General features: G+C 37.7%; 2 long non-coding RNA genes across 2 annotated transcripts; both read left to right on the top strand.

Moving 5' to 3' along the window:
* Positions 1–40,656: 40,656 nt before the first annotated feature.
* LOC128126256 (uncharacterized) lies at positions 40,657–42,065 on the top strand. Its single transcript, XR_008224045.1, has 3 exons — positions 40,657–40,852; positions 41,260–41,328; positions 41,951–42,065. It is a non-coding gene; the product is annotated as an uncharacterized LOC128126256 (long non-coding RNA).
* Positions 42,066–45,614: 3,549 nt separating this feature from the next.
* LOC128126255 (uncharacterized) lies at positions 45,615–47,151 on the top strand. Its single transcript, XR_008224044.1, has 3 exons — positions 45,615–45,794; positions 46,190–46,258; positions 46,881–47,151. It is a non-coding gene; the product is annotated as an uncharacterized LOC128126255 (long non-coding RNA).
* The last annotated feature ends 24,938 nt before the right edge of the window (positions 47,152–72,089 follow it).

Here is a 72,089-nt window from a genome sequence, read left to right as displayed (position 1 = left end):
GCCTATCGTATAAATCTTGGTGACTATGGGGTTAGCGCTTATCGTATAAATCTTGGTGACTACGGAGTTAGCGCCTATCGTATAAATCTTGGTGACTATGGAGTTAGCGCCTATTGTATAAACCTTGGTGACTATGGAGCTAGCACCTATTGAGTAAACCCTGGCAACGATGTGACTTCGTGCCTATACCTTAGGTCAATCCATAAGAATAAAGGATAGATGATTCATAGGGTAGATCCTTAAGATAAATGGAGTTAATGGGGATGGGTAATTGGGTTGATTGTTTGATGATTGAATATATATATATATATATATATATATATATATATATATATATATATACACATATATATGATATAATATTATGGGTTGAAAACCATATATGCTCACTAGGCTCCCAAGCCTGACCCACTCAATTTAACTGTATCACAGGTATTGATACGAAGCGGCTTTGCACTGAGAGATTAAAGGAGATTTAAATCACTAGAATAAATGAATGTATGTTCTGTTTATGCTTATGTGTCTGTATCGGAACATGACATCCCGAGGATTTATTATTTAATGAAAATACATTCTCTTTGAGAAATGTTTTGATGAGTTTTTTTTATCATATCTTGATTTGGGAACAAATTCCACAACCGTTTTCTTTAAATGATTACTCTGATTTTAAAATAAAGCATAAACAAACCGGTCTTTTCTGGCCGTGAAATTTGGGGATGTCACAATTCGATTTCAATCTAGCTTCATGCGATCGCAACTAGGCTAAAATGTATCAAAATGGTAACGTACTTCATTTAAAAGACCTGGGACGTGTTTTTGATTGCAACCTAGCTTCATGCATGACGTTTTTAATTATGTACGTATAAATTGAGCCCCACGCTTATCCATTAACCCTAATTGGTGACTCAAAGGCGATTTTCAGAGGGTTTCAAGTGAAAAACGCAGATCTAAAGGAGACGATTCAATATCTTTTCATTCTTTGTAAGATTTATCGTTTAGACTCTATTTCTACTGTTTGTAATCCATTTTTAGCCATGTCAGGCTAAAAACTCAAATTTCAGTTTCTCAAGACGTAACCTTTTCGTATGATTAATCATTAGGCACTATGTTCGACTATGATTACTATTTAGTTTGATCAATTCTGTGTTAATTGAGTGTTTGATTTTGATTGTAATTTCTGTTGGCCACTTGAATTGTTTGTAAATCATTCTAGTTATCTAATTGTTTTGATCTGTAGTTGTCTAGACTAATTAGTAAAAAGTAACATATATTAGATTAATTATGTGTTTAGGGTTAACTCTAATATGAATTGATCAAACGAGTTTTTACACCTCCGAGCTTACGAGAGGTATTGGACTTTACTAGGAAATTACATTGTGTTTAATGCAACTTTTCTTTGTTAATCAAGAGCTTGTTTGGTTAATTTCGTAAAAAATTTTATTTAATTCAAAGAACGTATTTTGATTAAATGATTTTTGTAATAGAAGTCATTAGAGCTTGTTAATGAACTTTAATACCAGTTTAAACTAGTGTACAGTCAAATATTGTGTTCAAGGTTAATTATATGATCAAGGGTGTCACCACGAAACTAGAATTACCTTCCCCTATTTGAATTTTTACTACATTTAAATTCAGTTGATCTTTTATCATTTTTAATTTTTATTAGTTTAAATTTTCAGAAATAACCCCCTCCCGTTTTTTTTGTTTGTCAAGAATTAGTTCGTGCCTTACGCAAAGAGCCTAAGACTCTAAGACATGTCCCTGAGGATCCGACCCTGCTTACCTGTACTACCTGTTAGCGCAAAAGATCAGTCTAATTTATATTTTTATTTGTTTAAATTGTGCACGATAGCGGTTTTAACAAATTGGCGATGTTGTCGGGGACACGGTGAACACTAATAGTTTTATGCCAAGATCTTCATGTACAGGTGATTAAATTTTTGATCCAGATACTGAGAAGACTACTAGGAAGCTAAAGAAGGAGGCAACACTTCGGGAGCAACAAGCAGGAAACTCAACCTCCTCCCTACTACATTATAAAACACCCACACCACAAGGCACCCCCTTGTGGAACAAAACTGAAGCCTCATTTCAAACTTTAACAAAAGCACCACCAACCTTACCCGTTAACAGCCCGTTGAAAACATACTCCTCATCATTTTAATACTCTTAAGCGTACATGCAATCCTAAATACCTTGGATCTATGTTTTCTCTATTATACATGCAAATATGAATATTCCAAGGTCTTACCCTAACAAGCATACAAAACATTGATACTTGGGTAATAAATTAGATCGAAATACATACCCTGCTGATGTAGCTTGTCTCCATGAAGCTCGAGATCCTAGTGCCCCAAGTGTGACACCTCAAATGGTTCACACAACATCACCAACACATGGAATAACCATGAGAAGAAGACACTTCTGCTCAAATAGGCTAGCCCTCATATATGTATCACTAGTGCCAATTTCTTGTGCTAAAGGGGTCCTTATATATTGTGCACATTAGGGTTACACCATGTAACCCATGACTTTACCCATTCCTTATGCTCCATGGGTTTTAACCTCTATTGAGTATCCATGGATCACCACATGGGTTAAACCCAACATAAAGAATCATGGATCATAAGCCCACATATATAATAATGAATGATTTACACAATCAATCCTCATATATTTAATTAGTCTCTTTTTGATCACTAAATTAAGTCCAAATTAATTCTTGATCAATAATAATCAAATAACATGATTTCATATTAATATATTAGAACTTATAATATATTAATATGTCACAACTGTCCTCTTCTCACAAACGGTCTATCCAAATGTTCCGATGCCATGCAACCCAAATGGACCATGCCCAGTCGGGTCAAGTACATATCTATTATAGTTATGGACTTAGACACTAATCCAACAGTCTCCCACTTGGAATAATCTAAAAATATTATTGCATATGACTTCAACAATCAACTGGCAATCGTAGCTCTCAAAAGCCGTTGTCGATCTCTGACCTTGTCGATGAACTCTGACATTTGTCAATGACTCGTCGATTACATAAGGGATCATATATTCCTCCATTCTAGATATCATATGGACGGAGACATGGATTATAAATCATTCCCTCTGTCCATGTGTTGTTTCCCGATTTCCGATCTATGACGACCGACTAATTGAACAAATCACATTAGTCCTGGCTTGGCCAAGCACTCACATGTATCATCATCAAATCATCGAGGGGCCCATAGATATCGCTTTTATCCCGAAGGTAAAAGGAATGGATAAACATCAAATAATATGGCTTGTTCTACTAATTGTTAAATCATACACAAAGGCACGTTTTATAACATCAAGTTACCAATGTGTTTTTGTGCAATCAATGTATAACCAACTCACAGTAACAACTCATATGTCTAGGTTTGAAGAATATACGATATTATCTTCTCATGATCACTCGTGATAAAATCCATGAAGTGAGTCAAATGAGCGTGGGTTGAATCCAATACTTAGAACTTATGAGCACTCATGAGTGTTGTAGCACCACTTTGTCAAACATCTTAGACCTCTACAAGCCAACCCATGACAGTCTTGATTCATATCTACTTCCAACATATGACCGACTGTGGATGTTATGTATCAGTTAGTCATTCAGGAAGAACGACCTAGTTATTCTGGAAGTCAAAACATCCAAAGTGAAACACAAGAATAATCGAATCCAATATGGTCTTAGAACTTATGAATATAAATAAACACAACTTTTATTTATCACTATGTTGATTACCCATCATTCATTGCATATTGTTCAAAACTATCGAGTATATACTTGAATTCAAACAATAGTTGTCCCATGCTTCAGGCATGTACACTGTGTTTTTCTAAACACTAGTCATGCCATACACCAAGTATTCATACTAAGTTTATCTATGATCTTTACTTTATGAAATAGATCGATTGAACATAAATCCAATTATTCGCATTTCATAATCCCAAATCCTTACCACAAATGCAAGATCTCCAAATTCCTGTCATTTGCCTAAATCTGTTAGATTCTAAACTTATATGCACTGATCCTCTTGTAATGATTATGCACAAAGTCACACAGACTTGTCGACATACATTACAGAGTATTCCAATGGAGATCAACTCCATGGAAATATCCTTCTTGCATTAAGTTTTTCTAATCATACACAAATTGAATAACTTTCACCTATTGAAACATTTCCATATTCCCATTTTGACTATTACTTCTGAACAATAGTTGTCTCTTTCCAGAATATGTCAATATGGTCCTTCAAAAAATTAACAGTATACTTCCAATTGTCCTTGACCAACCAATCTTCGGTAAACCTTAGATTGTCCTCGACAATTGCTTAGTCATTTTAGTCATATCCAATTCTATACTTTTCCCTTGTTATTGCCCTGAGCATTTGTAAAATTTAGAAAACATGAATATTATAGCGTATGCAATCGATCCTATATCTGAAGCATACGGGACATGATTCATGATGTCTCACATAAAGACATGATACTAAACCAGTCTTTTTGCCATAATATTTCTATTTCTATTTTCTAAGTTCTCATAATTCACATTATGAAAAGGGATGTCGTAATCATAATCGAATTTTAGAACGTAAATAATGGACCCATACATAGAATTTCCTTATGTTGAGCCACACCAACATGAAATTTATATATATATATATATATATATATATATATATATATATATATATATATATATATATATATATATATATATATATATATATCTGTGACTAAAGATGATTAAAACCTCAATCTAAGCTTTTAGAATTGAAATGAAGTATAATTTCCTCTCCCTTAATTATAGCAAAACACCTTTTCCAACCTTTGCAACATCAAGAATTGAAACTTTGTTTTCTTTAATTAACATTGCTTACTTGCAATACTTATCATAATTATCATGCTCCCACTAACATGATGATTATTAGCCTAACACTTATGCTCCCACTAGCTTTGACATGTACTCATAAATCAACTGAATTTCTAGAAATCAATAGTTTATTGACTTTCTTACCAAAGTTCAGATTTATGATACGAGATGTATTGATACGACTTTATCAAAAACACACACCTTTCCTTAGATAGCTCACATGTGTGTCTAAACAATTTTCAGAACTATGAAAAAGGATGCAGTAATCATAGTCTCAATTTTTTAGACCTTTGCTTTTTCTCTCAAGTCCATTTTAGCATGCTGGTTAACCACACATGATCCACTAACAACTTTGAAAATGCAAATATCACACTTGTTATCTACCTAAAATCTACTTAGCGAAAGTGTTTCCTCACCATCATTTTCATGAATCAGAGAGAAACCGTATGTCACTTAGATTTTATGGTGTATGTGTTCCTATCCATGTGAATTTGTCAAAACCATAATCACAAGACAAGGTTAGTGACAAATACAAACTCATATGGATTGAACTTATGCAGTCTTAAATTCTTACCACCTGGCAGTACAAGAGCCTGTCACTGCTTCCGAGTTGTTATGCAACCAATTGAGAACTCCCAGAAGTCATATGCAAATCCAACTTTCACTGGAATGGGCACATAAATAGAAATATGTCAACACGATAGGTTATAAACCTCACATCGTGTGCTAGTGATAAATTACAGGTTTTTACTCTTGATTAGATCTTTAAATACTTCCAGTATCTTATAGACTTCCACTGTCCTCTTGACATTTAAGAATCACTTGTCAAATATTCAAAAATTATGCGGATTCTTTATCAAGACAAACACTTCACTCAATTGGCCTAAGTTGGTCTTTGTTTTATCCAAAACATCACAACTTACCAATTTCAAATGTCCAAGAGTAGGACACTTTTACTCTTACTTTTGACAAGTGTTATAAAACTTTCTTTAAGATATGTTGCTTAGGTTACAATCTTGGAGTATGACTCTATGAATTGTTTTGGAACGAAGTATGACTGATCTTCTTGATTTAACCATTTCAGCAATTCTTGATTCCTCTTCTTAGCCATAGGAATGCACTAAGATTTCCTTAGAGGACTAATTGTGATATGATTTCTAAATCATTAAGATGATCACAAAACCTGATACTAAAGTACCATACATCGAAAATTTTCCAATGCTTCAGAATTATACTAAAACTTGTAAGTATAACCATATTTACTAAAATTTAGTAAATAATGACGAATAGTCTTATTGATCTTTTGTGGTGGACTTGACCGGTGCACCAGAATTTGTACTCGATCCCTTAGTCCTTCACTTGAATCATATATACATGTGAACAAGGAATTAATCTTAATTTTTCCAAAGATGAAAATTCTCATTCATCATACTATACAACTTGCATGATTTCCAAGTTTCTATCCAACTGAAACCTTGTGTGATGAGAATTTTTCCTTATTCGGTAAATTAGACATTACCACAAATGAAAGAAACAAATCCATTTTCCAATATTACTATCAATGGAATCATATAAGCAACAATTTCTCACAAATGTCAATGTAAGGATACTTAGAATAAATGAAATAAAAAAATTCCTTTTATTTTAAAAGCGTTGTGGAAAAACTTATCCTTAGAGTGCAAAAGCATATGAAAAACATTGTTGTTATCTATTCCTAAGCAATATATCATAACTCCTAACCAACAGCTCAAAATTCTGATCACCGAACCATGCGATCGAAATCCATCTTCGCGATCAGCATATACTTCCTTTAAGTTTCTTCCCTTTTCTTTGATTCTTAAAACATCAACATGTGACCCAGTCACATCATGTAACAAGAATCTCAGAATAGAAACTTAACAGAGTTAGATAATAGACTTTACCTAAAGTAGAGTCAAACTTCTTGACTTTATCAAACTTATGATCTTTCAGGTAAATAGGCAGCTTTGCAATCAATGCCCCTTGGTTTGGCAACAGAAACATATGGAACCTTTGGGAATGGTGCAATGGACTATCTCAGACTTTCCTTTCTCTTTACCATTTGGTCAACCGAGTTGACTATGGCTAATCCATTTCCATTTGGAAGAGAAAGCTTTTCTGGATATCCAATGTTACCATTTTCAAAGTCGATGGAAGTTTGGGAAGTTGATATTGTAATCAAATTTTCTCTACCAGTGCTCCAAATCATTGCTGATTCACCAGCACAAAGCAAATATATAAGATCATTAAGGGTCATGTCATAGTCTTTTACAAAGTAGTCCATAAAGAACTCACTATGTGACTTAGAAAGTGATTGAACATCCAAATTTGTTAAGACTTTGACACCCAACTCTCCCGGCTTATCAATATTTGACTTCATCTCCAAGATGTGATCACACATAGACCTTGCTTGCCAATAAGGCTTGAGTGACCTTGAACTTGTGGGTTACGGAGAATAATTGGAGGAGGTGGAGGAAGCGAAGTTCCAAGAGATTTAGGAAGATCATAGATGTCAGATCTAGACATCTTTTGGGAGATATTCAAGATAGTTGATTTAAAGTCCTTCATATCACACCCAATAAGAGATATTAGGGCTAGGACCCAACACAATATTTTATAACTTGGAAGAGGGATGTCGTAATCCAATCTATATAATATTTGAAGGTAGGCGAATGACGATTCACTAATTTCCACCATGAAAAACGAAATAATTTATTAGGTTTTAATTGGATTTGAAACTCCTATGTCTTTTGATATTCATTGAACTGTTCAATGGCATGTTTCAATCTCGAGTGTGCCCTCTCACGTTTTGTGACTGGGATGCTGAGGATCACAAAACAAGGTGTGAATAATCATGCAAATATACTTGTTACCCTTAATATTACCCCTCAATCGATTTGCCGATTAACCACATGCGCTCCACTGATATTATGATAAACATTAAGTTACCCTTTGCCTACCTAGTTAAGTCAAGCTAGTGTGTCGGTTAACCACTCGCACTCCACTAACCGACTTAAGCAAAGTGCAAAGTGTAATTTCATGGGTTAGCACGAAATTCATTAATACTTTGCCTACCAAGTTTAGTTACTATGATAAACATTAAGTTACCATTTGCCTTCCTAGTTTAGTTACTTAGTATTTATCATTAATACTTTTAATGAAGGAAGAATTCTATTCCTGGTCCTACCCATTCGGCTAACAACCCTCCACCGATCAAGGAAGCGGTGGGTGAGAGTGGACACCCATTAAATTGTCATTTTATAGGTAGTAACCTTATACCCCCCCCCCCCCCCCCCTTGTAGACCGTCTTCGTGAATGAGGTCTACTAGCGGTAAGAATGACTTGCTCTTATACATACATATATATATATATATATATATATATATATATATATATATATATATATATATATATATATATATATATATATATATATATATATATATATATATTATCTTATAATACTATAAAGTATAAGGATTGAATTTTAACTTTTTAAAGTTCTAAGGGCTTAACTTGGAATTAAAGTATTCATAAGGGAAAACTTTACAAATTCCAAAACTTGAGGGCAAGTTTTGAAACTATTCAATTTCCATAACTTATGTGTTTAAAGTAGTTTTAATACAAAATACTCTTCAAGTTCCATAACTTGAGGACAAGTTATGGAAGACTTTAAACCATTAAAAGAATATGACTTTTCTTTATTCATAACCTATGGAAATATTTATGAGTTTTCTGAATCTCAAATGTGACTTTTCATATAACTTGAGGACAAGTTACAAAAACACATTTTAGAATCAACTTAGATTAATTTGGATTGAAAACAACAATTTCACATAACTTTCTTATTAATCTAAGCAACTCATAAGAACTAGATAATTCAATCAAAGTTTTTCATGTAATTAGCCTAACCATTAAACTAATACAAAACATGAATCTATTGACAACTATCTTTAAAATTTGAATATCGTGAACATTACCACATCAAAAACAGGTTTATAAGTTAAAAAACAGCTTAGGGTAATGTTCCGAGTCCAATTCCAGCCAAAACAGTCGAAGATATGCTGTCTGGGGGTCCAACTCGTCAAGTGCATGAACCAACTCGGCGAGTTGGGTGAGTTTTGCCTTGGACTCGTTGAGTCCCCTCATGGACTCAGCGAGTCTGCTGTCCAAACAGCATAAAAACTTCGATTTCCAGCCAATTTTTCAAGTATAACAAGAAAACAAGCCTAGGCTCTGATACAACTGTTGGGTTTTGAGCATTCTAACACTCCTAAGTGTACATGGAACCCTAAATACCTTGGATCTATGGTTTCTCTCTTATACATGCAAATATGAATATTCCAAGGTATTATCCTAACTTGCATACAAAACATTGATACTTGGGTAATAAATTAGATAGAAAAACATACCTTGTTGATGTAGCTTGTCTCCATGAAGCTCGAGAGCCTAGTGCCCCAAGTGTGACACCTCAAATGGTTCACACAACATCACCAACACATGGAATAACCATGAGAAGAAGACACTCATGCTCAAATCAGCTAGCCCTCATATATGTATCACGAGTGCCAATTTCTTGAGACAAAGGGGTCCTTACATAGTGTGCACATTAGGGTTACACCATTTAACCCATGTCTTTACCCATTCCTTATGCTCCATGGGTTTTAACCTCCATGGAGTATCCATGGATCGCCACATGGGTTAAACCTAACATAAGGAATCATGGATCATAAGCCCACATATATAAGAATAAATGATTGTCCAAATTAATTCTTGATCAATACTAATTAAACATGATTTCATATTAATATATTAGAACATATAATATATTGATATGTCACAAATGTCATCTCCTCATAAATGGTCTATCCAAATGTTCCGATGCCATGCAACCCAAATGCACCATGCCGAGTCGAGTCAAGTACAAACAAATTAAAGTTATGGACTTAGACACTAATCCAACACCCGAACTCACAGATTCTTTCTGAAACTGAAACATAATCAATCATCAGTGAAAATGGAGACGATGCTGAAGAGTCTCTCCGCGAATGGGCAACACAAGAGGTTGCCTAACAACCTCTGTGTATCACCTTTCCAGAAGCTCAAAACTTTGAGCTCAAATCCGGTTTAATCCATTTGCTTCTACCGTTCTGAGGCCTTGATAATGAATTCCTTCACAAATTTCTCAAGGAATTCCATGTCGTCTGTTTTGGAATGAAACCCCATGCAGTTATTGAAGACCAACTTAAACTATGGGATTTTCCTTTTTCAGTTCAAGATGAGGCAAAGGAGTGTTTATATGACCTTCCGTTTGGTTCAATAACAAGTTGGAATGAACTCGCCAAACTTTTTCTAGAGAAATATTTTCCTACGGCGAAAGTGTCAAACCTATGTAGAGAGATGCTTCGTATAAAGCAAGGCAAAAGAGAGGCTCTCCAAACTTGTTGGGAGCGTTTGTTGGTCTGATGCCCTCAACATGGAATTAGTGATTGTCAGTTATACAAGTGTTTTTGGGAAGGCTTGATACCCATGGAGATGCGACTCATAAATGCATCAAGTGGACGGTCACTTTTAGATATGACACCAACAGAGATCTGGATATTGATTGAAAAGCTAGAAAATGAATCTAAGAATTCAACAACTAAAAAATAATGGTACCCAGACCAACCAAGAGGAGTCAAAGAAATAAGTAACGCTCACCTGGAATACCATATTTTAGAATTGACAAAGTTTGTCCTTTTGTTGACAGAAGAAAAAAGGTATTGAAGCAAAAGTCAAACCTTGTGGGATCTGCTGCAAAACTTGGTTTGATCACCATCGCAAAAGTCAAGACGACACTGAATCTGTTCAAGCTATGGGAGGATTTCAGAAAGGGTCGTTTGATCACCATCGCAACCACCAAGCTTAGGGAGGACCTCAAAATAAAAATACCCAGCCAAGGCCTTAGCAAAATTTCCAGCAAAGAAATCAATACCAGGCTCCACCTGGATTTTAACTACCTTTCCACCAAAATTAGCACCAAAAAACTTTCAGCAACCACCTGTTCAGTCACAAGCTAGTAGTTCCACATGTCTTCGGAAGACATTGTTAAAAGTCTTGCTACCAGTACCCAAGCTTTTTTAGAATGAAACCAAGTCTAGCGTCAAAAATCTGGAGCAGCAGATATCACAACTCGCGAACACTATGAGCAAACTGGAAGCACAAACGCAAGGAAAATTCCAATCTCAAACTGAGACAAAACCAAATCACAATGCTTGTGTTGTCACTCTTAGAAGTGGTAAAAACTACAAAGGAACATATCAGCAAGAAGATGAGGAAGAAGAGATTGTGGTTGAGAAAGAATATGAGGCAACTGAAGAGGTGTAGAAAAAAGATAGACCTGGTGAAGCTGAAGTAAAAATTACTCCTCCTCCTTTTCCCTCAAGACTGAAAAACACGAAAAAAGAAAAGGAAGACAAAGATATTATGGATTTCATCAGAAAGGTTTGAGGTAAATATTCCCCTTCTTGATGCCATTAAACAACTACCCCGATATGCTAAATTTTTGAAAGAGTTATGTACTTCAAAAAGAAAATTAAAAGGAAACGAAACAGTTAAAGTATGCGGGAATATTTCAACTGTCTTACAAAAAAGGTTACCTCCCTAAGTGTAAGGATCCTGGAGTATTTACTGTTCCTAGCAAGTTAGGGAACCTTTCAGTTCCATGAGCTATGTTGGACTTAGGAGCTTCTATAAATGTTTTGCCATAGTCAACTTTTAAAACTATCGGGGTAGGGCCTTTAGAAAGAACAAGAGTCATCATTCAGTTACCTGATCGTTCTTTGGTGCACCCAAAAGGTTTGTTGGAAGAAGTTTTGGTTCAAGTGAATGAACTCATTTTTCCAGCTGATTTCTATGTTTTAGATATGGGAGATGACGACTCACCAAATTCAGGTTCCATTCTTTTAGGGAGAACGTTTTTAAAAACTGCCAGAACCAAAATAGACGTTTATGATGGTACCATTTCCATTGAATTTGATAGTGAAGTTATCAACATCAATATTTATGATGCTATGTGTTATCCCGATGATGTTTCAGCCCTTAATTTCATTGATGTAATTGAAGCATTATCTGCGGAATATTTTGAGATTGCTAACAGTGAGTCACTAGGATTAGTGCTCCATAGAAATTTGTCTATTAATGCAGCTTAGGTTTTATTAGGAAGTTATGTGGTTGACAGAAAAGATCACGAGATGGCAGCTCATATGGACCAAAAGAGAAAGTTGAGGTATGCTACCTGAACTCTTAAATTACTAGTTTCTAACTCCAAACGTTTTGCTTATGTATTGTAAGCCCCCATCTTGGAACTGAAGACACTTCCAGAACACCTAAAATATGCATATCTTGGAGAAAAAGAAACATTACCGGACATCATATCCAACAAGTTGTTAGAAAAAGAAGAGTCAGAACTTACCAGAATTTTGAAGGAGTATAAAAGCACGATTGGGGTGGACTATTGCAGACATCAAAGGACTCAGCCCATCTCTCTGTATGCATAAACTTTTGATGGAAGAAGATTATAAGCCATAATGGGAAGCCCAACGTAGATTAAACCCACCAATGATGGAGATGGTTAAAAAAGAAGTTATGAAGTTATTGGATGTTGGGATGATATACCCAATATCTGACAGCAAATGGGTCAGCCCAATTCAAGTTGTACCCAAGAAGGTTGGTGTCACACCCCCAAACCAGAATAGTGGAAATGTTCGGGGGAATAGGACATCATGTACACTATCACAACAATTGTAAAATAGTAATCAAAGCAACAAAAAACATTGTATTAATAACATAGTATTTACATTGTGTTCAAAAACATTACTTTTTTAAAATTAAAACTACAGCACAAGGTAAGACGTAATGATACTATGCTCTGTCTTTATAACGCCTGAGAGAGTACCTGTCTACTAACGATCCTGAGAATAGAAGTGGTTTGAAAAAGTGTCAACATTAAAGTTGGTGAGTTCATAAGTATTTTTGTTATAAAAGTATACTCTTTGTTCTTTGGAAAATTTCTCTTGTTCCTCCAGAAAATCCTATATTTTCTGTTGTGATGAATGATAAGTAAAATGACTCTTACTAGTTCCTTCTACAAGTACTTAGTGTATACAATTATATACAATCCCGATCGAACAGACAATCGATTGTGTGATTCTACCCCAAGCCCATAACCAATCAAAGAACATCAAATGAGGCGGAAATCACACATCCCATTATTTGTTGGATCCTCATTATATATAACCCTCACGTACACACTAGGTACTTACAACTTTAACTTTAATAACTCTTTGAGGTATAATGAAAGTGTTCCTTAAGAAAATACTATCTTCTCTTAATGTGTAATATGGCCATGTATGTTCCTTCTACGATCATTTAGTGAATACAAATTGTATATAATACAGAACGAATAGACAGTTGAATGTGTGGATTTGCCCTAAGCCCACAACCAAACAAGAAACAGGAAGTAAGGCGGAAATCACACATTCCACTGCCTATCGGATCTTCATTATATATAATTCTAACGTATTTACTAAGTAATCTCATAAGTAACATTAATGATTCTTAGTAAAATGGTGACAACAATAGTTCCTTACACAACCACTTTATTTTACTAGTCATATGTAAACTAATATCAAACGGACAGTTGAATGTGTAAATCTGCATCGAGGAGACTCTGTTTCATAAGGCTAGACTTCCATTGGTACATACGTAAGTACACGAAGACGTGTCTCACAATTAGCTTCAACAAATTTACAAGTAAAAATGTGAAAACCTTTTTATAAATAACAAGTAATTTTGTAAAAAGACCTTGAAATTACACCTATTATAGTTTATAAGTTTATTTCCATGTTTTAACCTAGTCTTTGTAAAATAGTTCATATGATCCATAAACTATACCTATTATAGTTTATTTCCATGTTTTAACGAGTTTCACGTTTAAATACATATCAATGGTAAGGATACATAATAAATAAATTATGTTTTTTAAACAAAAAATTGCTTGTTTTTTACTTGTATTCCTCCCCTAAAAACATTGAAAAAGCTTAGAAAAATATGGGGGTATGAACTCACTTGATAAGTGGTGATTTGGGCAGCGTTTCGTTTCTATGATTGATCTACCTTGAAGAAACCACGAGTTTCTATTGAAAACCAAGCTTTACGTGGGCAGAGTTTCAACCGGAAAATTTTATTTTCTCAAGGACTTCGGGGCTTTGAGCTTTCTTCGGGTGTTAGTGGTGTTCTCGAGGCTTTTGTTGGATTAGGTGTCTAAGTTCATAACTATTTTTCTAATGTGCTTGACCCGATTAGCATGGTCCATTTGGGTTGCATGGCATCATGCATTTAAATAGACTAAAATGAGAGAAATAACACTTAAGGTCTATTAATATATTATAAGTTCTAATATATTAATAGTATTATTTACTTAGTATTGATCAAGAATTAATTTGGAATTAATTAAGTGATCAAAAGAAGACTAATTAAATATATGGGTTGATTGTGTAAATCATCTATACTTGTATAGTGGTCTTATGCTCCATGGATTATCAAGTTGGGCTAAAACCCATAGGATACTCCATGGACGCTCCATGGTGTTTATAGAACCCATGGATCATGGAAATGAAATGTCATGACAATTAGGGTTTACATGGTGTAACCCTAATTGTAACACACTATATAAGCTTCATGTTACACACCAAAATCGGTCACTAAGTAAAACAAGTGAGGGCTAGCCGATTTCTAAGTGTTCTTCATTAATCTCTAAGTTATTCCAAGTGTATTTGGTGTTGTGTGAGACTTTTGAGGCATCACACTTGAGTTGCTAGGCTCACAAGGTTTTCAAGGAATCCAATCTACTACAAGGTATGTTTTCTTGCTTACTTTTATGATTAAAAGTTGCCCATGTATGCTAGACAGGATATCAACCTTCAAAAAACAATTTTGCATGTATCATAGATAAAACATAGATCCAAGGTTTCTTGGGTTGCATGTACACCATAGGAGTGTTAGAATGCTCAAAACCCTACAGTGGTATCAAAGCCTAGGCTTGTTTGTTTGATACTTGATGCAAAATAGTGAAAAAACTTAGTTTTTAGGCACTCTGCAGCATGAACTCGCCGAGTCCATGGGGGGGCTCAATGAGTCCATGAGTAAACTCATCCTACTCGTCGAGTAGCTTCTTGCACTCGACGAGTAGGAGACACATAATGCCGTTTTTTGAGTTTTGCTGCAAGAAATGGACTAGAAACATTACCCTAAACTGTTTTGGTGCTATAAAACTTGTTGTAGATGGAGTAATGGTTATGCTAATCTATTTTCAATAGCTAGTATCAAAATTTCAAGTTTTATATGGTTAATTTTATGATTCTTGAAATTGTTGATATGCATGTTCATAAACTTATGAGTTTAGAAGATCATAGGACTTATTTGTAACTTGCTTGTTAGTTTAATTCTTGATCATTATGTGTTTTAATGGAATCCATAATTTGTCCTCAAGTTATGGATTACCAAAAGTCACACTTTTAAAGTCCATTATTAAACACATAGGTTACATAAAATGAAAAGTCACTCATTTTATTAAACCATTAACTCATAAGTTATAAAAGATGAAAAGTTTTGCAAGTTACAAAACTTGTCGTCAAGTTTTGGAACATGTAAAGTCACTTTTAAAAACTTTAGTTCCAACCCCTAGAATTTTAAAAGTTAAAATTCAACCCTTATACTTTATAATATTATAAGTTTAATAATAATTATATATGCATAAGAACAAATTGATTTTACCGTTAGTAGGCTTCATTCACGAAGCCGGTCTATAAGGGGGTATAAGGTTGTTACCTATAAAATGGCAGCTTAATGGGTTTCCACTCTCACCCACCACTTCATTGATCGGTGTAGGGTCATTAGCCAAACATGTAACACAAGGACTTTAAATGTTCATTAAAAGTATGATGAATATAAAGTAACTAAATGTTTTATAAATTCTCAATCTTAGTTACTTTAGGAAAATGTGAATAAGGTGCTAATCCATGAAATCACATTTTTCACTTTGATTAAGTCGTTAGTAGAGCATTTGTGGTCAACCAACACACTAACCTGGACTTAACAAGGTAGGCAAAGGGTAAGTTAATATTTATCATAGTATCGGTGGAGTGTGCGTGGTTAACCGGCACATCGATTGAGGGGTAAATATTATGGGTACCAAGTAATTTGCATGGCTACTTCACAACTTGTTTTGTGATCCTCGGCATCCCAGTCACAAAACCTGAAGGGCACACTCGAGATTGAAACATGCCATTGAAAACTTCAATAAATCTCAAAGAATCTAGGAGTTTCAAAACCAATTAAAACCTAATAATTTATTTCGTTTTCATGGTGGTGAATCCTCATTCACCTACCTTTCAAATATGTTATAGCTTAGATTATGACATCCCTCTTCTAAGTTATAATATATTTTGATTGGATCCTAGCCTTAATATTACATTTGGGTGTTTATTATGGATTATCCTTATATGTAAACTAAACTTGTCTTTCTTCTTTTCAGATGTCTTCCAACAATGCTGTTTCTAGCTCAAACCCCACCGGCTCCTTCTCTCTCACGAACCTTTGTGGGAGAGTCATCTTTGATGGATCCAACTTTATGGACTGGATCAGGAACATCAGGATGGTCACTCGGTATGAGAACAAAGATTATCTTCTCGACAATGAGCTTGATGAACTTGAGTCGACTACTACTCCTGAGGAGATAGCTGAATATGAGGCACATGAAAGAGATGCTACCAAAGTGGCATGCATCATGTTGGCCAATATTACAACCGAGCTCCAAAAGTCAGATGAGGACTATTATCCTTTTGAGACGCACCAAGATTTGGTGGACCGCTACCATCAGAGTGCTCATCAAGAGCGATTTGAAATCATCTCCTCCATGATAACAACCCAGTTGAAGGATGGTGAATCCATCACGGGCCACATGCAAAGAATGAAACGGTATGTGGACCGTTTGCTGAAGTTGAACGTGAACTTCCCCGAGGAGTTAGCAATAGATATCATTTTGCACTCCTTACTATCTTGTTATGATCAATTCAACATGACATACCACATGAACAACGAGGAAGTTACACTCAGCAAACTTCAAGGACTCTTGAAGACCGTAGAATCTGGTCTTAAGAGTAAATCAGTTGTTACCACTCCGACTCCTACCGCGACCCCTGTCTTGGCAATCGGGCAAGGCAAAGGAAAGAAGAGGAAGAACCCTTCGAAGGGTACCAAGGGACAGTCTCTTGATGGCTCCTCTTCAAGTGGAACCAAGAAAGGTTTCGTCACTCCTTCTACTAACCCTAAAGAGGTGGAATGCTTCTATTTCCATGAAAAGTCGCACTGGAAGCGAAACTACCCAAAGTACCAGCAAGATGTGAAGGATGGGAAAGTTAAACCCAACCATTCAGGTACATACACTATATTCTCTAATAACTCACCCCATTCTAATTCTTGGGTCCTTGATACAGGTTGTGCTATTCACATATTTACTGACTTGAAGGGACTAAGAAGAAGTGAGAATGTGGAGCATGGGAACTTAAACTTGATCATGGGGAATAGGAAAGTTTCACCTGTCACCAAGATTAGAATTTATTCTTTATTACTAAGTAGTGGATTAGTATTAGATTTGAATAAGTGTTGTTACCGGTCTAAAATGGCGAGAAATATTATTTCCTTTCATGGTTTGTACAAACAAGGTTTTACCTTTTCATTTGATAATGATAGTGGTGGTATTAATGCTTTCTTTAATAATGATTATTTTATTTTAAATCATTAGCTTATGATGGTGTATATGTAATTGTCGGTTGTAGATAACCTAGGAAATAATGTATTGTGTATCGATTCTTCCACTAGCTTGGATAAAGCATATTTATGGCATTGCCGTCTTGGACATATAAGCAAGAAACGCATAGGACAACTCCAAAAGGATGGAGTCTTGGAGTCGTTTGACCTAAAGTCAGATCATAGTTGTGAACCTTGTTTGCTTGGGAAAATGACAAAGTCGCCCTTCAATGGAACTTGTGCTAGGGGTGAGGGTTTGTTGGACCTCATACACACTGATGTGTGTGGACCCCTAAGAACCGCCACAAGAGATGATAACGGCTTCTATGTGACTTTTACTGATGATTTTAGTGGATATGGATATATCTACTTAATCAAGCATAAGTCAGAAACCTTTGAAAGATTCAAAGAGTTCAAGCAGGAAGTGGAGAATCAGTTGGGCGGGAACATTAAGATGCTTCGATCCGATCGAGCTGGTGATTATCTTAGTACAGAGTTCATTGACTATCTTAAGGAATGTGGGATTATCTCCTAATTGACACCTCCCAGGACACCATTGCTTAATGGTGTGGCTGAGAGGCGCAATCGAACCTTATTGGATATGGTTCGTTCCATGATGAGTCAAGCTTCACTACCAATCTCTTTTTGGGGGTATGCCTTAGATACTGCCGCCCATATTCTTAATCTAGTTCCTACAAAGAAGGTGGCCAAAACACCTCATAAGACATGAACCGGAAAAGTTCCCAATCTGGACCACATCAATATTTGGGGTTGCGAGGATTTTGTGAGGCGTGAGTCTCACGATAAGCTCTAACCTCGAAGTGAGAGGTGTATTTTCATCAGCTACCCATAGAGATCCTTTGGTTACCTCTTCTACAAACCTAGTGATAATGTGGTCTACGTAGTAAGGAGAGGAGTCTTTTGTGAGAGAGAATTCATGAACCAATGAAATAGTAGGAGGCAAATTGACCTTGAAGAAATTCAAGACTCAAGTGGTGAAGGAACCTCAAATGCTAGCAATCTACCTAAGGAGGAAACTCCTGTTGATCCGACAGAACAGTCTGTACCTCTGAGGCTTTCCATGAGAGTTAGGAATGCACCTGAGCAATACTATGGTTTCTATATTACTACGGAGGGTGATACACTTATCAATGACAACACAATGATAGGCTTGCATGAACCTAATAGCTACTCGGAAGCCATGGAAGGGTCTGAGGCGGCTAAATGGAAAGAGGCTATGGATAGCGAGATACAATCCATGTATGACAATCAAGTTTGGAACTTGGTTGACAATGTACCAGGTCGTAAGACAATTGGGTGCAAATGGATCTTCAAGAAGAAGACCGACATGGATGGTACTGTACACACTTATAAAGCGTGACTAGTTGCAAATGGTTTTTCTAAAACTCCGGGAGTTGATTATGATGAGACTTTTTCACCAGTAGCGAAGACTAAGGTGATTTTGTTTTTTCAAAGAGAAAAATTATGAAGTCTGCAGACCACCTCTGCAATCCTTTGTAGCAGAAGAGGTGCAATCCTCCGTAGCAGAAGAGGTGGAACAAACGGCCGCAGTCTATAATAAGAAGCATGTTTGTTTTTCAACATCTGCAGACTGCTGCAGTAAACTGAAATTTAAAAACAAATTTTAAAACTTTGAAAGAATACTAAAAAGATTGAAACAATACTAAAAAGAACATGTAAAAAAACAAAAATATAAAACTTTTTAAAAATAACTTAAAAAAAATATAAAATAAGAAAATATTGCAAAAGATGTCTACAAAGTTCGTAAAAAATTACACACGTAAAAAAAGATGCAATTAAAACTAAAAATATTATTAACAGAAACGATAAAAAAATTAAAAAAAAAATCAAATTTAAAAAAAAAAAAAGTCAAGTTAAAAAATTTGGGGAAACTATAAAAACAAATTGTATCAAATCCGTAAATAAAAATTTAAGAAAATCAAAGCTTAAAAAAAGAAGTTTAAAGAACATAAGTTATACCAAAATTCTAAAAAAAATACTTGGAAAAAATCAAAGTTGAAGAGGTTAAAAGAGGCAAGTCAAGTGCTGCGCCATGCACCACACGCGCAGAGGTTTTGTAGTCTGAAGTCTTCTAAAAAACAAACTGTTGCGAGAGGAAAGTGGTGCACGTGTGCTGCACCGCGCACTAGAAAGTGGTTTGAAGAGGTTTTTGTAAAAATAAAACAAATAGAACCTAAGTCTATTAGGGTTATGTTAGCCATTGCTGCATTTCACGATTATGAAATATGGAAAATGGATGTCAAAACCGCTTTCCTTAATGGAAAGTTGGCTGAGGATGTTTACATGAGTCAGCCAGAGGGTTTTGTCAGTACAGAGCACCCTAATAGAGTGTGTAAACTTGGGAAATCCATCTATGGATTAAAGCAAGCACCTCGCAGATGGAAATCTTCACTTCAATGAGAAAGTCAAAGAGGTTGGCTTTTCGAGGAGTGAGATGAATCTTGTGTATATGTCAAGGCTAGTGGGAGTATAGTTAGCTTTTTGGTACTGTATGTGGATGACATACTACTCATAGGAAATGACATCCCAACTTTGCAGGAAGTTAAGTCCTGGCTTGGGAAGTGTTGCGCTATGAAGGACCTTGGAGAAGCTGCCTATATCCTAGGGATAAGGATTTTGAGAGACAGGAGTAAAAGACTAATTGGACTTAGTCATAGTACCTACTTGGAGAAGGTGTTGAATGGATTCAGCATGCAGAATTCCATGAAAGGAGAGTTAACGATCCAGAGTAACGCTAGATTGAGTAAGACTCAGAGCCCGAGTACTGACGTCGAGATAGTAGAAATGAGTCGAGTACCTTATGCTTCTGTTGTAGGCTCAATCTTGTATGTTATGACTTATACTCGTCCTGATGTGGCCTTTGCATTGAGCATGGTTACCAGATATCAAGGGAACCCTGGAAAGGCTCACTAGACTACGGTAAAGAACATTCGCAAGTACCTGCGGAGGACTAAGGACTTGGTCCTTACCCTCAGTGGGAGTGATGACTTGAGAGTATTGGGGTATAGTGATGCTAGCTTTCAGACTGATAGGGATAATTTCCGCTCTCAGTCAGGCTGGATCTTTACCTTAAACGGAGGAGCAATTTCTTGGAAAAGTTCCAAGTAGGAGACAGTGGCTGATTCAACTTGTGAATCAGAGTATATAGCGGCAATTGAGGTAGCAAAGGAGGCTATATGGCTAAAGAACTTCATCGATGACCTTGAATTTGTACCATCTATAAAGGAGCCAATAAAGATTTGCTGTGATAGTGAAAGTGTAGTTGCCTTAGCAAAGGAACCAAGGGATCAAGGGAGATCCAGACACATCGACAGAAAATATCATTTCATCAGACATCGAATAGAAGAAGGACTCCTCGTGGCAAAGAGGGTATCATCGGATGAGAACCCGACAGATCCCCACACAAAGGGATTGGGTAGGGTTAAGCATCACCAGCATGCAAGGCACATAGGGCTGAAGGATGATATTAGTTTTAGTAGTTAGATAACTTTGAAATGTGTAAAGTGTAATTGACATTTGATGATGAATAGAAGGTGTATTTATTTATGAGTAAAGTGTTGCTATCATTTGTAGATCGTTTACTATAATTTCATTTTGCATGTTTTGACTTCAAGAATAATTATGCTTGGTATATCATATTATTCAAATTATCCACAGTCGGTCATATGTTGGAAGTAGGTATGAATCAAAACTGTCATAAGTTGGTTATAGAGGTCTTAGTTGTTGGACATGGCTACAACACTCATGAGTGCTCATAAGTTCTGAGTATTGGATTCAACCCACGCTCACTGGTATCACTTCATGGAATTTATATTGAGTGATCGTGAGATGGTAATATCATTAAAGTCTTCAAACCTAGAGACATGACTTGTTACCTATGAGTTGGTTATACATTGATTGTACGTAAACACATTGGTAACTTTATGCTATAAAACGTGCACTTGTGTATTCAAAAAGTAATAGAACAAGCATATGAGTCGAAGTTTATTTGTTCCTTCTTGGATTAGAAGTGATATATGGGCCCCTCGATGATTTTGTGTTAACCCATGTACCGGGCCCGGTAAGAAATAAGTTGATGTGTTCCATTAAGTTCTATGTCAAACAAATCAGAAAATTGAAACAAACTGCTGGACAATAAGTAAGACATTGCTCCATGTCTTTGTCCGGCTAATATCTAAAACACAAGATTATATGATCACTTATCTTAAATGGCGTATCATCATCATCTCAGTTCCGTGAGGCCTTGAAAGAGCTACGATTGTTGATCGGTTCTTGAAGTCATTCTTGCAATTATAGTTATTAGACTTATCCAAGTGGGAGACTATTGGATTAGGTGTCTAAGTTCCTAACTATTTCTGGAATGTACTTGACTCGATTAGCATGGTCCATTTGGGTTGCATGGCATCATGTATTTGGATAGAATAAAATGAGAGAAATAACACTTAAGGTTTATTAATATATTGTAAGTTCTAATATATTAATAATATTATTTAATTAGTATTGATCAAGAATTAATTTGGAATTAATTAAGTGATCAAAAGAAGACTAATTAAATATATGGGTTGATTGTGTAAATCATCCATACTTGGATAGTGGGCTTATGCTCCATGGATTATCAAGTTGGGCTAAAACCCATAGGATACTCCATGGATACTCCATGATGTTAATAGAACCCATGGGTCATGGAAATGAAAGGTCATGACAATTAGGGTTTACATGGTGTAACCCTAATTGTAACAAACTATATAAGCTTCATGTTACACACCAAAATCGGCCACTAGGTAAGACAAGTGAGGGCTAGCCTATTTCTAAGTGTTCTTCATTTCTATCTAAGTTATTCCAAGTGTATTTGGTGTTGTGTGAGAATTTGAGGCATCACACTTGAGGTGCTAGGCTCACAAGGTTTTCAAGGAATCCAATCTACTACAAGGTATGTTTGCTTGCATAATTTTATGATTAAAAGTTGCCCATGTATGCTATATAGGATATGAGGCTTGGAAAAACATTTTTGCATGTATCATAGAAAAAACATAGATTCAAGGTTTCTAGGGTTGCATATACACCATAAGAGTGTTAGAATGCTCAAAATCCTACAGCTTCGTGGGGTTAAAGGTGGCTTAAAAGGTTATTTAGAATGAAAGGAGAATTAATTTTTATAAACCAAACCCGGAGACCTCGCATCCCTTTTATAGTGGTCTGAAGAACCTAACTATGTTGGGCATACTTCGGTATGCACAGCAGACCTTCATAAGTTGCGCGTAGCTACGTGTCTTCTAATGGGTATCCGAGCTTCTGACGTGGCATAGCTAGACACGCGTCCATCATGCGATGGCGCTCGGTGGCTGATACATTTCTACATGCGAAGGAGAGCGACGTGGCCATCTTCTGATCTTGATTCTGAGTACGCTAGGCGTACTTCTGGTACACGGGGTGTACTCCTCCGGTCCAGTCTCGGAAATCGTGCCTCAAACTTAAAAAATTCTTATCTTTTGCATACGAATTCCATTTTTAATGTTCTTTATATCCACCATAAGTTAGATTATACTCTACAACATTCGTTTAGATTCCATTGGCTATTTTTGAATTTATTTTTAATGTTATATTTTTAACAGTTTGGGACATGCAAAGTTTGTTAAAATTTCATAACTTCTTTATCCGACATCCATTCTCATCTATATTTTTACCGTTGGATTACTATTGATGAGATCTTTAATTTCTCTTTAGTTTGTGTCGCCTAAAAATCGCTCGATCTTTAATTCGATATTTGGGTTGTATACTACTTTGTTGAATTTTAGAAAAATCATAACTTCTTGATACGAAGTCAGATTTGGGCATTCTTTTTATGTACGTTCACGGTTTTACGAATTCTACGTCTTTCATTTTGATCGTTAAGGCCAAAAAGTGCTTTATTGTAAACTCATTTTTTATGACACACAGTATCGTGCCGGTTATGTAGTGAAACTTCAATAGGTCATAACTTCTTCGTTATAACTCAGATTTTGGTATTCTTGATATCTTCGGTATCCTTGTAATGATTTCTATCACTTTATTCCTTGATATATGTTTTATTTAATATATTATTTTTTACTTGAAATAATAGGTTGTTACAGTTGGGGTGATATTGGTAGAGAACAAAGAAGGAGAGTTGGTTCCAACTCGGGTTCAGAACGGATGGCGTGTTTGTATCCATTACAGAAAATTAAATGCAGCCACCCAGAAAGATCATTTGCCTCTTCCATTTATGGATCAGATGCCAGGGTGGCTTGCTGGAAAATCCCACTACTATTTCTTGGATGGATTTTTAGGTTTCTATTCGGAGAAAACGACCTCCACCTGCCCATTTGGGACAATTGCATACAAACGTATGCCTTTTCGACTCTGCAACGTACCCACTACCTTCCAATGGTGTATGGTTAGTATCTTTTATGAGTATGTCGAAAATACCATAGAAGTATTTATGGACGATTTTACCGTGTATGGAGACTCCTTTGATATTTTTTTGAAAAGCCTCACAGAAATTTTGCAAAGATGTATTGAAACAGACTTGGTCTTAAATTTTGAAAAATGTCACTTTATGGCTGAACAAGGTCTGATTCTTCGCCATATTGTTTCAAAAAGAGGTTTGGAAGTCAAACAAGCAGAAATAGATGTTATAAAAATCTTACCCTACCGGAAGAGTGTTTGGGAAGTGCGTTCTTTCCTTGGTCATGCAGGTTTTTACAGGAGGTTTATAAAGATTTTTTGAAGATATCAGTTCCCATGTGGCAGTTACTACAAAGAGATGTTGAATATGACTTCAATGAAGACTGCAAGAAAGCTTTTGATGTGCTGAAAAATCTTCTTATTTCAGTGTGACAACCTGAAACTTATCCCGTTTCCGTTACGCAATTCCGTTAATAAAAATTCAAATTTGTTAACTTTTCCGTCAAACTCTTTGGTTTGTTAAAATAATCTAGTTATATTTAATGAAATTATTTACGATTTGGAATCAAAAATCGCACGGAAACCCGAAAATCTCAAGAAAACAACATTTTTGGTCTAAAATGGGATTACGACCGTAAACTGGTTTACGACGTAGACTCGTTTACGACCGTAAACTCGTTTACGACCATGAACTAGTTTACGACCGTAAAACTATTTACGGTCAAGGACAAATGGACCCCACTTTCACCCTATAAATACGATGCCTCCGACTTCATTGGGACGTTTCTGGACGCAATCTCTCTTTCTCTCTCTAAGAAACATAAACCGTAAACACTCAAAACGCATTCAAACTCCGGAAATCATCGAGAAAATGACGTTTGGAGCACTTTGGAACATCTGGAAACACTCAACTCGTCCAAATCAGCATCCAAACATCATTCTTTTTGAGTTTACCGTCCAACCTTCAAAGACCGTAAACTCTATTCTCGAGTGTACGTCCGTAAACTCACCTAGTCTTCAGAAACCGTAAACTCGACAAGTCTTCAGAAACCATAAACTCTTGTTCACGGCCGTGAACACCTTCTTGGCAATACTTTGGCTGAAAACTCATTTCTTCGATTCAAGCAAGTCTCGGTAACATTCCTCAACCAAATTCAAGTGTTTTCTGACACTTTATTTATAGAAATCGCTAATTTCGATACATATACGTATTTATTTGATAATAGGATTTCGTTAAGTATCGCGTGCAACAACTCAGGAATCTTCTTTTTAGTCAACAACCCCACGCAACAACTGTGAGTTCATACCCCCATATTTTTTCCATATTTTTAAGGTTTTTAGGGGGGGGGGGGGATACAAGCTAAACATAAATGTTTTCAGGAATATACATAAAACTTATGCAAATTTGATACTTTATTTCCCTTTTGTACTATGTTGAGCATAAGGGACGTGTTCACTAAAATTGCATAGTTTTCACGGATACGCTACTCACTACGTTATACATGCAAACTATAATCGGTATAGTTTGGGGTTTCTCTAAAAACTTATCAAGCATAGGAACTCCTCTACTAAACATATGCACTGGAACAGAAACCGTTTACAGTTTAAATCACTGTTTTATTATGATTTTCATAACTGTAACTTATCACTATACGCGGTATACATTCGGATTCTCACTACGGTAGAACGTTACTGCATCACTTGTAAACTACATTGTACGATACTGTGAGGCACTACTTCACTACTGTACCCTTAGGTGTACAGGGATAAATCCTACCAGTGTATAACCAGAGTCACCTGGAGGGAGAGCGTGAGATTTGTGAATAGATCTATTCGGGACTAATAATCCCACATCTGGACTGCTAGCTACAGTTAGGCGGGCACGCCTGAGATGTACAAATGTCATTTAACATCAACGTCTGAAGAACGTTGGAAAAGTCACTAGTCATATCAAGCATGGTTATACGACTCACATTATGTATAAATCATGTCCTCCGCCCCGGAATGTTTCTGCCAACAGTTTCGGGGTGTGACAGATTTGTATCAGAGCACATGTTTATAGCGAACTAGTATACCGAACCTTACGTGGTATACAACTATAAACACTAAGGGTCCTAAGTGCTCTATGCTAAAAGTATACTTTCAAAATATAAGTATTTTTATAAGAAGTATACGAGCATGCATACATAACAGGATTCGTTTCGCTTGTATAACTGAACAAAAGTATTTGGATGCTGGAACACTGCGGTTAAACCTAGATAGTTATGTAATCATGTCTAGGGTGAATATATCCTGATCAACTATATTCAGCCGAGACATGACCAACATGTGTTTGGGGGTGACTGTGGTGCTACAGCAGGCCTAAAACTTACCAAAATCATCTCACATAAAATACTATAGGAGTATTTTCGCTAGAGCCAAACTTAGTACGCAGATTCACTCTAAGTATTGCTACCTCTCCTTCCTTAAACGATAACTTACTTATTTTAGTAACCATTCTATGATTATCACTCGGTAGAATACTTTCATTATCAGGATGAGATATATTTTGTTCTTATATATATATATATATATATATATATATATATATATATATATATATATATATATATATATATCTTGAGGACTTACTATCCTCTTCTTCCTTATTGTTTTTAGAAGAAGATGCCTCCCCAACCAAGACCCATCAGAAGGAACAACGAGACTCCGTCACCACCACCACCTCCTCAGTTCGACCCTGTCATGTTCCAGGCAACAATTATCTCCGCCGTAACTGAAACAATAGCACAAGTGAACGCTGGTGGAGCTGGAGGTGGAACCGACCCATAGAGACAAGATGGAAGTCAGGGACATCAGAAAGAGTATTCCTACAAAGACTTCATGACTGCAAAACCCAAGTCCTGCGATGGAAATGGAGGTGTCATCTCCCTGACACGGTGGTTCGAGAAGATCGAATCCATCTTTGAAATTTACATCTGTTCTGAAGCCAACAGGGTGAAGTTCACCGCCTGCACCTTCACTGACAGATCCTTGACCTGGTGGAATGGTCGAGTCAAAACCCTAACCCTGCCAGTGGCTAATGCCATGAGTTGGGAAAGGCTTATAAAGCTCATGCTAGCGGAGTACTGCCGGAGGGGCGAAGTGCAAAAGTTAGAGCACGAACTCTGGAACTTGAAGATGAAGGGTTCCGACATCGCTGCCTACACTGCTAGATTTTATGACCTGGCGCTTCTCTATCCGGGAATGGTCACGCCAGAAAGCAAGAAAATCGAGAGGTACATCTGGGGACTGACGCAACCCACCAAAGGAAATGTATTGGCTGCTAGGCCGACTACATTTGAAAGCGCTAAGGATCTGGCACAGACTCTGATCGATCATGGAATCGATCTGGATGAAGTGACACCTGTCCGTAAACCCCAAAAGGATAGCAGTGGGAAGAAGAAGAAGTCTAGCAATAAGCGAAAGGGTCAGTCCTTGCAGGAGCCCTCCAAGAAACAACAGATAGTGGTAGTTCATGTCGTTACTGCTCCTGCTACTGCTCCCACTGTTGTTCCAACCACCCAATCCCCTATAGGTGGTTATGCTGGAAACTACCCCTGTGCAACTAATGCAACTTCAATCATCACGGGCTCTACCGTGATTTGATCTGCAACAACCGTGGGAAGAAGGGACACATAGTTCGATACTGCAAGACACCGGCTCAACCAACCAACTAGGCTCCGGGAGTGGGCGCTGGACAAACTTGCTATGGATGTGGAGAGGCTGGACACTACAGGAGAAACTGCCCCAAGGCAACAACTGGGGACAATACAGGGAGAGTTTTGGCTATGGACCAGAATGAAGCAGTTGCTAATCCTACCATTGTTATACGTACGTTCCTCCTTGACAACTCTTATGCATGCATACTCTTCGATTCTGGTGCGGAGAGGAGTTTTGTTAGTCATTCATTCAAACATCTAATCGAGTGTAAATCCCAATCTCTAACAGAAACATTTATCATGGAGATGGCTAACGGAAAGAAGGAGAGCACTAACGACATATTCATAGGCTGCACTCTTACTCTAGACAATTATTCTTTTCCTATCGATCTTATGCATGTGTCCATCAAGAGCTTTGACGTCATTATCGGCATGGACTGGTTAAGCTCCAATCATGCTGATATTCTTTGCTTTGACAAGGTTGTTCGTCCCAATCTTCCTTCTGGCAAAACCTTTATGATTTATGGTTATAAGCTCAGTTCGAACCTCCGTATCATTTCGTGCATCAAAGCTCAGAAGTATATGCGGAAGGAGTGTCATGCATTCCTAGCTCATGTTGTTGACGAAACGCAAAAAGTTAAAGTCCTCGAGAGCATCCCCGAAGTCTGCAACTTTCTTGATGTCTTCCCTGAAGATCTCCCAGAAATCCCTCCCGAACGGCAAGTCGAGTTCCGTATCGAATTGATCCCCGGAGCTAATCTGTAGCTAAATATCCATACCGTTTAGCACCAGCATAAATGCAAGAATTATCCAGTCAGCTTAATGAGCTGATCAACAAAGGATACATAAGGCCGAGTTTCTCACCCTGGGAAGCTCCGATCTTATTTGTGAAAAAGAAGGATGGATCCTTTCGGATGTGCATTAACTACCGAGAGCTGAATAAGCTGATTATCAAGAACCAATATCCTTTACCTAGAATCGGCGATCTTTTCGACCAACTTCAGGGAGCCAGTTATCTTTCAGAGACCGATCTAAGATCACGGTACCATCAATTGCGAGTTCATGAGAATGATGTGCCCAAAACAGCATTCCGAACTCGCTATGGACACTACGAGTTTGTAGTAATGCCCTTTGGTCTAACTAACACACCGACATCATTCATGGACCTGATGAATCGGGTGTGCCGCCCTTTCTTAGACAAGTTCCTGATTGTGTTCATCGAAGGTATAGTTGTCTATTCGCGGAGTGAAGATGATCATAAACAACACTTGAGGCATTGTTGGAAACATTAAGGGCGGAAAAGCTATATGCAAAATTTTCGAAATGTGAGTTCTGGATTAGGAGGGTGAATTTCCTTGGTCACGTGGTTAGCAAAGAAGGCATACACGTGGACCCTTCCAAGATCAAAGCGATTGAGAACTGGTCTGCACCAAAGACACCCACAAAAATCTGGCAATTCTTTGGTCTCGCGGGCTATCTTGTCCCTGACACAAAAGGGTGTAACCTTCAGTTGGGGAGTCAAGCAAGACACTGTGTTTCAAACATTGAGGCAGACCCTGTGCAACGCACCTATCTTGTCCCTGCCCGAAGGGACCGAAGACCTCGTGGTCTACTGCGATGCATCCAATCAGGGCCTAGGATGTGTGCTCATGCAACAAGGAAAGGTAATCGCCTACGCCCTCGAGGCAGTTGAAAACACATGAGGTCAATTACACAACTCATGATTTGGAGTTGGGAGCAGTGGTCTTTGCGTTAAAGATCTGGAGACACTATCTCTATGGAACCAAGTCCACTATCTTCACCGACCATCAGATCTTACATCACATCTTTAATCAGAAGGAGTTAAACATGAGACAACGATGATGGGTCAAGCTACTCAGTGACTACGAGTGCGAAATTCTCTACCATCCCAGCAAGGCTAATGTGGTAGCAGACGCCCTCAATCGAAAGGAGTATTCAGGGCATAAGGTGAAGGCACTAAAAATGACCATCCATTCCCACCTGTCCGCGCAGATCAGAGAGGGTCAGCTGGAAGCCTTAAAGCCAGAGAGCATGCCAGGTGAAGCCTTAAGAGGAATCGAAAAGAATCTAGAAATCAAGGGAGACGGAGTCTACTATTTCATGAACCGAATATGGACCCTAAAGTTCGGTGGTTACAGAGAGGTTGTCATGAATGAGGCTCAGAAGACTAAATACTCCGTTCACCAAGGTTCGGATAAGATGTATCTAGACCTCAAAGAACTCTATTGGTGGCCAAACATGAAAGCAGAGATTGCTACCTTTGTGGGCAAGTGCCTGACTTGCGCTAAGGTGAAGGTCGAATATCAGAAGCCCTCAAATCTACTTCAGCAGCCGGAAATACCTGAGTGGAAGTAGGAAAGGAGAACCTTGGATTTTATCACCAAGTTACCCAGATCTCCGAGTGGGCACGATGCCATCTGGGTAATTGTCGATTGGTTGATGAAGTCCGCCCACTTCCTGCCAATCAAAGAAAGCTTCAAGATGGAGAGATTCACACGGATCTACCTTCAAGAAATAGTTCTCCTTCATGGTGTACCTGCATCCATTATCTCCGATCGAGACAGCAGGTTTACATCAAGATTCTGGCAATCCTCGCAAAAGGCTCTGGGAACTAAATTGGATAGGAGCATAGCTTATCATCCGCAAACTGATGGAAAAAGTGAGAGAACAATTCAGACCTTGGAAGATATGTTGAGAGCCTGCGTCATTGACTTCGGCGCGTCATGGGACACTCTTCTTCCTTTGTTTGAATTTTCCTACAACAACTGCTACCATACCAGCATCAAGGCTGCGCCGTTTAAAGCCCTCTATGGCCGTAAGTGCAGATCCCCTCTGTGTTGGGCTGAGGTGGGCGACACGCTGCTAGCTAGGGGTCAATTCCCCGATAGTACTCTAACCGGTGTTGAAATCATCCGAGAGACAACTGAGAGGGTTGTACAAATCTGGGAACGACTGAAAGCCTCTCGAGATAGGCAAAAGAGCTATGCCAATAAGAGACGTAAACCCTTGGAGTTCCAGGTTGGCGACCGCATCCTTCTGAACGTCTCACCCTGGAAAGGCGTGATACGCTTTGGAAAGCATGGAAAGCTAAACCCAAGGTACATCGGACCATTCGAGATCCTTGCTAGGATTGGTCCCGTAGCATACAAACTCTTACTACCACGAGAACTCAGCAACATTCATCTTGTTTTCCACGTATCGAACCTAAAGAAGTGTCTGTCCGATGAGACACTTGTGATTCCTCTCGACGAGATTGAAATCAATGAGAACCTCAACTACGTGGAAGAACCTGTCGAGATCATGGATCGGGAAGTCAAACAAACGAAACAAAGTCGCATCCCTATAGTGAAGGTTCGCTGGAATACCAAGCGGGGGCCTAAATTCACGTGGGAGCGCGAAGATCAGATGAAACAGAAGTATCCGCATCTCTTTCCTAATCCATGATTTGTATTCTAGGTTCGAATTTCGGGATGAAATTCCCTCTAACGGGGGGATGATGTAACAACCCGAAACTTATCTCGTTTCCGTTACGCGATTCCGTTAATAAAAAGTCAAATTTGTTAACTTTTAGGTTAAATTCTTTGGATTATTAAAATAATCTAGTTATATTTAATGAAATTATTTTCGAGTCGGAATCAAAAATCGCGCGGAAACCCGAAAATCTCGAGAAAACAACATTTTTGGTCTAAAATGGGATTACGACCATAAACTAGTTTACGGTCGTAAACTCGTTTACGACCGTAAACCTGTTTACGGTCAAGGACGAATGGACCCCACTTTCACCCTATAAATACGATGCCTCCGACTTCATTGGGACGTTTCTGGCCGTATTCTCTCCTTCTTTCTCTAAGACACATAAACCGTAAACACTCAAAACGCATTCAAACTCTGGAAAACAACGAGAAAATCACGTTTGGAGCCTTTGGAACGTCTGGAAACACTCAGCTCGTCGAAATCAGCATCCAAACATCATTCTTTTTGAGTTTACGGTCCAACCTTCAAAGCCGTAAACTTTGTTCTTGAGTTTACGGCCGTAAACTCGCCTAGTCTTCAGAAACCGTAAACTCGCCAAGTCTTCAAAAACCGTAAACTCTTTTTCACGGAAGTAAACACCGTATTCGCAGTACTTTTGGCTGAAAACTCATTTCTTCGATTCAGGCAAGTCTCGGTAACATTCCTCAACCAAATTCAAGTGTTTTCTGACACTTTATTTATCGAAATCGCTAATTTAGATACATATACGTATTTATTTGAAAATAGGATTTCGTTAAGTGTCGCGTGCAACAACTCAGAAATGTTCTTTTCAGTCAACAACCCCACGCAACAACTGTGAGTTCATACCCCTACATTCTTCCGTATTATTATGGTTTTCAGGGGGGGGGGGATACAAGCTAAACGTAAATGTTTTTCTTATAAGCTAAACAGAAATGTTTTCAGGAATATACATAAAACTTATGCAAACTTCATACTTTATTAACCTTTTGTAGTATGTTGAGCATAAGGGACGTTTTCACTAAAATTGCATAGTTTTTACGGATACGCTATTCACTACATTATACATGCAAACTATAATCGGTATAGTTTGGGATTTCTCTAAAAACTTATCAAGCATAGGAACTCCTCTACTAAACATATGCACTGGAACAGAAACTGTTTACAGTTTAAATAACTGTTTTATAATGATTTTCATAATTGTAACTTATCACTATATGCAACATACATTCGGATTCTCACTACGGTAGAACGCTACTGCATCACTTGTAAACTAGATTGTACGATACTGTGAGGCGCTACTTCACTACTGTACCCTTAGCTGTACAGGGATAAATCCTACCACTGTATAACCGGAGTCACCTGGAGGGAGAGCGTGAGATTTGTGAATAGATCTATTCGGGACTGACAATCCTACATCTGGACTGCTAACTACAGTTAGGCGGGCACGCCTGAGACGTGCAAGTGTCATTTAACATGAACGTCTAAAGAACGTTGGAAAGGTCACTAGTCATATCAAGCATGGTTATACGACACACATTATGTATAAATCACCGATAGTTTACGAACCTGGTTTTCTTCAGTAGTTCTATTTATACAAAATAGAACTAAACACACTATGCATACTGGCTGAGCCAAGGTTTTCAAAACCGAATCATTTATGTTATGGTTTTCCATTTAATATGTATACTTCAATTAGCTTTAGCTAGTCACATGAAGTAGTATTTTGCATATCTCTACGATTTTTAGAAACGAACATTCATGATTGTATACGAAATCGATCACACTATGTTTTTCACTAAAGAAAATATTGGATTTTCTTGAAACTACATAATCATTTTAGCTCGCTCATCAATAAGTTTTCATTACAAATTACTGCTTATGAACTCACCAGCTTTATGCTGATATTTTTCAAACTGCTTGTTTTCTCAGGAAATCAGTAGACAGGTACTTGCTGGATTTTCTAGGAATTGAAGCATTAAGAGTTTCTAAGTTTTTACAATGCAAAACTATTGAATGTAATGGTTGTGTTGCTATGATTGATGTTATTCATTGGTTTTGATGCTATACATGACATCCTCCGCCCCAGGATGTTTCTGCCAACGGTTTCGGGGTTTGACTTTCAGCCACCAGATTTGAGTTTACCATTCGAGATAATGTGTGACGCCAGTAACACTGCTGTTGGAGCTGTTTTAGGACAGAGAAAAGACCGGGTTCCCCATGTTATATGTTACGCATCAAAAACTTTGCACAGCGCCCAAGCAAATTAGTCGACCACAGAAAAAGTGTTGTTGTTAATTGTTTTTGCATTAGAAAAATTCAGACAATATCTGTTAGGCACGAAAGTTATAATCTTTTCTGATCACACAGCTATCCTGTACCCTCTTACCAAAAAAGACTCAAAGCCAAGGTTGATCAGATGGATTTTGCTGCTACAGGAATTTGATATAGAGATCAGGGACAAAAGCAGGAGAGAAAATTTGGTGGCTAATCATTTGAGCCGACTCACTCCACCTAAAAACCCAACACCGATTCACGAGATATTTCCTGATGAGCATCTATTCGTTGTGCAGAACCCTCCTTGGTTTGTTGATATAGTGAAATACTTGGTCTCCAGAGAACTCCCTTCAAATCTTACCCGAGCCCAGAAAGATAAAATAAAGACGGAGGCGAAAAGATATTATTGGGACGAACAATATCTATGGAAACATTATGTTGATCAAGTGATTAGAAGATGTGTGCCTCATGATGAAGTCAAGTCAATTTTGAATTTCTGTCATTCAGAAGCTTGTGGAGGGCATTATGGTCCACAACGAACCGCACACAAGGTCTTGGACAACGGTCTTTATTGGCCTCATATTTTTCGTGACTCTTTTCTGTTTTGCAAAACTTGTGAAAGGTGCTAAAACTGGGTCTTTGACATCTCGGAATCAAATGCCACTTACCCCAATCTTAGTGTGTGAAATCTTTGATGTTTGGGGTATAGACTTCATGGGTCCGTTTCCACCATCTTTCGGGTTTTTGTATATCTTACTTGCTAATGATTACGTGTACAAATGGGTTGAGGCAAAAGCTACATGAACAGACGATGCCAAGGTTGTAGTTGATTTTATGAAGACAAACATATTCACAAGGTTTGGGACAACAATAGCCATTATTACTGATCGGGGTACGCATTTCTGCAACCGCACCCTTGAAGCAGTTCTCAAGAAATTGTTGGATTAATGTCTAAGTCCATAACTATAATTGGTAAGACTTGACCCGACCCGGCATGGTCCATTTGGGTTGCATACCATCATGCACTTGGATGAGAGAAATAAGACACTTATGGTTATTAATATATTATAAGCTCTAGTATATTAATAATAAGAATAATAAGATTATTTAATTAGTATTGATCAAGAATTAATCTAGGATTAATTAAGTGATCAAAAGAAGACTAATTAAATATATGGGTTGATTGTGTAAATCATCCATACTTGTATAGTGGGCTAATGCTCCATGGATAATCAAGTTGGGCTAAAACCCATAGGATGGTCCATGGATGCTCCATGGTGTATTTGTACCCATGGATCCAAGGAAATGGAAAGTCATGACAATTAGGGTTTACCCTAATTGTAACACTATATAAAGATCTTATTCTTGACAAAATTGGCAACTAGAATCACACTAGTGTGTGAAGTAAAAGGGCTAGCCGATTTTGATGAGTGTAGAATTCTCTCAAGTCATTCCAAGTGTTTTGATGATTGTGATTCCATTTGAGGTGTCACACTTGGGGCACTAGGCACTCAAGCTTCATGAAGACTTTCTACATCAAAGAGGTATGTATTCTATCTTGCTATAGTTATTGTTTTGTATGCTAGATTAGGATAATACCTTGGAAGTTCTTATTTGTATGTATAATAGAGAAAACATAGATCCAAGGTATTTAGGGTTGCATGTACACTTAGGAGTGTTAGAATGCTCAAAACCCAACAGTGGTATCAGAGCCTAGGCTTGTTTTCTTGTTATACCTGCAATAGAAGCTGGAAAAACGAATCTGGTGCTGTCTGGCCATCAGACTCGACGAGTCCATCAGGAGACTCGGCGAGTCCATGCCTAAAAAGTGATGAATTCGATCCAACTCGCCGAGTTTGTTCATGCACTCGACGAGTTGGACCCCCAGACAGCATATTTTCGAGTTTTTTGGCTAGAAATGGACTAGGAACATTACCCTAAGTTGTTTTTGAACTTATAAACTTGTTTTTGATGTGGTAATGTTCATGCTAATCCATTTTCAAAGATAATTGTCAATAGATTCATGTTTTGTATTAGTTTAAGGTTTAGACTAATTACATGAAAAAGTTTGATTTGAATTATCTTGTTCTTATGAGTTGCTTAGATTAATAGAAATGTTGAGTGAAATAGTTGTTTTCAATCCATTTTAATCTAAGAGTTGAGTATAAAATGTGTTTGTGTAACTTGTCCTCAAGTTACATGAAGAGTCACATTAAAGACTCATAAAACTCATAATAGTTGGCAATGGTTACAAAATGAAGAGTCTTGTGTCATTGAATATTTTTTTTATGACTCCATAACTTGTCCTCAAGTTATGGAAGTTCAAGAGTCACTTCATTAAAGAAAAATATGTAACCATAATTAAATCCATAAGTTATAAAATAAAGGAAAAAGTTACTTCTTTTATTACTTTAAAGTCTTCCATAACTTGTCCTCAAGTTATGGAACTTGAAGAGTTTTTGGGAACTTGAAGAGTTTTTGGATTAAAACTACTTTAAACACATAAGTTATGGAATTAATTAGTTTTGAATAGTTTCAAAACTTGCCCTCAAGTTTTGGAATTTGAAAAGTTTTCAAGTATGAATACTTTAATTCCAAGTTAGCCCTTAGAATTTTAAAAGTTAAAATTCAACCCTTATACTTTATAATATTATAAGTTAATAATATATATATGTATAAGAGTAAAGTCAGTCTTACCGCTAGTACGCCTCATTCACGAAGCCGGTCTATAAGGTGGGTATAAGGTTGTTGCCTATAAAATGGCAACTTAATGGGTGTCCACTCTCACCCACCGCCTGCTTGACCGGTGGAGGGTCGTTAGCCGAACGGGTTTGACAGGACTATAATTCTCCCTTCATTAAAAGTATTAATGATAATACTAAGTAACTAAACTCTTAATAATACCCAATCTTAGTTACTTAGGAAAAATGTGAATAAGGTGCTAATCCATGAAATTACACTTTGCACTTTGTCTAAGTCGTTAGTGGAGCGTGTGTGGTTAACCGGCACACTAACTTGGACTTAACAAGGTAGGTAAAGGGTGACTTAATATTTATCATAGTATCGATGGAGCGTGTGTGGTTAACCGGCACATCGATTGAGGGGTAATTTATTAAGGGTACCAAGTGATTTGCATGGTTACTTCACACCTTGTTTTGTGATCCTCGGCATCCCAGTCACAAAACCTGAAGGGCACACTCGAGATTGAAACATGCCATTGAAAAGTTCAATGAATCTCAAAGATCTAGGAGTTTCAAAACCAATTAAAACCTAATAATACATTTCGTTTATCTTAGTGGAAATTGGTGAATCGTCATTCACCTACCTTCAAATATTTTATAGCTTGGATTACGGCATACCTCTTCTAAGTTATAAAATAGTTTGTTGGGTCCTAGCCTTAATATTTCATATTGGGTGTCATATTAAGGACTTTAAATCAACTATCTTGAATATCTCCCAAAAGATGTCTGTAATAGACACCTATGATCTTCCCAAATCTCTTGAAACAAGGTTTCCTAATGAGGATGATGTCCCATGGATATCATACTTCTTTCTCCTCCTCAAATTATTCTCCTAAACCCACAAGTTCTTGAAAAGTTTAAGGTCACTCAAGCCCTATTGGCAAGGCAAGGTCTAGGTGTGATCACATCTTGGAGATGTAGTCACATATTGACAAGCCGGGAGAGTTGGGTGTCAAAGTCTTGAGAAAGTAGGTGGTTCAACTACTTTCTAAGTCACATAGTGAGTTCTTTTGGAACACCTATGAAACAGACTATGACAAGACCCTTAATGATCTTATCTATTTGCTAAGATCAACTTCCTAAAACTTTATGGACATTGACAATGATGACATTGGATATCTAGTAAAGCATTCTCTTCCCAATGGAAAGGGATCGGCCATAGTCAACTCGGTTGACCAAATGGTAAAGAGAAAAGCTAAGTCTGTGATAGTCCTGTGCACCTTTATCAAAGGGTCCATATGTTTATATTGCCAAAGAAAGGGGCATTGGTTGCGAAGCTGCCAAAATTTACCTAAGGAAGTTAAAGTCAATAAGTTTGACTCTACTTCAGGTAAAGTCCACTATCTAACTCTGTTAAGTTTCTATCCTGAGATTCTTGATACATAATGTGACTGGGTCACATGGTGATGTTTAAGAATCAAAGGAAAGTGAAGAAACTTAAAGAAAGAATATGTTGAATCTGATCGCATAGATGGATTTCTATAGTTTGAAAAATCGGATTCTTGAGCTACTTCTTAGGAGTTATGAGATATTGCTTAGGAATAGAAAACAACAAGTTTTCATATGGATTGTAAGGATAAGTTTTCCGCAAAGTTTAAAATAAAAGAAAAATTTTTGATTTTATTTATTTTAAAATATCCTTACAATGGCTTTTGAGGAAAAATTGTTGCTTATATGATTCCATTAACAGCAAGAGTGGAAATATGAAATTGATTCTTTCATTTGTGGTAATGTCTATATTTACCAAATAAGGAAAGATTCTCATCACCCAAGTTTCAATTGGACCGGAACTTGGAATCATGCAAGTTGTATAGCATGATGAATGAGAACTTTCAAGTTTTGGAAAAATTAAGACTAATTACTCGTTCACATGGATGTGTGAGTCAAGTAAAGGACTAAGGGATCGAGTACACATTCTTGTGCACTGGTCAAGTCCACCACAAAAAGATTGATTAAACTATTTGTCATAGTTTACTAAAGCTCAGTAAATATGATTATACTTACAAGCTTAAGTGTAACTCTGAGACATTGGAAAAGGTTCCAATGTATGGCAGAGCGAATAAGAAGAATCAAATTAGGCAGAAGGATAAAAGTTTCTCAAATCTGAAAAGATGGGAGAGTACTTTAGTATCAGTTTTGTGATCATCTTAATGATTAAGAAACCATAGCACAATTAGTTCTCTAAGAAAATCTTGGTGCATTCTTATGACTAAGAAGAGGAACTTGAATTGTTGAAGTGGTTAAATCAAGAAGATGAGTCATACTTCGTTCCAATACAAGTCTTAGAGTCATACTCCAAGATTGTAACTTGAGTGACATGTCTTAAAGAAGGTTTAAAACACTTGTCAAATGTAAGAGTAAAAGTTTTCTACTCTTGTACATTTGAAATTGGTAAGTTGTGATGTTTTGGATAAAACAAAGACCAACTTAGGCCAATTGTGTGAAGTGTTTGTCTTGATTAGAATCCACACTATCTCTTGGATATTTTACAAGGAAGTCTTATAGGTCAAGAGACAGTGGGAGTCTTAAAGGTCTTGAAAGTCTCAAGAACTAATCAAGAATAAAACCTGAAGTTCTTCTCTAGCACACAACTTGAGGTTTATAACCTATCGTGTTGACATATTCTGTGCCTATTCCAGTTAAAGTTGGTTTTGCATATGAGTTCTTAGAGTTCTCAATTTGTTGCACAACAACTTGGAAGCAATGGCAGGCCCTTGAGCTGCCAGGTGGCAAGAAGTTAAGATTGAGTTCAATCCATATGGTTTTGGATTTGTCATTATCTTTGTCTTGTGACTATGATTTTGACAATTCACATGGATAAGAACACATACACCATTAAATCTAAGTGTCATAAGGTTTCTCTCCGATTCATGAAAATGATGGTGAGGAAACACTTTCACTAAGTAGATTTTATCTAGATAGCAATTGTGATATTTGCATTCTCAAAGTCGTTAGTGGAGCGCGTGTGGTTAACCGGCACACTAATATGGACTTGTGAGAAGTGGCAAAAAGGTCTAAACATTATGATTACGGCATACCTCTTCATAATTGTTTAGACTCACAAGTGTGCTATCTAAAGGAAGGTGTATGATTTTGATAAAGTCTTATCAAAACAATCTAGTATCAGAAATCTGAACTTTGGTAAGAAAGTGAGCTGATTTCTGGGTACATGTCAAACCTAGTGGGAGCATAAGTGTTATGCTAATAATCATCATGTTAGTGGGAGCATGATGTAACGCCCGCAGATCCGGGCTAGTCAATTTAGAGGCAATAGGGGTCGAAAACGACTTTTTGACAAAAAGATTATTTAGAATAAATAATCTTAACGAATTTGTAGAATATGTCACAAGGTTTCCGTACATATAAAGAACGCTGAAATCCGAGTTATAACGAAGAAGTTATGACCCGTTGAAGTTTCGCGTCGGAACCGGCACGGCGCCGGGAAGCGTAAATAGTAAATTTATGATATATAGAGATTTAGCCTTAGCGCTCTAAACAAAAGTCGTAGAATATGTTAAACTAAGAACATCGATAAAAAGAACGCCCAAATCTGACTTCGTATGAAGAAGTTATGATTTTTCGAAGTTTCGGATTAGCGGTGTATAGCCCGAAATTCGAATTTTAGATCGATTGATTTTTAGCCGACACAACCTAAACAAGAATCGAAGATCTCGTTATTAGTAGCGTAACGATAAAAATACAGACGAAAATGGACATCGAATAAAGAAGTTATGAGATTTTAACGGACCAATCCTGTCCTGGCCTGTTAAAAATATAACTTTAAAAATAAAGTCAAAATTAACCAACGGAGTCTAAACGAAAGTTGTAGAGTATGTCTCCACCTACGCGTGGATATAAATAACGTCAAAAACGGAGTTCGTATGAGCGAGTTACAAATTATAGTAGTATATTTACGTATTAAAATAAAGTATAAATCATGTATACGTACACATATATATACATATGTATATATCATTAGAAAGGTATCGACGATGCGGTTATTATAAAACTAATGTTGAGTTCTTTCGACATTAGTTTCGTACAAAGATCATTAAATCCATTTAAAATAGTATTATAGAGGGGTGTTTAGTTGTTTATATAACTAAAAGGTCATTAAGTAATTATGGAGGGTAGTTTTTGAAAATTCAATTAGTATAAATAAGAGCCTTGGGCTCTCATATTTCTTGCACCATTCTCTTGATTCAAGAGTCTTTCTCTCCTTATCCCCCGAGCATTTCGGTCCCTCGTGATTCGACTTCTCTTTCTGTAGTTTTAGTATAGTAAGGTGAGCGCTGAAGCGCTGCACGAATCTTTCTTAGAAAGATTCAGCGACGAAGTTCTGCCCCTGCAGAGCCCGACTCCTAGCTAAAATCCCCTTGAAAGTAAGTTATGTTTACCCTATTTTAAATATAGTTTATATTTAAAATTAGTATTGTTATTATAAATTTATAATAAATATTTGGGCTATTATTATGACTTATATAAGTGTCATTATAATATCTTTTAACTACTCGCGGTACGGGGAATCTGGTTTAAAGGGCCGCATAGGGTTGTTGGATTTCAGAAGTGCTATACGCCAAAATGGTCCTGCCCTCCGGTGTTTTATGTCTGGCCCCTGTCTGTACATAGTAGTTGGAAAGTATTGTTTAAACGCTTATATAATAATAATAATAATAATAATAATAATAATAATAATAATAATAATAATAATAATAATAATAATAATAATAATAAGACTAATAATTAGTCACGGTAATATTAGACTAAAATCTAGTGGTGATAATACTAGGTTTCGTCAAAGGAAATTATTTTAAAGTAAACGAAGCGCTGTCCGAGTACCGAGTCACCACCTTCTCAGGTGAGTGCATAGTTACTTTCAGCTTACACATAGATATGAAGTATTTTATATAAATTACGTGCTGTGTGTGTATATTATCTGTATACTTGCTATCTATGCTGGATGAACGTTTTATACATGTTTTCAATGATTTAAACTGTATATGTATTTTATATCTACAAAATGTGTTGGGTAAAACATGGGTAGATGTATTAGTTTCTGTGTGATAAAATGAAATAATGAGATGCCTCGTTATAGATGTTCTTGATGATCTAGTCATCTAGCGGAGTATAGATGACGACCACGGACTATTCTAGACAGTCCAGTGGAACACTAACAGGCTCGCAACCTGTAGGTGTTTATTCGAACTTTGTGTTTAACCGAACTGTGTGTTTATTCGAACTGTGTGTTTATTCGAACTGTGTGAACTGTGTGCTCACCAGATATACTCCATCCCAATGATAGTCCTTTGACTAGGTCCCTTGTGTTAGATGTTTTAGGGACGCAATGTGAGGATAACGGGAATGGGTAATTGGGTTGATTGTTTGATGTTTAAAAATAATAATTATATTATTGTGGGTTGAAAACCCTATGTGCTCACCAGGTTTCCCAACCTGACCCACTCAGTTTATTTTTATCACAGGTGTTGATATGAAGTCACAATACACTGAGAGATTTAAAGAGATGTAGATCACTAGTGTAAATAATTGTAAGTTCTGTTTATGCTTATGTTTCTGTATTAACGATGACATCCCAAACATTTTAAAATTAAATAAATACGTTTCATCGAAAATGTTTTAATAACGTATTTACCATGTTTTTCTGGGAACAAATTCCGCAACATTTTTATAAAATGAAGTACTCTGATTTTTATAAAGCATAAACAAAATCGGTCTTTTCTGGCCGTGAAAATGGGGATGTCACAGTTGGTATCAGAGCATTAGTTTAAGCGAACTAGGAATATGGATTTATTTCTAGACTTAAACTTAGAATGCTAAGCGATGATTGTGAGGTGTGAGCACTAGCTTATTTTAGGAATTGTGCCTAAAATGCTTTTATGTGCTAAATACTTGTGCCTGATATGCTGTTAGTTATTCGGATCTATGGTCTGTTGCCGACCGGATCTGGAAACCTTATGTGTTTAGGATTCTAAACGTACGACTACGATATTAGAACTAGCATATAAACGTTTCGGAGTGATAAGGATGATTTAACCGTCAATCCTAAGTAAAGATCTGGATTCACCTTATTCGGTGTATAGATCAAGATGGCAAGAACCCGTAGTGGAAACGTGAATGCAAATGGGAACGGACACCAACCCCCCGTGATCGAGCAAATACCAGTTGTGGAAGCCGCTGTCGGACCAATAATGATGGCCGGAGTGCAAGCGATGATCCAGGCAATGTTGGATCGTCAAATGGAGGAAACTAGACGTTTGCTCCAGCAAAATCGTGAGGAAGCCACTATTCAGATCGAATAGCCCGAGTTGAACGAAGGGCAGACTGAGGAAGGAAACTACAGTGGGACTGTTGGTCAAGTCAACCCACCAATAGTTCGACAAAACAACCAAGATGACAAAGTCGAGAGGAATGGATGCAAGTACAAGGATTTTCTGACTTGCAAGCCATCGACTTTCACTGGAAAGGAGGATCCGATCGGGGTCATGGATTGGATCTCGGAGATGGAGTTAGCCTTCATGACATGCGGTTGCAAAGGGAAGCTACAGACCACATTTGCAATGCGTCAGTTTCGAGGAAGTGTTGTACGTTGGTGGAATACCTTGGGGAAGACTCTGAGCCCTAATGAGCCCCTGCAACTGACATGGGCAGAATTTTTGGTGCAATTCAAACGAAAGTACTGCTCAGCTCAAAACCTGCTTGAGCTAGAGAACCAGTTTCTAACCCTGAAGAAGGGAAGCATGTCAATCGATGAATACACGAACAACTTCACAGAAAAGATGGAGTTTGCCTTGCGTCTTGTTCCGGATGAGCTGACGAAAATTGACAAGTACGCAAAGGGACTTCCATGGGAGTACGCGGTGCCAGTGCGTCAGGCTCCTACTCTGGAGGCAGCTATCTGGGCTGCCAAGTCTGTGGAAGATATGATTAAGGGAAGAGTTGCCAACAAGATTGAGGTTGGCGAAAAGAGGAAGTTTGAGGAATCTACGAGGCCCAATAAGAAGATCAAGTCTGGTTCAAAGGAGTCTAGCGGAGGAGGAAACAAAGTGAAATGGTGCGAGAAGTGCAAAAAGAATCACTTTGGGAAATGTAGCAAAGAAGTGACTTGCTACAAGTGTGGGAAGACCGGACATTACGCCAACGAGTGCAAAAGGGTGTGTTATGAATGCCGTGAAGAAGGGCATGTTGCTAAGGATTGCCCGAAAAAGAAAGAGGCGGAAAAACCAAACATTCCGCCAAAACCGAAGGCAAGAGCATTCCATATGATCCTAGACGAAGCAGATGACAATGCGAGGATTCAGGAATGACGGCTTGACATCCAAGGATCGAGTTATAATGTAGCCATAGAATCATATGATTTAGCCTGTTAGAGGCATAGTCTAGGGTGAACTTGAACACCTATGTAATCATTTCAAGAAATAATATGAAACCTTTGTTTTGTTATCTGATGTGTTAAGTTGTTTTTTTTCGTGTATGGTGACTTGGAGAGACTGCGGGACAATACTTGGGACGAGTATGAGTAGGTGTGAATGGTAGTAGAGGCCTATACTACCGGAAGCATAGGACTCACACTTGGATCAGGGAAAGTCACAAGGTTACCAAGAAGCTAGTAACTGATTCTGTTTTTTTTTCAAGTATGTCATTACCATCGTTTCGATAATGACTAAAAAGATTGTTGATTTCCGACCCTAGTGGTCATACCGAATTGAGTCTGACTACGATGAGTATGTTGCGTGGTTCAGAGAACCAAGTTTGATGTAGCGTCCGACTTAAACCAAACGATTGAAATCAAAGCAATCAATAGAAGTAGCGCGTTCGTTGTTAAAGAAGTTGGTAGCCAGAAACGCTACATGTTAAAGTGTGATTATATCACATTAGAACATGAAGGAAGGCATAGTCTATTTTAGAATTTAACTCTAAGAGACCTAAGTCTAAATGTGCATCACATGATGATAGCTCATAATTTGAAGTCTAGCCCGAGGTAGAGAGCAGGTGCACGATCGAGTACTGCTTACAGTCAATGAGTCTAAGAGATAGACTTGAAGGAATATAGAAGTTATAATTATTAACTAGGATGAAAAGATGACGTATGGAGTCATTATACGAGCCCTGTTTCGTTGATGATTCCGGGACGTAATCATCCTAAGGGGGAGATAATTGTAACGCCCGCAGATCCGGGCTAGTCAATTTAGAGGCAATAGGGGTCGAAAACGACTTTTTGACAAAAAGATTATTTAGAATAAATAATCTTAACCAATTTGTAGAATATGTCACAAGGTTTCCGTACATATAAAGAACGCTGAAATCCGAGTTATAACGAAGAAGTTATGACCCGTCGAAGTTTCGCGTCGGAACCGGCACGGCGCCGGGAAGCGTAAATAGTAAATTTATGATATATAGAGATTTAGCCTTAGCGCTCTAAACAAAAGTCGTAGAATATGTTAAACTAAGAACATCGATAAAAAGAACGCCCAAATCTGACTTCGTATGAAGAAGTTATGATTTTTCGAAGTTTCGGATTAGCGGTGTACAGCCCGAAATTCGAATTTTAGATCGATTGATTTTTAGCCGACACAACCTAAACAAGAATCGAAGATCTCGTTATTAGTAGCGTAACGATAAAAATACAGACGAAAATGGACATCGAATAAAGAAGTTATGAGATTTTAACGGACCAATCCTGTCCTGGCCTGTTAAAAATATAACTTTAAAAATAAAGTCAAAATTAACCAACGGAGTCTAAACGAAAGTTGTAGAGTATGTCTCCACCTACGCGTGGATATAAATAACGTCAAAAACGGAGTTCGTATGAGCGAGTTACAAATTATAGTAGTATATTTACGTATTAAAATAAAGTATAAATCATGTATACGTACACATATATATACATATGTATATATCATTAGAAAGGTATCGACGATGCGGTTATTATAAAACTAATGTTGAGTTCTTTCGACATTAGTTTAGTACAAAGATCATTAAATCCATTTAAAATAGTATTATAGAGGGGTGTTTAGTTGTTTATATAACTAAAAGGTCATTAAGTAATTATGGAGGGTAGTTTTTGAAAATTCAATTAGTATAAATAAGAGCCTTGGGCTCTCATATTTCTTGCACCATTCTCTTGATTCAAGAGTCTTTCTCTCCATATCCCCCGAGCATTTCGGTCCCTCGTGATTCGACTTCTCTTTCTGTAGTTTTAGTATAGTAAGGTAAGCGCTGAAGCGCTGCACGAATCTTTCTTAGAAAGATTCAGCGACGAAGTTCTGCCCCTGCAGAGCCCGACTCCTAGCTAAAATCCCCTTGAAAGTAAGTTATGTTTACCCTATTTTAAATATAGTTTATATTTAAAATTAGTATTGTTATTATAAATTTATAATAAATATTTGGGCTATTATTATGACTTATATAAGTGTCATTATAATATCTTTTAACTACTCGCGGTACGGGGAATCTGGTTTAAAGGGCCGCATAGGGTTGTTGGATTTCAGAAGTGCTATACGCCAAAATGGTCCTGCCCTCCGGTGTTTTATGTCTGGCCCCTGTCTGTACATAGTAGTTGGAAAGTATTGTTTAAACGCTTATATAATAATAATAATAATAATAATAATAATAATAATAATAATAATAATAATAATAATAATAATAAGACTAATAATTAGTCACGGTAATATTAGACTAAAATCTAGTGGTGATAATACTAGGTTTCGTCAAAGGAAATTATTTTAAAGTAAACGAAGCGCTGTCCGAGTACCGAGTCACCACCTTCTCAGGTGAGTGCATCGTTACTTTCAGCTTACACATAGATATGAAGTATTTTATATAAATTACGTGCTGTGTGTGTATATTATCTGTATACTTGCTATCTATGCTGGATGAACGTTTTATACATGTTTTCAATGATTTAAACTGTATATGTATTTTATATCTACAAAATGTGTTGGGTAAAACATGGGTAGATGTATTAGTTTCTGTGTGATAAAATGAAATAATGAGATGCCTCGTTATAGATGTTCTTGATGATCTAGTCATCTAGCGGAGTATAGATGACGACCACGGACTATTCTAGACAGTCCAGTGGAACACTAACAGGCTCGCAACCTGTAGGTGTTTATTCGAACTTTGTGTTTAACCGAACTGTGTGTTTATTCGAACTGTGTGTTTATTCGAACTGTGTGAACTATGTGCTCACCAGATATACTCCATCCCAATGATAGTCCTTTGACTAGGTCCCTTGTGTTAGATGTTTTAGGGACGTAATGTGAGGATAACGGGAATGGGTAATTGGGTTGATTGTTTGATGTTTAAAAATAATAATTATATTATTGTGGGTTGAAAACCCTATGTGCTCACCAGGTTTCCCAACCTGACCCACTCAGTTTATTTTTATCACAGGTGTTGATATGAAGTCACAATACACTGAGAGATTTAAAGAGATGTAGATCACTAGTGTAAATAATTGTAAGTTCTGTTTATGCTTATGTTTCTGTATTAACGATGACATCCCAAACGTTTTAAAATGAAATAAATACGTTTCATCGAAAATGTTTTAATAACGTATTTACCATGTTTTTCTGGGAACAAATTCCGCAACATTTTTATAAAATGAAGTACTCTGATTTTTATAAAGCATAAACAAAATCGGTCTTTTCTGGCCGTGAAAATGGGGATGTCACACATGATAATTATGATAAGTATTGCAAGTTAGCAATATTAATTATAGAAAACAAAAAAGTTTCAATTCGTGAGGTTGCACGGATTGAAAAAGTTGTTTTGCTATAATTAAGGGAGAGGAAATTATACTTCGTCTCAAATCTATAAGCTTAGATCGTGAGGTTTTAATCATTTAGTCAAGGATATATATATGAATTTCATGTTGGAATGGCTCAACATAAGGAAATTCTGTATATGGGTCCATTATTTGCGTTCTAAAATTCGATTATGATTACGGCATCCCTTTTCATAATCTGAATTATGAGAACTTGGCAAATTGAAATGGAAATGTTATAGCAAAAGACTGGTTTAGTCTTTATGTGAGACATCATGAATCGTGTCCCATATGCTTCAGATATAGGATCGATTACATGTGCTATAATCATCCGTTCTAAAATTTTCAAAATGCCTGGGGCATTAAGAAGGGAAAAGGTTTAGAACTGGATATGACTAAAAGGATTAAACAATTGTCGAGGACAATCTAAGGCTTACCAAAGATTGGTTGCTCAAGGACAGTTGGAAGTATAGTGATAATTCTGGAAGGACCATATTGACATAGTCTGTAAGGAGGCAACTCTTGTTCAGAAGTGATAGTCAAAATGGAATCTGGAAATGTTTCAAAGTTAGGATTTTTAAATCTGTGTAAGATTAAGGAAACTTAATGCAAGAAGGATGTTTCCAAGGAGCTGATCTCCTTTGGAATGCTTTGTAATGATTGTTGTCAAGTCTTTCTGATTTTGTACATAATCATTACAAGTAGATCAATGCATATAAGTTTAGAATCTAACAGATTTCAGTAAATGGCATGAATTTGGAATTCTTGCATTTGCAGTAAGGATTTGGGAGTGTGAAAAGAGAATCATTGAAGTTATGTTCAATTGATCTAGTTCACAAAGTAAAGATCATAGACAAACATAGTATGCATACTTGGTGTGTGGCATGACTAGTGTTTAAGAAAACATAGTGTACATGCTTGGAGCATGGGACAACTATTGTTTTAAATTCAAGAATAAAGTTGATAGCTGAAACAGTATACAATGAATAATGTGTAATCATATGGTGATAAATAAAAGGTGTTTTATTTATGTTCAAAGTGTTGATACCATATTGGATTCGATTATTATTGTGTTTCATTTTGCATGTTTTGACTTCCCGAATAAACTGGGTTATTCTTTCGGAATGACTAAGTTATTCAAACCATCCATAGTCAGTCATATGTTGGAAGTAGATATGAATTAAGACTGTCATGGGTTGGCTTGTAGAGGTCTAAGGTGTTGGACAAGGCTACAACACTCATGAGTGCTCATAAGTTCTGAGTATTGGATTCAACCCGCGCTCATTGGAATCACTTCATGGATTTTATCACGAGTGATAATGAGACGATAATATCTTATATTCTTCAAACTTAGAGATATGAGTTGTTACTATGAGTTGATAGTACATTGATTGCACGAAACCGCATTTGGTAACTCTGTGCTATAAAACGTGCCTTTGTGTATGATTCAACAAGTAGTAGAACAAGCCATATGAGTCGAAGTTTATCCATTCCTTTTACCTTCGGGATAAAAGCGATATCTGTGGGCCCCTCGATGATTTGATGATGACAAATGGAAGTGCTCGGCCGGGCCAGGACTGATTTGATTTGTTCAATTAGTCAGTCGTCATAAATCGGAAATCAGGAAACAACAAATGGACAGAGAGAATGATTATAATCCATGTCTCAGTCCATATGATATCTAGAATGGAGGAATATATGATTCCTTATCTAATGGACAAGTCACTGACAAAGGTCAGAGTTCATCTACAAGGTCAGAGTTCAACAGAAGCTTTTGAGAGCTGCGATTGCCGGTCGGTTCTTGAAGTCATTCGCAATAATAGTTTTAGACTTATCCAAGTGGGAGACTGTTGGATTAATGTCTAAGTCCATAACTATAATTGGTAAGACTTGACCCGACCCGGCATGGTCCATTTGGGTTGCATACCATCATGCACTTGGATGAGAGAAATAAGACACTTATGGTTATTAATATATTATAAGCTCTAGTATATTAATAATAAGAATAATAAGATTATTTAATTAGTATTGATCAAGAATTAATCTAGGATTAATTAAGTGATCAAAAGAAGACTAATTAAATATATGGGTTGATTGTGTAAATCATCCATACTTGTATAGTGGGCTAATGCTCCATGGATAATCAAGTTGGGCTAAAACCCATAGGATGGTCCATGGATGCTCCATGGTGTATTTGTACCCATGGATCCAAGGAAATGGAAAGTCATGACAATTAGGGTTTACCCTAATTGTAACACTATATAAAGATCTTATTCTTGACAAAATTGGCAACTAGAATCACACTAGTGTGTGAAGTAAAAGGGCTAGCCGATTTTGATGAGTGTAGAATTCTCTCAAGTCATTCCAAGTGTTTTGATGATTGTGATTCCATTTGAGGTGTCACACTTGGGGCACTAGGCACTCAAGCTTCATCAAGACTTTCTACATCAAAGAGGAATGTATTCTATCTTGCTATAGTTATTGTTTTGTATGCTAGATTAGGATAATACCTTGGAAGTTCTTATTTGTATGTATAATAGAGAAAACATAGATCCAAGGTATTTAGGGTTGCATGTACACTTAGGAGTATTAGAATGCTCAAAACCCAATAGAAATATGGTGTCACACATCGGGTATCCACAACATATCACCCGCAAACCAACGGGAAGGCTGAAGCTTCAAACAAACATATCAAGGGCATTATAGAGAAAACCATTAATCCGGTCAAGAAAGATTGGAGTATTCGATTGGAGGATGCGTCATGGGCTCACCGGACAGCATACAAGACTTATATCGGTATGTCACCTTGTCGATTGCCGGTTGAATTGGAGCATCGAGCATATTGATTGTCAAAATTTTGAAAATGAGCATGGATAAGGCTAGAAAGAAGAGAAGATTCGATATCCAAGAATTAGAAGAAATCTGGAACAATGCTTACAAGAATGAAGTAATTTATAAGGAGAAAACCGAAGCCTTCCACGACAAAATGATCTCATAAAAGGTATTCACTACCAGTAAAAAGGTACTCTTATATCATTCTGATTTCAAATTTATTTCCGGTAAATTAAGCTCTCGTTGGGTAGGACCTTTTGTTGTTACTAACGTGTTTGATCATGGTGCCATAGAAATAAAAAGTGAACAGAATGGAAATATTTTTAAGGTTAATGGTCATCGTCTCAAACTATTTTATGAAGGGTTTCAAGTTACGAATGAGGAACTGGAGGTATTCGAGGTCCCGACTTACCGCAATTGAGGAAACCAAATAACAATGTCGAGCGAACGACAGTAAAAACGGGCAGCTTATCGGGAGGCAACCCGAGCGTTTGTTTTTTGCAACTTTTTTTCACATTTAGCGTGTTTTTAGTTACTTAGGGTGTCTCCTTTTAAATGAATCTTGTTTTTCATACAAAAAGGAACAGAAATAATTTGAAAATTTTGGAAAAAATCAATTTTTGTGATACATGTGATCGCAGGTCCAGTCCTTGCGATTGCAGGTTGTGTTATTTGAATCGCAAGACATCATCGAGGATCTTTTGCAATGATTTTTGACGAAAAAGGATTTTATGCGATCGCGGGTATGCCCTATGCGATCACATGTTTTTGTTTGTTTTTATTAAATCGCATCCTCGAGTATATTTTATAACATAAATCAAATATTTTATGAAAGTTGCGATCGCAACTAATAAACATGCGATCACATGTTTTAGTATAATTGCATCTGGACGTTCATGAATATTTTAAAAGTTGATTTTTGAAAAAAAAATTAAAAAGTTGCGATTGCGGCTTCTGCCAATGCGATTGCAGCTTCTAGTTTTTCTATATGTATCGATCAAAGGCTCATTTGACGCATACCACAACTCAAAAACTCTCTATGTATTCCAATTATTTTCGAGTTCTCTCACCAAAAACCACACAAATCACTCGTTTTTCATCCAAATCAAGCAAAAAAGGTATCAATCTCTCCCATTTTACTTCTACTACATCTCTACGGTAACAAAATTATGATTTCACGTTTGAAATTCTTTAAAAATATCTTTTTGTTCATTTTGAAATTTGAATTTTTGTGAGTTTCTTTTTCAGATCTACGCCCCGTTAGCACTCCTCAAGCCCCAAAAACTTGAAACGTGAGTTCCGGAAATAATTCAGAATAGGTTCATCCGATCGGAATTTCAAAACTCAAAACTTTTTTAGATGTGAAAATATACTGCTGCTCTGCGCAGTCAGGTATATTTGTTTTGAAACTGAACTCTTTTGTTTCTGTCATTTATTTGTGCGGGCTTGTGTATCCGCTGTGGGAGTAGTTAGAAAAGTTTATTTTTGCTTGATTATTGTTTATCTGGAAATTGTGTCGAATCTGTCCCAGTCTTTTGACCTGAAAAATGCGTCCTAGACCTTCCCGTTCATGCAAAAATGTTGACATTCCGGACCCGCTATACACTGTTCATGCATACAATGTGACTGTTGATTTAGGTTCACAGGCTGCATTTGACTGTTACCAGCGACTTCTTGACCGCGATATTTTACCACAAGCCTGCCCCCAGTCGCGCATTAATGCGGGAACTTCATATCTATGATGGTGTTTGTGCTCTTTTTACCAATATTGGCTAGGAGCTCTTTTTATCTGAGGATTTCCCCACCTGTCCCTTATTCACCCGAGAGTTCCTACCTACCCTCAATGAAGTCAACCAAGAGGGAAATGTTGATTTTCGCTGTTTTAGTACCCCCTCACTCTATCCACATCGACCAGTTATGTACCTTTTTCTACACACCCATCACCAACCTATCCCATTCCACCGCTGCCTTCAATGTGCGTGATTTTGGCACTCCATCACAGGATTGGAATTTTACAACGCGTCCCAATCCGTTCAGACTAGTATTGTCCATCTAGTTCTGAAAACTGCACTGAAAATTATATGTAATATTATTTACGCACAATTTGAGACCACCAAAGCCGGCAAAGGCAAGTTTTTCCTTTTGTAGTTCATGATCACTGGGTCGTACCGCCCTCATTTTGGTGATGTAATCATCAAAAGATTCCATAGGGTTAGAAACCTCAACACCGGTGGTGCCATTTGTTGTGGTGGTCTGATTACAGTCATCGCTCGCACCGTTGCGGAGAAATCTCTTCCGGAGTACACCTTCTTTTCGGGCAGATCCTTTCTTTTGACCCTGCAGAACCTTCGGGCAATGCACATGTTACATTCGGCCCAGGGTGGGAATGCCTGGATATTAGGATGATCCACTTATTTCAAAGTCACTAGTCCTAACGTCATCGCCCTCATTAATCCCATTAGCGAGACTGTGTGGGTTCTTCCATTGAACATTCCACCACCTCTTTGCCCACGTATGTCACAGTAGGCACCCTAGCGTCCGCATCCTGACCAACCATCTGATGGTTTTTAAGCCTAATAAACATTCCTATGTACTCATACAAACCCTAATGCTTGGATCTAGGTTTCTCTATTGTACATGCTTTGATTCCAAGACTTACAAACCTAGATCTATCATATATATTTCGAAATTATCATAAGGAAAACAGATCTAAGTGGTTTACCTCTTTCAAGTAGCTTGAATCCTTGTAGTCTTCTTGATCTTGAGCTTAGAGTTACAAATGCAACTCCTCTAATGGTTCACAAACCCCACAAGAAAGAAGGCAATATGAGAGAGGGTGAGAGAAGCTAGAAATCGGCCTAGGTTTCTCTTAGAATCAACTGGTAGCCGATTTCAATGCCTTAGGGGTCTTATTTATACTTACAGACTACTAGGGTTTCAGTCTAAACCCTAATGGACAGCTTAGCCACCAAGCAGCCCAAGGAACCTTCTAGAATAAGGCCTTGGACGAAAATATGATGAACCCATCATAATTTCGTTCCCCCTTAAGTCCATTAGGTTTCCTTAACCCAAAACTCAACTATCATACATTTGACAGTTTATACCCCTTTATTCAATTAATCTCTTTTGGTCACCAAATTAATTCCTAATTAATTTATGACCAATACTAACTAAATAAATATGATTTCTCCTTTAATATATTCTTCTTATAATATATTAATAAACCATATTATTCTCTCTTTCTCCTTAATTTACATTGTCAAGTTGCTTTGGAGAAGGCAACCCAAAAGGACCATGCACAACCGGGTCAAGTACATACCAAATATAGTTACAGGCTTAAACACTATTCCAACAGTCTACCACTTGGATAAGTCTAGTAACTATATCTCACATACGACTTCAGAATCCGATTAGCAATCGTAGCTCTTATACTTCGCTATCATCTTTGATCAACTTGTCCTTTAGATAAGGGATCGTATAATCCTGTGTTCTGGATATCATGCTGACAATGCTTATTGTCCAGTAGGTATTCCTTGATTTCCGATTTTTTTGACGTAGAATTTAATTGAACACATCAACATCATTCTGACTGGGCCCGACACATAAGTCAAACCAAATCATCAAGTGGCCAATGTATCTCTTTTATTCTCATAGAATAAAAGGAACAGATCAACTTCGACTCATATGCATCCATTGTTCACTAATTAAATCACACAAAGTAATGCATTTTATAACATCAAGTTACTGATGCGTTCACACATTATCAATGCATAACCAACCAGCAAACAACAAACATATCTCTAAGTTTTAAGACTATATGATGTTATCGCTTTGCGATCACTTAAGGTAAAACACCACGAGGTGATACTCCAAACTCGGGTTTATTCCAATGCTCAAATCATATTCATAAGCACTCATGAACTTTGCAACAAACCTTTACTATGTCCAAAACCTTTTACATAATCTACAAACAATTCATGACAGTCTTCATTCATATCTACTTCCAAAATATGACTGACCGTGGACCTTTTGAATAATCCTATCATTCAGGAAGTCAAAACATTCAAAAATGGAAACAATAGATAAATAACCAACACAAGATAGTAGCTTTACTCATAAATAACACAATTTTATTTATTCATCAAATGTCAAGTACAAACTATCTATTACATGTTTCCTATCTAATCCAAACTCACATCATCCTTCAGCCCAATGCTCCTAGCGTGCTGCAAGTGTTTGACCCTACTCAGTCCCTTCGTAAGGGGATCTGCTGGGTTTTCTTCTGATGATACCGTCTTCACAACGAGGAGTCCCACTTCTACCCGATGTCTGATAAAATGGTATTTTCTTTCAATATGTCGAGATCTACCATGATCTCTCGGTTCCTTGTTCAAGGCAACCGCTCCTTCATTATCACAGATAATTTCCATCGGCTCCTTTATGGATGGAACAACTCCAAGGTCTCCAATGAAGTTCTTCAACCATATAGCCTCCTTTAACGCTTCGCTCGCTGCAATATACTCTGATTCGCACGTTGAATCAGCTACGGTCTCCTACTTGGAACTTTTCCAAGTCACTGCTCCTCCATTCAGGGTAAAGACCCAGCCCGACTGCGATCGGAAATTATCCTAATCCGTCTGAAAACTAGCATCACTGTACCCTCGTACCCTTAATTCATCACTCCCACCGAGGACTAGAAACTAATCCTTGGTCCTCCGAAGGTACTTAAGAATATTCATAACTACAATCCAATGAGCTCTACCAGGGTTATCTTGATATCTGTTGACCATGCTCAAAGCGAAAGCCACATCAGGGCGAGTACAAGTCATAGCGTACATGATAGAGCCTATTGCGGAAGTGTAAGGTACTCGGCTCATATCAGCTATCTCTGCCTCTGTACTCGGGCTCTGAGTCTTACTTAGCTTGGTATTGCTTTGGATTGGCAACTCCCCTTTCTTGGAATTTTCCATACTAAAACGCTTTAGTACCTTATCCAAGTATGTAGCCTGATTGAGTCCTATCAGTCGCTTTTCCTTGTTTCTTACTATTCTTATTCCCATAATATAAGGAGCCTCTCCGAGGTCCTTTATAGCGAAACATTTCCCAAGCCACGACTTGACCTCCTGCAAGGTTGGGACATCGTTTCCTATGAGCAGTGTGTCATCGACATACAATACGAGGAAGCTCACTATACTCCCACTGGCTTTGACATACACACAAAATTCATCTTCGCTTCGTAGAAAGCCAAACTCTTTAACCTTCTCGTCAAAACAAAGATTCCATCTGCGAGACGCTTGTTTCAATCCATAAATGGATTTCACAAGCTTGCATACTCTATTTGGATGCTTCTTATCAACAAAACCCTCTAGCTGATTCATGTAAACATCCTCAGCCAACGTTCCATTAAGGAAAGCAGTTTTCATGTCCATCCGCCATATTTCATAATCATGAAACTCAGCTATTGCAAGCATCACCCTAATAGACTTTATCTTCGCAACTGGTGAGAAGGTCTCATCATAGTCAACTCCGAGAGTTTGAGTAAAGCCCTTCGCAACCAATCGCGCTTTATAAGTATGCACTTTCCCATCCATGTTTGTCTTCTTCTTGAAGATCCACTAGCACCCGATTGTCTTACGACCCGGTACGTTATCAACCAAATTCCAAACTTGGTTGTCGTACATGTACTGAATCTCGCTGTCCATCGCCTCTTTCCATTTAGCAGACTCCGGGCCTGCCATGGCTTCCTTATAGCTGCTAGGTTCATCCAAATTTACTAGTGTACTATCACTAATAAATGTATCCCCTTCAGTAGTAATATGAAAAACATAAAATTGGGGTGGAACACTAGCCCTAGTGGAACGTCGAAGAGGTAAGGACTCGTCAACAGGTTCAACAGGAGTTTCCTCCTCAAGTTGAGTGCCAAAGTCAGAGGTTCCTTCATCGCTTTGATCTTGAATCTCTTCAAGTTCAATTTGCCTCCCATTGTCTTCTTGGCTTATCAATTTCCTTTCTCGAAAAACTCCTCTTCTAGCAAAGAAGACAACATTGTCACTCAGTCTATAGAAAAGGTAGCCACAAGACTTATGCGGATAGCCGATGAGATAACACTTCTCACTACGAGGTTCTAGCTTGTCGTGAGTCTCTCGTCTTACGAAAGCCTCGCAACCCCAAACCTTGATATGAGTCAACGAGGGAGCCTTCCCTGTCCACATCTCGTGAGGAGTCTTGGAAACCTTCTTGGTGGGAACTAAGTTAAGGATATGGGCGGCAGTCTCTAAGGCATACCCCCATAACGCAATTGGTAACGAAGTCCGACTCATCATAGAACAAACCATGTCCAACAAGGTTGGATTATGTCTCTCAGCCACACCATTCAATTGTGGCGTCCTTGGAGGCGTCAATTGCGAAACGATTTTGCATTCTTTTAGATAGTCGTGAAACTCAAGACTTAGGTACTCTCCTCCTCGGTCTGACCGAAGCATCTTGATTTTCCTGCCTAGCTGATTCTCCACTTCATTCATAAACTCTTTGAACTTTTCAAAGGTTTCCGACTTTTGCTTGATTAAGTAGATATATCCATATCTGCTATAATCATCTATAAAAGTCACGTAGAAGCGGCAAGCATCCCTTGTGGTGGATCTAAAGGGCCCACACACATCGGTGTGTATGAGATCCAATAAACCCTCACCCCTTTCACAAGTTCCAGTAATGGGTGACTTGGTCATCTTCCCAAGTAAACAAGATTCACACGTGTCATCGTCCCTAAGGTTGAATGACTCCAACACTCCATCCTTTTGGATTTGGGCTATGCATTTCTTGTTGACATGGCCAAGGCGACAATGCCACAAGCATGCTTTGTCTAGACTAGTAGACGAATCAATATTCAAAACATTATTTCCTAAATTATCAACAATCATCACAGATTCATAAATCCCATTACAAGGTAATGCATTGAAATAAAAGACACCATTCAAATAAACGTTAATAGAACCATTACTATTATCAAAAGAATATCTTAAACCTTGTCTAAACAACCCGTGAAATGAAATAATGTTTCTTGCCATATCTAGCGAATAACAGCAATTGTCTAAATCTATCCCTAACCCATTACTCAACACTAAAGAATAAACACCGACTTTGGTCACAGGCGACGATCTTCTGTTTCCCATAATCAGGTTCATCTTTCCATATTCCACCTCCCTACTTCTTTTTAGGCCCTGCATATCAGAACAAATGTGGTAACCACACCCTGTATCAAGAACCCATGAAGTAGCAAATGATGAGTTATTACATTTAATAGAATACATACCTGCAAAGGTGGGCTAAATCTTCCTATCTCTTATATCTTGCAGATACTGAGGGCAGCTTCGCTTCCAGTGGCCCTTTTGGTGGCAATAGAAGCACTCTGCTTCTTTGGGAACGGAAGAGGGTTTAGTAGGGCCTGCTTTGGTCCCACTTGAGGACAAACCATCACGGGGTTTCCCCTTATGGTGGCTCTTACATGGAGCCTTCCTCTTTTTACCCTTTCCTTGACCTATTGCCATCACAGGAGCGGCCACAGCAGGGGACGGTGCAACGTATTTGTCTTTGAGGTTGCTCTCAGGAGTCCTCAAGAGTCCTTGGAGCTTGCTCAAGGAGACCTCCTCCTTGTTCATGTGGTAGGTCATCCTAAACTGGTTGTAGCAGGAGGGCAAGGAGTGGAGGATTATGTCGATAGCCAAATCCTCATCAAACTTAACATTAAGTTTGAGAAGACGATCAACATACCTCTGCATTTTCTGAAAATGTGACGTTAGGGATTCTCCACTCCCCATCCACTACAAAAAATATATCATTTAGTGGCATACAAAAAGTGCCACTAAAAACCCAAAAAAGTGCCACTAAATAAATTATAGATGCCACTAGAAACGCTCCCACTAAAACCCTTTAGTGACACATTTTACTTTTGTCACTGCAGTTTTTTAGGCTTTTAGTGACACTTTTTATTTGCCACAGTACAGGAAAAGTTTTTTTGTGTCACATATTTTGTGCTACTAAATACTCATTTGATTAAATACTTCATGCCACTTTTAGTTACACATTTTCAAAATTTATATGTGCCACTGAATACTAGTTTGATTAAATAATTGATGCTACTTTTAGTTACACCTTTTCAAATTTTGGTTGCACTTTTTCATTTGCCACAATAAAAAAACATTATTTTGTGGCACACTTGTTTCTACAAATACACATTAGATTCTATAATATAAACTTCTTATATCTACATAATTTTTTATCTATAATCTAAAATAAATTAAACAATTAAACTGCAACGCATACAAGATAATAAATATTCCATTCCATAAGATGAAACAAACTACAATTTCTTTTCATTCAAATGGAATAAACCAATCCATTTCTTCCATGATTGCATCATAATAAACACTACCTACAAGAAAAATACATGTTTTTTCCAACCTTGAAAACTGCTAGATATTTAATAATCCTTTGTTTGACTTTGACTAAACCATAATGGTCACTATCAAGCCCATCTTTTGCAGTTTTTAAGTCCTATTCAACTTCAACCTCTTCAATTGTAGTCTACCATGGAAAATCATACATTTGACCAACTATAAATCCAGTTCATGTAAGTAAGAACAAAAGGGTGTTTATTTAGATTGGAAACTACATTAGTAAAAGTTGAGAAACATATAGTATAATTAGAGTAGCTTACATTATGATAGCGCAATTGATTTTGATGATCTCCAAGTTCATCATCTCCCTTATGAATGTTACTCTCAGACATTGTCTTTGTAATAGACTGCAAAAAAGAAAAAAAAATCTAATGAGATAAAGTTATAATAATAAAATAAATGAATCAAAAGGATTTTATTAAATAAGGAAAAGATGTAAAATTTACCTTGAAAACAATTGGTTCATTCATGTCATTCCATATGCCATCCACACTATTTACAATGACTTGATTAGTTAATGGGTTATAACATTATCTCGTTAAAAAATTTATTCCATTGTTACCCTTGTAAGTTATGCAAGATTTAAACTTCCTTTCTTATGGAATGATAATATATTAAGGGTATCTAAAGAAATGTATTATTCGATCACTGCAAGTTAGTTATTCAAGCTTTTCACACTCTTCCATAGCGATCATTTTACCCTTGTATGTTATGCAATATTTAAACTTCTTTCATGTGTTAAGGAAGAGAGATTAGTGGACACTAGGTTGGTGTTTAGTATTTTGGAATCAGGGAAGGAATGCAATGATTCATTACGTAGAAATATAGGCTTTAGGTGTGCAGGTTTATTGTGACTTGAAGTCACAATAATCATATTTTTAAAGTGTTGGGTAAAAATTGAATATGAATTTGATTTTCTAATTATTTATGGTAAAAAACTCAAAATAATCAAATTTGAATAGTTACAAGAAAACTAATTATTAAGATAAATTTAAAATTACCTAACTAACACTCACATTAAATACCTGCACCAAATATCTATTTTTTGGAGCAAAATATCTAATTACCTCATAAATGAAGATCCAAACACTTGTTTAATAGCAATAAAGATACATAATCAAAAGTGGGCTTAATTACCTGATGGAGACATGCACTTGAATGCAAAAAGTGTTTGAATAACTTATAGATTTTCATCAGAGGGAAGACCATTGAGCTCAAAGATGTTTAACAGATCAAAAAACTACATTCACAAAAAAATTATAGAATAGTCAAGTTCTTGACATCAAGAAAGGAGAAAAAGTTCAAAATCACATAATAAGCCAACGATTACTTTCTTTATCATTTTAATTGTATAATCTTTAAGTACCTGAGATAGGATTTTTGCACACTCTGCCATGGTTGACAATTCTCTTTTCTGATATGTTGTATCAAATCTAGATAACAATTGTTCTCCAATTCTGCACAAACATTCACCATGATCAAATTCAAGATAGACCTATACATAGTGAATAAGTGAATTATATATAACGCATATACCATTGAAGTATTCTTGAAGGTTCGGTCCTCTACTAGCAGTTGCATTCCCTTCTCTGGAACAGATTCATACTCACACGTCACACCATCTCTTCCAATGTAACCTAGCTAAAATCAATAAATAAAGTTTAAAAAAAAAGTGTTGTATAGACAAAGATTGCTTCTTTTTTGGACCGAATGAACTCTTTGAATATGAAAAAACTGACCATTATACCCTTATTTATAGACAATGATTGTTTCTTGTTTGGGTTGAATAAACTGTCTATGAGTTGTCCGACTTAGGGGCTTCTTCTATTCAAATGTTGTTTCATTATTGCCTTTCGATTTTGATGAAACAATATTTAAGCTGCATAACAGAAGCATTACTTCTATCTGTCAAAAGAAAAGATGACGAAAATCAATATTTCAGCACTACAACATAGTCAAAATCATGTGATCTTCTTATTATTTCTTATTTGAGCATTGTACTTATAAAAATCTATCAAATTATAGCAATGCAGAACCTGGTACTTTTAAACTAGTTAACCAATTGCTATAATGGGTGTAAAAATTTCAAAATACAATATGCCCTAATAAGAAATAGTTTAGAAAAGTACCGAGGTTGTTATAAGAAAAAATGGAAGTACAATGCAATAGCCGAAACCAAAAAAATTGAAATCATATTTTAATCGTTTTTGCATTTGACTTGTGATACTTAGAAGTAGAATGTTGTAATATATAGCAATAGTGGGAGAGAATACCTTCCAATAAGCCAAAAATACATATGGGACATTTACTATATAATATGTAATTGTCTTCTCTGGGTAATTAAGATCATGAACAGTTGAGATTGTTGTGAGCAACTATAATAGAAAAAGATTAATGTTGATATTTATTACATTTAACCCTATTTTCATTTAATAAAAAAATATTTAACTTAAATATATGTGCTTAAACTAATAAGTTTGACAATAAGATATACCTTTATCTGGTTCAATGCAGAGAGTTTTAGCCCACTCATATCCAAAACCTTCACACACTTGGCAATATATTTTCTATTTTTTTGTTGAGGCTAGCTATAATGAATTCAACAATTAAAAATTAGCATCTTAAAATCCGAAGTAAACTCATAAAATAAATCCATGTCATTCTCACCAAAATCATGATCGCGATATTCATTAATTTGAATGTGTGAGCGCACATAATAATGGATCTGCAAGATATGATATAGAACAAGTCACAACACATGGAACTACTTGTTGTTTCATACTAAAATATGTCGGAGAATTTCATTAGATTTAATGCTAAATGCAAGAAGTTGTGATATTAATAGATACCTTTCCAGGATTAGCAACCACCTCAACAGCTACTACACTAGTCCAATAAAGATTTCCAGCATTGGCATATATTGCATCTGAGCAAGTTCTTTGTATCTCCTTCTCTCACACAAGCATGTATTGCATCTAATTTTCTAAGAAGTAATTTCAAGATGTTATTCAAATAACATTATTTACTACTCTAGGAAAGAATTAAAAATTTACATTCAGTTAAATTACATTAATTTCTCATCGATATACCTATATAACATGAACAAAAAGAAGATCAAAAACCTTTAAGTAGCAGTAATCTCAAAACATAAACGGTTTAAAGAACCTTTAGATATCAAATAACTTTATTAAAGATTTCCCAAAAACAACTAAACTTTCAATTTTGTGGCTTCTAGAATCTGATTCTATTAGCAATTATCCTCTGAATAGAAAAGAAAAAAATTCGGAACACAAAAAATCATTATCAAAATTACCTCCTCACGTGATATTGTTCTTATGTACTTGATATCCTCCATCTTCTTTTTTGTGTAATTCAAACGCTTCTTCAAGCCACTCATTTGACCATGAACATAAAGATTAAGGATCAGAAACGAAATCTAAGTAAACAAAAAAATAAATAATGTCAATGAGGCAATACATCGAACACGTTATGTGCACTTACAAACCACAAAATGAATCATCAGTAAACAAATAGAGAGAAGAAATTAAGTGACGATGAAGATTTGGAAATGAACTAAAAACCACTAGAAGAAGGCCAATTAAAGAAATAGAAAACCTCAACAAAAAAATCTACAGAAAACTAGATTGAAGAAAAGATGAAGAGAATTATCAATTAACATGGATTCGTGTACCTTCTTAACAGCATTTGCAAGGAAGGAGGGGTGATTAGGAAGACGAGATGATACTCTCATGGTCGCGGTGAAGAGGAGAGAAGTGTGTGTGTGGGGGGGGAGAGGAGGGGAGGGGTGAACTGGTGAAAATGGAAATAATCTTGCTCTATAGTCTGGAGTAAGGCGATTAAAAGAGGGAAAAAAAGGTCACGCCAAATTATTGTTATTGCAGCTAGAAATTGACAAAAAGAACCAACAAACACTGATTGACACAAAGAACCAACAAATAATAATTACGAGATCATATAAAATGCTTTCGAACTCTCCATACCTAGCCAGAAAACTCCAGATATCATCACAGATGTGTGGATAGAAGCGAACATCAACTCCAAACCTCCTTGTGATTTCAAATCCATAACGTTACTTCGCAATAAACCTCGAAATTCAACCTCCCCTTTGCATCCTTACGATCTCACTCACGACTCACCGAAAAACTAGAAGCCGAAAGATATCAAGTGGTTGATCGACAAGAGGCAATGCGTTAGCTAATCGAAAAGAGACAAGGTTGGCAATTGATGATTAGAAACAACAAAGTGTAACGCCCGGGTTTCAGGTCTAAGCATATTTGTCAATGTAATAGTCTACGTCAACTATTGTAACTCTTTTTGAAGTAATAAAGATGAAATATTTGAGTATTATGTGAATTATCTGTATTTATGTGCTTACAATTTAATTATAAATAAAGAATAAAAATAAGCGTCAAAAATTAAAGTGTGAGATAAGCCCGATATCTCTACATAAAGTTGTAGACTATGTCTCAAGGTTTCCGTACATATAAAGAACGCCGAAATCCGAGTTATAACGAAGAAGTTATGGCCCGTCAAAGTTTTACGGCAAAACCGGCACGGCACCGGGAAGCGTAAATAGTGAATTTACGATAGAGTGAGATTTAGCCTTAGCAATCTAAACGAAAGTTGTAGAATATGTTAAACTAAGAACGTCGATAAAAAGAACGCCCAAATCTGACTTCGTATGAGGAAGTTGTGATTTTTCTAAGATTCGGCTTAGCAGTGCACGGCCCGAAACTCGAATTTTTGTTCGAGCGGTTTTTGGCTTACGTGACCTAAATGAGAGTTGAAGATCTCATTAATAGGAACTCAACAGTAAAAAGATGGACGAAAACGGAGTTCGTATGAAGGAGTTATGAATTCTTCGCGGTCATTTAACAGTCTAAACGCCTCTTACTGTTAAATTTGAGATCGGTCAAGAATTAGCCGACGGAGTCTAAATGAAAGTTGTATATCTTGTTTTTACCTACGCGTGGAAAAAAAGAACGTCGAAAACGGAGCTCGTATGCGAAAGTTACGGGGTTTAGAAGTTGGCAAAGTGCTGCTGCAAAAGGGGTGACGTGGCTGAATATGGGCCAAGGCTTTCTCCCCAAGGAAAGCCATCAGATGATGACACGTGGCACTGACTCGGCGAGTCAGTGAACCGACTCGGCGAGTCCGTCAGGATTTCACCCTATAAATAGAAGTGTCGGGTTCTCTCATTTCTCACACCTCAACCCTCTTCTTTCTCTCTCTACACTCTCTCTCTCTCTAAGCCTCCTTAAGCCCCCTAAAGCCTAGGTAAACCCCCTAGCACCCGAAGGAAGCCCCGAGGCTCCCGGAGTCCCGAGAAAAGAGCCTTTCGGCTCGGGAACGCTGCTCCAGCGAAGCCCGGTTTTCAAGAAAACCCGCTGTAAGTGAGCTACGCCTAACCTATCTTTGGTTAAGCTTACGTTTTAATATAGTAATGTTATTAGGACCTTATAATAAGTACTTGGGCTATTATTATGGGCTATATAAGTATCGTTTAACGCTTATATAATAATAATAATAGCTAGAATATTAATTAATCGCGGTTATCGTTAGACTAAACCCTAGTGGTATTGGTACTAGGTTTTATCGAAGGAATATCGTTTTGAGAGTATCGAAGCGCTGTCCGAGTGCTGAGTCACCACCTAATCAGGTGAGTGCATAGTTACTTTCAGCTTACACATAGATATGAAGTATTTTATATAAATTACGTGCTATGTGTGCATATTATCTGAATACTTGCTATCTATGTTGGGTGAACATTGTTATACATGTTTTCAATGATTTAAACTGTATATGTATTTTATATCTACGAAAATGTTGGGGTAAAACATGGGTAGATGTAATAGGTGATGTGTGATAAAATGATGAGAGGCCTCGATGTTGATGTTGTTGTTTCTATCATTTAGCGGAGTATGGATGACGACCACGGACTCTTCTAGACAGTCCAGTGGAACACTAGCAGGCTCGCAACCTGTAGGTGTTTGTGAACGATGTGTTCACCGGTGTACTCCATCCCCCACATGGTTACCTTTAGGACATTTATTGCTGAGGAATCCCCTTAGCAGTAGTGTCCGTCCCGATGATGATCCTTAGGCTAGGTCCCTTATGATAGGTGTTTAGGGACGTAAAGTGAGGATAACGGGAACGGGTAATCGAGTTATTGTTGATTGATGAAATTAATAAACTTATTTATTGTGGGTTGAAAACCCTATGTGCTCACCAGGCTCCCAAGCCTGACCCACTCAGTTTCTTGTATTACAGGTAGTGGTGCATGAGCATAGGTGTGATGTTTTGGACGAGGGATTACGGATATAGGCCTGTAGATATGAAATAATGTAGTAAGGCTTATATTGTACTGTTTATGCTTTTGATCTGTACGAACATGACATCCCAAGTCTTTTAATAAAATACATTTCTATGGAAAGGCTTTTGATAAATCTTTATTATATTTTTGTTTTGGGACAAATTCCGCAACACTTTCATTTAAAATGTAACTCTGATTTTTAAACAAAGCATAAACAAACTGGTCTTTTCTGGCCGTGATTTTGGGGATGTCACAATTGGTATCAGAGCATTAGTTTAAGCGAACTAGGAATTTGTAGGATTTCTAGACTTAAACTTAGAATGCTAAGCGATGATTGTGAGGTGTGAGCACTAGCTTATTTTAGGAATTGTGCCTAAAATGCTTTTATGTGCTAAATGCTTTGTGCATGATATGCTGTTATTTGTTCGGATCTATGGTCTGTTGCCGACCGGATCTGGAAACCTTATGTGTTTAGGATTCTAAACGTACGACTACGATATTAGAACTAGCATGTAAAAGTTTCGGAGTGACAAGGACAATTCAAACGTCTATCCTAAATAAAGATCTAAATTCACCTTATTCGGTGTATAGATCAAGATGGCAAGGACCCGTAGCGGAAACGTGAACGCGAATGGAGATAGGAACCAACCCCCAGTGGTTCAACAAATACCTGTTGTAGAAGAAGTTGCACCTGAGCCAGTCACGATGGCCGGAGTGCAAGCGATGATCCAGGCTATGTTGGATCGTCAAATGGAGGAAACCAGACGTTTGCTCCAGCAAAATCGAGAGGAAGAGACTATTCAGATCGAACAGCCCGAGTTGAACGAAGGGCAGACTGAGGAGGGAAACTATAGTGGGACTGTTGGTCAAGCCAACCCACCGATAGTTAGGCAAAACCACCAGGAGGGAGGAAATGACAGACGTGGATGCAAATACAAGGATTTCATGGCATCCAAGCCACCGAGTCTATCTGGAAGCCCGACGCCGGTGGAAGTCATGAATTGGATCTCTGAGACGGAGACAATGTTTGAGAGTTGCGAGTGTAGCAATAGGCAGAAGACCGCTCTTGCGGTTCCTTTGTTGAAATCTAGAGTACTAAGCTGGTGGAAGCTACTAGCTGACTCAATGCCCAAAGGGGAAGCAAGCAAGATGTCGTGGGAGGATTTTCTGGTACATTTGAAGATGCAATACTGCTCTGAGCAGGATCTTCTGGAAATCAACAACGAATTCCAAAATCTGAAGAAGGGAAGAATGAGCGTTACGGAATACGCTGCAAGCTTTACTGAGAAAATGAAGCTTGTTCCTCACCTCGTCCCAACTGAACTCTCCAAGGTTAACAAATTTGCCCTCGGATTACCAGCGGACTTCGGTCCAATGGTCAAACAATCTACCACTCTGAAAGCCGCCATCTGGGCTGCTAAGAATGTGGAGACCCAGATACGAGAGAAGGGTCTGGAGAGAGCGGAAGTGGGAGAGAAAAGGAAATTTGACGGATCCTCAAGGTCCAGTAAGAAAGGTAGATTCTCGAAGTTTGGTTCGAGAGGAGGAGGATCAGAAGCGAAGTGGTGTGACAAGTGCAAGAAGAAGCACTCTGGGAAGTGTGAAGGAGGGGTCACTTGTTACAAATGTGGAAAGCCTGGGCACTATGCCAATGAATGCACGTTCACTAAGAAGGTCTGTTATGAGTGCAACGAGGAGGGGCACATTTCAAGGGATTGCCCGAAGAAGAAGGAGACAGGAAGACCCAACATACCACCGAAGCCGAAGGCGAGAGCCTTCCAGATGACGCTCGAGGCTGCAAAGGAGGCAGCAGACGTCGCTTCAGGTACCTTTCTTGTAAATGGTTTGCCTGCAAATATACTATTTGATTCCGGAGCCAACTACTCCTTTGTGTCGCATAAATTTGGTGGGAAATTAGCATTGCCTGTAGAAAAACTAGATAATGCCCTGATTGTAGAAGTTGCCAGTGGCAAATTCGTACCTGTTAGTAATCGTATTAGGAACATCGTCATTGACCTAAACGGAAACGAATTCGATGAAGAGCTATTACCCATAGAGTTAAACGGTTTCGACATCGTTTTGGGTATGGATTGGCTTAGCGCCAACGATGCTGAGATTCAATGCCGAAAGAAGATAGTAAAGGTAAACCCACCCGGAAAGGAATCATTTATGGTGTACGGGGACAAACGAAGAGTGGATTCTGGAATCATCTCCCTGATGAAAGCCAGGAAATGTTTGTCCAAAGGATGCGCATCGTACTTGGCATTCGTAATCGATGCTAAGAAAGAAAAGAAAGAGGTGCAGAATATACCGGTTGTGTGTGATTATCCGGAAGTCTTTCCCGAAGATCTTCCCGGATTACCACCTGATAGACAAGTGGAGTTCCGTATAGACTTGTTACCAGGAACAACACCAATAGCAAAAGCACCTTACCGATTAGCACCGACGGAGATGAAGGAGCTCATGACGCAACTTCAGGAGCTATTGGACAACGGTTTTATTCGACCTAGTTCATCACCCTGGGGAGCTCCGGTGTTATTCGTGAAGAAGAAGGACGGAAGTATGAGAATGTGTATAGACTACCGAGAGCTGAATAAGGCAACGGTGAAGAACAAGTATCCATTGCCGAGGATTGATGACCTATTCGATCAGCTGCAAGGTTCGAGCTACTTCTCAAAGATCGATCTTAGGTTAGGATATCATCAGCTAAAGGTGAGAAAGCAGGATATTGAGAAGACTGCATTCAGAACGAGATATGGACACTACGAGTTCTTGGTTATGTCATTCGGGCTAACCAATGCTCCCGCAGCATTCATGGATTTGATGAATAGGGTTTGTAAACCATTCCTCGATAAATCCGTGATAGTGTTCATCGACGACATTCTCATCTACTAAAAAAGCCAAGAGGAGCATGGAAAGCATCTACGGGAAGTATTAGAAGTGTTGAAGAAGGAGAAGCTTTTTGCAAAGTTCTCCAAATGCGACTTTTAGATACGGGAAGTCCAATTCTTGGGTCATGTTGTTAACCAGGAGGGAATAATGGTTGACCCCGCAAAGATCGAGGCTGTAATGAAGTGGGAACGCCCAAAGAGTCCCACGGAAATTCGAAGCTTTCTAGGATTAGCCGGATATTATCGACGATTTATCCAAGGCTTTTCTTCGATAGCTGCTCCATTAACAGCTTTGACTCATAAAGGAGCTACGTATACGTGGAGTGAGAAACACGATGAGGCATTCGAGAAGCTAAAGAAGAAGTTATGTGAAGCACCGATACTTTCTCTACCCGATGGAGTCGAAGATTTCACGGTTTATAGTGACGCTTCTGGAGTCGGGTTGGGTTGTGTTCTAACCCAAAGAGAAAAGGTGATAGCATACGCATCTCGACAATTGAAAGAGCACGAAAAGAACTACCCCACTCATGATCTGGAGTTGGCAGCGGTAGTTTTTGCCTTAAAGATATGGAGGCATTACCTCTACGGCATGAAGTGCAAGCTCTTCACTGATCATAAGAGTCTCCAGTATCTCTTTAATCAGAAGGAGTTGAACATGAGGCAACGACGCTGGCTAGAACTTCTCAAGGACTACGACTGTGAGATACTTTACCACCCAGGTAAAGCAAATATTGTTGCTGATGCTCTCAGTCGGAAAGTCAATCTTGAAAGGAAAAGGCCAAGAGCGTTAAGAATTGAAGTCGTCTCAACGATTGTGGAAAGCATCAGGAAAGCTCAAGAAGAAGCTTTAGAGAAAAATGACCGAAAGGAAGAACGTTTGGGAAGAACGTTAGTGTTCGGTACAAACAGTCGTGGACTGAAGGTATTCCAAGATCGAATTTGGGTACCTAAGACGGGAGGAATAATAGATCTTCTAATGGAAGAAGCACACAAGACCATGTACTCGATTCATCTCGGTAGCACTAAAATGTATAGGGACCTAAAACCCTACTACTGGTGGCCGACGATGAAGCTCGATGTTGCGAAGTATGTGGCCGAGTGCGTAACATGTGCGAGGGTTAAGGCACAACATCAGAAACCGTATGGGAGTTTAGAACCTTTACCTATACCCATGGGTAAATGGGAAGACATCACCATGGATTTTGTGATTAAACTGCCTAGGACGAAGAACAGTCACGACATGATTTGGGTAGTCGTGGATCGTTTCACCAAGAGTGCACACTTCATAGCAGCCAACAAGAAGTGGTCTATGGATAAGCTCGCTAATGCTTACGTGAAGGAAATTGTAAGACTTCACGGTGTCCCTCTTACGATTGTATCAGATCGGGATAGTCGTTTCACATCAAGGTTTTGGAGGAGTCTGCAAGAGGAATTGGGTACGAAATTATGTTTGAGTACGGCTTACCATCCGCAAACTGACGGTCAGAGCGAAAGAACGATTCAGACGTTGGAAGATATGCTGAGAGCATGTACCCTCGAGTTCCAAGGGAATTGGGACGAGCACTTACCTCTGGTAGAATTCTCCTACAATAATAGTTTTCACTCGAGCATCAAGATGGCACCTTACCAAGACCTGTATGGACAGAAGTGTCGTACGCCGTCTTGTTGGCTTGAAGCTGGAGAGAAGCAGTTTATGGACCTCGAGATAGTCCATGAGACTGCTGAGAAGTTGAAGGTGATTAGGGAAAGAATGTTAGCAGCTCAGGATCGTCAGAAGAGCTATGCTGACAAGAAAAGACGACCGATAACCTTCGGAGTTGGGGATTCGGTTTTGCTTAAAGTCTCACCGTGGAAGGGACTTATAAGATTCAGGAAACGAGGAAAGTTGAGTCCAAGGTTTATTGGACCGTTCAAAGTTCTTCAGAAGATAGGGAACCAAGCTTACAAGTTGGAATTGCCCGAAGAACTCAATAGTATTCATAACACCTTCCATGTGTGTTATTTGAGGAAATTCACGGGAGATGTTCCTGACATAATTCCAATCTCAGAGTTAAGGATGGATGAGAATAAGAGGCTGATCGAAGAGCCCGAGGCAATTGTTGACCGTAAGACTAAGAAGTTACGACGCAGGATGGTCGACTTAGTGCTAGTCCGATGGAAACATTCGAATGGGCCGAATCTCACTTGGGAAAGAGAGGATGACATGATGAGTCGCTATCCACATCTGTTTGCTGATGCATGATTCCGGGACGGAATCATCCTAAGGGGGAGAGAATTGTAACGCCCGGGTTTCAGGTCTAAGCATATTGTCAATGTAATAGTCTACGTCAACTATTGTAATTTTTTTTAAGTAATAAAGATGAAATATTTGAGTATTATGTGAATTATCTGTATTTATGTGCTTACAATTTAATTATAAATAAAGAATAAAAATAAGCGTCAAAAATTAAAGTGTGAGATAAGCCCAATATCTCTACATAAAGTTGTAGACTATGTCTCAAGGTTTCCGTACATATAAAGAACGCCGAAATCCGAGTTATAACGAAGAAGTTATGGCCCGTCAAAGTTTTACGGCAAAACCGACACGGCACCGGGAAGCGTAAATAGTGAATTTACGAAAGAGTGAGATTTACCCTTAGCAATCTAAACGAAACTTGTAGAATATGTTAAACTAAGAACGTCGATAAAAAGAACGCCCAAATCTGACTTCGTATGAGGAAGTTATGATTTTTCTAAGATCCGGCTTAGCAGTGCACGGCCCGAAACTCGAATTTTTGTTCGAGCGGTTTTTGGCTTACGCGACCTAAATGAGAGTTGAAGATCTCATTAATAGGAACTCAACAGTAAAAAGATGGACGAAAACGGAGTTCGTATGAAGGAGTTATGAATTCTTCGCGGTCATTTAACAGTCTAAACGCCTCTTACTGTTAAATTTGAGATCGGTCGAGAATTAGCCGACGGAGTCTAAATGAAAGTTGTAGATCTTGTTTTTACCTACGCGTGGAAAAAAAGAACGTCGAAAACGGAGCTCGTATGCGAAAGTTACGGGGTTTAGAAGTTGGCAAAGTGCTGCTGCAAAAGGGGTGACGTGGCTGAATATGGGCCAAGGCTTTCTCCCCAAGGAAAGCCATCAGATGATGACACGTGGCACTGACTCGGCGAGTCAGTGAACCGACTCGGCGAGTCCGTCAGGATTTCACCCTATAAATAGAAGTGCCGGGTTCTCTCATTTCTCACACCTCAACCCTCTTCTTTCTCTCTCTACACTCTCTCTCTAAGCCTCCTTAAGCCCCCTAAAGCCTAGGTAAACCCCCTAGCACCCGAAGGAAGCCCCGAGGCTCCCGGAGTCCCGAGAAAAGAGCCTTTCGGCTCGGGAACGCTACTCCAGCGAAGCCCGGTTTTCAAGAAAACCCGCTGTAAGTGAGCTACGCCTAACCTATCTTTGGTTAAGCTTACGTTTTAATATAGTAATGTTATTAGGACCTTATAATAAGTACTTGGGCTATTATTATGGGTTATATAAGTATCGTTTAACGCTTATATAATAATAATAACAGCTAGAATATTAATTAATCGCGGTTATCGTTAGACTAAACCCTAGTGGTCTTGGTACTAGGTTTTATCGAAGGAATATCGTTTTGAGAGTATCGAAGCGTTGTCCGAGTGCTGAGTCACCACCTAATCAGGTGAGTGCATAGTTACTTTCAGCTTACACATAGATATGAAGTATTTTATATAAATTACGTGCTATGTGTGCATATTATCTGAATACTTGCTATCTATGTTGGGTGAACATTGTTATACATGTTTTCAATGATTTAAACTGTATATGTATTTTATATCTACGAAAATGTTGGGGTAAAACATGGGTAGATGTAATAGGTGATGTGTGATAAAATGATGAGAGGCCTCGATGTTGATGTTGTTGTTTCTATCATCTAGCGGAGTATGGATGACGACCACGGACTCTTCTAGACAGTCCAGTGGAACACTAGCAGGCTCGCAACCTGTAGGTGTTTGTGAACGATGTGTTCACCGGTGTACTCCATCCCCCACATGGTTGCCTTTAGGACATTTATTGCCGAGGAATCCCCTTAGCAGTAGTGTCCGTCCCGATGATGATCCTTAGGCTAGGTCCCTTATGATAGGTGTTTAGGGACGTAAAGTGAGGATAACGGGAACGGGTAATCGAGTTATTGTTGATTGATGAAATTAATAAACTTATTTATTGTGGGTTGAAAACCCTATGTGCTCACCAGGCTCCCAAGCCTGACCCACTCAGTTTCTTGTATTACAGGTAGTGGTGCATGAGCATAGGTGTGATGT

This window comes from Lactuca sativa, chromosome 5, assembly GCF_002870075.4.
Source record: "Lactuca sativa cultivar Salinas chromosome 5, Lsat_Salinas_v11, whole genome shotgun sequence".
Classification (NCBI taxonomy): Eukaryota; Viridiplantae; Streptophyta; class Magnoliopsida; order Asterales; family Asteraceae; genus Lactuca; species Lactuca sativa.
This window is presented reverse-complemented; position numbering and strand designations above follow the sequence as displayed.